This window comes from Poromitra crassiceps (genome assembly GCF_964638095.1).
Source record: "Poromitra crassiceps genome assembly, chromosome: 20".
NCBI classification, from domain to species: Eukaryota; Metazoa; Chordata; class Actinopteri; order Beryciformes; family Melamphaidae; genus Poromitra; species Poromitra crassiceps.
In genome coordinates, this window is record NC_139637.1 from 17,219,730 (window position 1) to 17,291,506 (window position 71,777).

General features: G+C 42.8%; 6 protein-coding genes across 19 annotated transcripts in view; 4 read left to right on the forward strand and 2 right to left on the reverse strand.

The window, feature by feature from the left end:
* The window catches only part of arhgap4b (Rho GTPase activating protein 4b), a 41,789-nt gene extending 38,330 nt beyond the window's left edge, over positions 1-3,459 (reverse strand). For 7 of the 8 annotated variants that reach the window (XR_014553583.1, XR_014553584.1, XR_014553585.1 and 4 more), the window contains exon 1: positions 3,335-3,459. The gene's annotated coding sequence lies outside the window, so the exon portion shown is untranslated. Of the gene's footprint in view, positions 1-2,771; positions 2,861-3,334 lie in introns of those variants that run through there. The other variant, XM_083656749.1, reaches the window with a different exon arrangement.
* A 1,788-nt stretch (positions 3,460-5,247) lies between these two features.
* LOC310794416 (U8 snoRNA-decapping enzyme) lies at positions 5,248-10,070 on the reverse strand. Of its 4 annotated transcripts, none has more exons than XM_083656416.1 (6): positions 9,957-10,070; positions 9,544-9,639; positions 9,105-9,236; positions 8,851-8,891; positions 6,330-6,591; positions 5,248-5,801 (listed from the first exon to the last, which is right to left on the reverse strand). In XM_083656416.1, exons 2-6 carry the CDS (start codon positions 9,634-9,636, stop codon positions 5,535-5,537), a joined length of 795 nt encoding a protein of 264 aa, XP_083512542.1. In that variant the 5' UTR covers positions 9,637-9,639; positions 9,957-10,070; the 3' UTR covers positions 5,248-5,534. The 4 variants fall into 4 exon arrangements, with proteins under 4 accessions (XP_083512542.1, XP_083512543.1, XP_083512541.1 ...); XM_083656417.1 differs by having other exon boundaries at positions 9,544-9,636; positions 9,957-10,055; XM_083656415.1 differs by having other exon boundaries at positions 9,544-9,636; positions 9,875-10,054.
* A 166-nt stretch (positions 10,071-10,236) lies between these two features.
* On the forward strand, positions 10,237-30,410 carry gss (glutathione synthetase). Of its 4 annotated transcripts, none has more exons than XM_083656635.1 (14): positions 10,237-10,335; positions 10,642-10,708; positions 10,831-10,972; positions 13,379-13,524; positions 15,882-15,957; positions 16,804-16,943; positions 17,147-17,263; positions 18,481-18,561; positions 18,850-18,927; positions 19,079-19,148; positions 21,106-21,300; positions 23,010-23,091; positions 27,846-28,035; positions 29,538-30,410. In XM_083656635.1, exons 3-14 carry the CDS (start codon positions 10,841-10,843, stop codon positions 29,659-29,661), a joined length of 1,431 nt encoding a protein of 476 aa, XP_083512761.1. In that variant the 5' UTR covers positions 10,237-10,335; positions 10,642-10,708; positions 10,831-10,840; the 3' UTR covers positions 29,662-30,410. The 4 variants fall into 4 exon arrangements, with proteins under 4 accessions (XP_083512761.1, XP_083512760.1, XP_083512762.1 ...); XM_083656636.1 differs by having other exon boundaries at positions 10,276-10,445; XM_083656634.1 differs by lacking the exon at positions 10,642-10,708 and having other exon boundaries at positions 10,244-10,335.
* A 7,307-nt stretch (positions 30,411-37,717) lies between these two features.
* Positions 37,718-41,197, forward strand: LOC310794905 (lysyl oxidase homolog 3A-like; the record flags this gene model as incomplete). Its single annotated transcript, XM_083656943.1, has 5 exons — positions 37,718-38,003; positions 38,457-38,564; positions 38,862-39,074; positions 39,545-39,868; positions 40,515-41,197. The coding sequence occupies exons 1-5, from the start codon at positions 37,844-37,846 to the stop codon at positions 41,195-41,197; spliced, it is 1,488 nt and encodes a 495-aa protein (XP_083513069.1). The 5' UTR covers positions 37,718-37,843.
* A 7,122-nt stretch (positions 41,198-48,319) lies between these two features.
* LOC310794906 (scavenger receptor cysteine-rich domain-containing protein SCART1-like) lies at positions 48,320-60,698 on the forward strand (the record flags this gene model as incomplete). Its single annotated transcript, XM_083656944.1, has 7 exons — positions 48,320-48,383; positions 50,395-50,643; positions 57,342-57,491; positions 58,271-58,483; positions 59,101-59,400; positions 59,534-59,540; positions 60,656-60,698. The coding sequence occupies 7 exons, from the start codon at positions 48,320-48,322 to the stop codon at positions 60,696-60,698; spliced, it is 1,026 nt and encodes a 341-aa protein (XP_083513070.1).
* An 8,526-nt stretch (positions 60,699-69,224) lies between these two features.
* Positions 69,225-71,777, forward strand: part of LOC310794907 (glutathione synthetase-like) — a gene marked incomplete at its 3' end in the record, with an annotated part of 31,477 nt that continues 28,924 nt past the window's right edge. Inside the window, exons 1-3 of the mRNA XM_083656945.1 lie at positions 69,225-69,357; positions 70,434-70,579; positions 71,312-71,387. Coding sequence (XP_083513071.1) covers positions 69,238-69,357; positions 70,434-70,579; positions 71,312-71,387 — 342 coding nt within the window. The 5' untranslated portion in view covers positions 69,225-69,237. The remainder of the gene's footprint in view (positions 69,358-70,433; positions 70,580-71,311; positions 71,388-71,777) is intronic.

Here is a 71,777-nt window from a genome sequence, read left to right on the forward strand (position 1 = left end):
GCTACTGGTAATGCGTGTATGTATGGCAATCGGCCGCCTCGGCACAGCATGGCTACAGATACGCATCGGCATGTGAACGGGGATGCGCGAGTTTGTCCGACGCCATCTCATGGCAATCTGTGCTGTTTAGACATGCTGTGTACGCAGTCAGGTACAGTCACGTGATCAGGTGCCATGCTTCTCTGTCTGATGGGCAACCTGGAGAGGCTCTTAGGCCATGTTCACATTACAGGCAAATCAGATTTGCTGATAAAGTCCTTCATCATCATTATCTTGATTGGTTTCCCAAATCTGATTTGGGAGTGTGCCCGCGCTGCCACAAATCTGATTTTCAAGTCGGATCTGTGTGTCCAGACCTAAACAGCCTATTTGCCTGGGTTGCTATGGTAACAACGTGGGTAAATACGTACGTTGGTGATGTGGTTTTCCTGTGCGGAAGCATTTGACGACGAGTTGCGAGTGACGTTCAAATCAGATTTGGTGGATCTGCGGCGCGTCCGCACTGAAGACGCAGATTGGAAACTACCTCCATATGTGGTTTGGGACAAGTGACACAAATCAGACTTGGAGCGTCCAGACTCATAAAAGCAATCTGGATAAAGTCATTAATAGGTCACTAAAGTTCACAAATCAGAGATTTGGCCTCCTAGTCTGAACATGGCCTTATTAGGCACGGGCGAGTCAGTCTTCTTCCAACTGACTCGCTCATTGTCGTTGCAATGCTGCAGGAAGGAAGCAGTAAGATCAAATCATGGATGATCAAAGATCAAAAGATCAAATCATGGTTGATTTGATCTTACAGAAGACCGTAGTGTCCATTCCATGGGTTCCCTACAGATGAAACCATAAAACAAAATAAGAGCATTTGAAAACAGTACATTCTGTATGTACTTCAGTGACTCCCAACCCAGGGGTACGTGTGCCCCTAGGGGTACCTGAGCAGCTTGCAGGGGGTACTTGGAAAGATTGGCGATTGCACCGTATTTCCAAAATGATAACAACAGGCCCATAATAGGTCCGACCGACTTTCAATTGAAAACGGTCAGAATTGTATTAAAAGGGGAGTCATTCAAATGATTTTCATTTAATAATCAGATGTGTTAGAGGGGGCGACTGCGAGTTGAATAAGAGCTTATTAATCGAAGAAATTTGAGGAGAATCATGGTGGCAGAACAGCTCCAAAAAACGCAGCTCATACAGCCGACGTGATTGCAACTATAAAGCAGCAGAACAGTCGCCGGGCTTTCCTTCGGAACAAATCATGTCATGAGATTTAGGTCGACGCAAGATTAGCTATGCAAAGTAGGAAACACTCACTGACAAAAGTTCCCCCTCTTTGCCAGTCTCTCTACTACACCGTTACATCCAACTGCTGTTTCAACTGCTGCCACAGCAAACACAGGAAGCAGTATGACAGTGTGTGCCACCGCAGGTCCTGCACGCTCTGGAGAGAAGAGACAACCTGACAAGCTCACAAAAAGCTCCTCAGCACCGGCTGCCTTCATCCTCGCTGTCATCGTCCAAAGCTGACTGACTTCCGAAGTGGCTGCAGTGGAGAATTTGCACAGAGCAGCCCATACAGGAGACACTTGTCTGCGAGACTCCTATAGCACATTGCTTGGGTTTTATGTATTAGATCATTCAGAGGTGATGTTTGTGGAGTGAATACTTGCAGGTCCTGGGTGGAAGAGGTGAACATGATGAAGGAAAGGGAGGAATAAAAAAAAAAAAAACGTGGAATGAAAACCTCCCTGACAGTCGGGCTCTGTGAGGGGGCGACAGGCTGCCGGGCCCGGGCCCGGGCCACGTGCCCAGGGCCCGCTGGACCTCTGCCTGAGCACCATGCAGCATTTTCCCCCTGCAGTTTGGTTTCATGGCACCAGTAGTCAAGAGGTCATTTTAGTTTTGGTTCCACCTTTTATTCTGGTCCTGGGTTCCGTTTTACTCCAGGTTGTAGGAGTGAAATTGTGATTTTATTGTGAACAAAATAAATTATTCATTCATTTTAGGTTGAGGTCATTACCCATTGGTTAGATTAGCCTATATAGTGAAAATTTGATAGAAGATACTACACATTTTCAGAAGCAATGGTGAACATTTTCATTCTCACCACAGCTGAATGTATCCAGGCGAAACACTGCTCGATACAATTTAGTGGAGTAGATCACAATCATCACGATCAGCATCACTTTATCTACAGTGTGTAACTGGAGTAAATTCAGTTTTCTTCACTGCTACCGGGAGGAACGCTCATTTGTGTGGTTATAATTGCGTTACGCAGGTGTCTGAGCTGTTTCAATAGGCAGGCAGTGAAGGTATGATGCTAAATCATCACGGCACATTGGCTTTGCATCATTTGAAAATGTGAAAATGGTTGCAACTGCAAAGCCACGTTGGCTCTTCTGAATGCACCGTAGTCAATCACTTCCCAAAAGCGTGCGATGACCAAAGTCAACCACAAAACCACAATGGAGAAAGTCAATTGCAACAGCTACAACAGCTACAACAGTCAACAGACAACAGACCAGAGATGATCTCAGCAGAATGGGTTTTGTCTTTGAGAGAATCCACACCTGAATCCAAACCATAACCACCACACCATCCAATAAATAATAATCATAATAATAATAATAATAATAATAATAATAATAATAATAATAATAATAATAATAATAAATGCTACATTAACATCAACATCCCCTTTTGTTGCATTATCACCACATAGCACAGAGGGAACACTAGTTTGGTAGATGCCTGTTGAAAACACTCACTTGTCTGCATCTTCTAATGAGAGAATGCGAATTAGCTGTGGATGGCACAGCTGATGAGGGGGAGGAGTCTCTCTCTCTCTCTCTCTCTCTCTCTCTCTCTCTCTCTCACACAGCTCTAACATCAGAGGAGCATGAGTTATATTTACTATGGCCATAAATCACTCTATATGGCCAAGACACTCTGCTCCACACAATGGCTACACACACACACACACACACACCTAAGCATCTAAGCATAATTACAGAGGAATCTACACACATGCAGCAGCAGTGAAAATGGTGCACACACATTACATAATTGATAGCCCTAACAGTCGGTCCATCATGCATTTGTCCACTTACAAAACCCCAAGAGCATTCAGTCCCTTTTTTACACTCAACTGCACACACACACACACACTGCTACACGCAGATGCACGTGCACGAGCACGCAAACACACACACACACACACACGTATTCACAATAGTCATGCATGCACACAATCATGCACGCGCGCACGCACTCACACACACAGGTTGCTCTTGGATTTGTGAACACCACGCAGCATGACAGCCGTACATACCTCACTTTGTAGTCCTCTCTGCTGTCCCTTTATATGGGCTCTTCCCTCGCTCTCTATCACACACAGCGAGCAGTGCTCTCTCTATCACACACAGCGAGCAGTGTGTTTGAATCTCTCTCTATCACACACAGCGAGCAGTGTGTTTGAATCTGACAGATTTCTCTCAGCTCAGTACCCTCCTCCCTCCCTCCCGCCCCTCTCTCTCTTTCTCTCTCTTCTCAGGCACACACACACACTCCAAAACAGCCCCCCCCCTCCTTTCTGTTCTCCCCTCTCCTGCCAAATAGCCTCCTCTCTCTCTCTCCTATTCGCTTCCTCTCTCTCTCTCTCTCTCTCTCTAGTGAAGCAGAGAGCCACAACCCAAGCCACGCCCCCCACTCTCTCCTCTCCTCTCGGGCGGCTATAAATACCGCTGCTGCTATGAATATACCGTCTTTCCCTCAGCAGCATCCCTGCATCTCTCCGCTGCACTGCCCCCCATCTCATCCCTCCCTCCCTCCCTCCCTCCCTCCCCGCATCCCCATCCTCTCTTCTGATACCACGGCATGTTCCCCCCCCCCCCATCATGACCTTGTCTTATTGGCCCCCCGACAGCACCACCACCATCACACGACGACACGACAGCATCCTCTCCTCCTCCTCGCACGTTTTGTGCGCAGGGAGCGAAACCCGCAAACGATGAAACGATTTCCAGTGGTGGACATGTTGAACACAGACGGCCACAGCCAGCCAGCCAGCCAGCCAGCGCGCGCTGTCGTACGTCTCCCATGTTTCCTGTCTGTTGCGCCGGATGTGGTGTGTGTGCGTATCTCCTGTCGTCGTCGTCGACAGCTGAGGAAAAAAAAGGCTCACCCACCCACGTCGCAAAGCCCATATCACCGACGGGATCGATCGCAGTCACCGTCTCGCTCATAAATCACGTTCGGCATCGCATGTATGTAAAAGCTCGAGCACCCTCTCCCGAGACCAATCAACCCCCCCGCCCTCTGTTGGTATGGAGTCAATCGCGATCGGCGCGTGCCGTTCGTTCACCTCATCGGGTGCATCGACGTACTGCCGCTCCACATTCAAATCTGCTGCAAGATTAACATGCATAAAACTGGAGCGGAGCGTTTTTTTTCCCCCTCCCGCATCCTTCATCGCTTCACTCCATCACTCATATAGACGCATCAAATCGTATCACACGTGTAAAGAAGGTGATTGATAGGGCAGCGACCTGGGCACAGCGTCGTACTGTATGAATCATGAATCCGAGCTGAAGAAAAGTATAAGGCGATGCTATCTTTTTCCTTCAGTCTATCTCTCGTCTGGTGGTGTGGGTATGGCTGTTATTAAATGTGTCAGACGTTGATTCATATGATGGAGCCACACTGGAGACTTTTGGTAATGTGCAGTAGAGGTGCCATCGTCAAACGTGGAGCGGGAGCATCTGTAGGTCTGCTGTTGCTCAGGCGATACGATATCGCTTTGGGGGAAACGAGGTTTCGCCGACATCTGCTGCAGCCGGGGTTGTTACGCGCACCGAGGGTCTACTTTAACGCAATCAAAATGTGGGGGGCTGCAGCCTATATATGCTGTAGCATGTCCACGGACGGACAGGGCGAATCCTCGGCCTGCGCCCGGGCTAAATCGTCCTAAATGAATGAAAGCTACAATAACCTGAGAGCCACGTTCAGGAAGATGACGGAGGCCACCTGTTCTTCTGCCTCCCTTTGAACCTGGCGGATAACCACAGAGCGCCTGCTGCCGCGCGCTGCCTTATAAGGCGGGGGAGCCGTGTCGTGCCATCGAGATGCAAAATGGTGGTGGAGTTGTTCATTGCTTTCATCTTCCTTTCATATCACATGATCAGTCGATGCCGAGGTTCAAATAAGAGAGATGTCAGGTGGAATGTGAGGATCTGATAGGAGTTACTTTATTGAATGAAGCATTTGATGGTGCCTGCTTTCTCCAAAGGGTGACATCTACTGGAGGCAATCATGAGTCACTGGGGCTCAGAATCAGCATGACAGTGTGTGAGGTAGAGAGAGAGAGAGATGGGGGGGTAGAGAGAGAATAGGAGAGAGTAGTGTGTGAGAGAGAGAGAGAAGGATTATGTGTGTGAGCGAAGCATTGTGTCCAACAGTTGGCCGATTTCAGGCAAAGTGTGCGTGCGCGTGTTGTGTCTGTTCGAGTGTGTGTGTGTGTGTGTGTGTGTGCTTCAGGTGTGTGTCCGGGACCGTTTCTCCGGCTTTCCCTCTGCGTGCGCGAGGAGGGCCGCCCGCAGGTCCCCCGAGGCGCGCGTGTGGATGGTGACGGAGTGTGCGAGGGCTCGGCGCAGCTCGTCGGGCGCGACCAGGCCCAAGCGCAGCAGAGCGTCCAGCAGCTGAGAGCGGGCGTTCCCGATGAACGAGTGCGACAGGAAGGAGGGGAGACCGCCGCCTCCGCCTTTCATGGTGTAGACGGGGACTCGCACCATTCCCAGGACCTAGAGAGAGAGAGAGATGGAGGGAGAGATGGAGAGAGAGAGAGGGGGGGAGGAGAGAGAGAGAGGGGGGAGGAGAGAGAGATAGGGAGAGAGGGGGGGAGAGAGCAGGAGATGGGGGACAGAGCATGAGATCAGATAAATGGTCACAATCAATCATTCTACAAGGGAAGGGACCCCCCCACGCGACGGATGCACGATATTGAATCTTTTTGCTGATATCCGATATGCCGATATTTTCCAACTCTTTTGACTGATCGTCGATACAGATATATGTGCACATCCCTCCCCCCCCCCCCCCCCCACACCACCTAATTTCAGAGAACATCAAGTCTCTCCTCTAGTGGAATTAAAACATTCTTATCCCTACTACGTTTATCGTTTTGGCCCATTGGCAGATGCAGACATAAATACAATGCTTTAATTTTAAATCCTTTATCAGCCGATATGGATGACACACATGCACACACACACACACACACACATGCGCGCATGCACACGCACACGCACACACACACACACACACACAACCTCTTGTCCATGGTCTGTAGCCGTGGATGCGGCCGCTCTCTCCACTTCCTTGATGTGCTCTTCCTCGATCTTCTTGATGTAGAAGTGCGTGATGAGACGAGAGGAGGAGGAGGAGGAGGAGGAGGAGGAGGAGGAGGAGGAGGACGGGGCGTGGCACGAGGTCACATGATCCTCCACCGACACAGCCAGCTCCACGCCAAGCTCCTCCCACAGCTCCCTGCCCAGCCCCGCCTCCAGAGTCTCCTCCACGGGGTTCACCAGCCTGAGGGGAGGGGAGGAGAGGGGGTCAAAGGTCACAATCAGATGTGAGCCCAGATAAATAGCGGTGTCAGTTGGCATTGCTCTCCCGAGACTCCTGAGATTTACAGGTGAGTAAATCAAACGGACTGGGAGCTCATTGAATTTCAAGGCCCCAAAAGCACTTCACTCTTGAGGTGGGGCGCTCTCGCCTCGAGTCACAAGTCAGACACAAGTCATCGGTCTCAAGCAAGAGACAAGGCAACAGACAAGGCAAGAGACAAGGCAAGAGACAAGGCAAGAGACAAGGCAAGAGAGAAGGCAAGAGACAAGCAAGAGACAAGCAAGAGACAAGGCAAGAGACAAGGCAAGAGACAAGGCAAGAGAGAAGGCAAGAGACAAGCAAGAGACAAGGCAAGAGACAAGCAAGAGACAAGGCAATATAGAAGGCAAGAGACAAGCAAGAGACAAGGCAAGAGACAAGCAAGAGACAAGGCAAGAGACAAGGCAAGAGACAAGCAAGAGACAAGGCAAGAGACAAGCAAGAGACAAGGCAAGAGACAAGGCAAGAGACAGGCAAGAGACAAGCAAGAGACAAGGCAAGAGACAAGGCAAGAGACAAGCAAGAGACAAGGCAAGAGACAAGGCAAGAGACAAGAAAAGAGACAAGCAAGAGACAAGGCAAGAGACAAGCAAGAGACAAGCAAGAGACAAGGCAAGAGACGAGCAAGAGACAAGCAAGAGACAAGGCAAGAGACAAGGCAAGAGACAAGGCAAGGCCTTCAGTCGACTCGCAAAGTCCTGCGCCATCAAGGCAACTCAAATCAAGTCAAGTTACAACTAAAGCTTAATTTATACTTATTAGAAAGTGTCGCTCAGCACATGGTCGCAGACGAAAAATAAAGTGTCGCTCATGTTGCTGCATTTATGCTTCTCTCCACGGCGCAACGGTCACGTGACGCTAGAGACAGAGGGAGGCAGAGAACTACTGCAGAGTAGACAGGCAAGAGAGGGAATGCTGTCAGTGAACCCACGTCGACACACAACCACACAATCACTTCCTCTCTCTCTGGGAAGTTGGTCACGGTGTTCTTTGTGATTTTCACGAAGTCATACATCAAGGACAGGCTGATAAAAATACCGGGGACACGCTCATTAATTTCATTTCAGCGAAAACTAAAACAAGGAAGTCGCGCGTGCCCGTCTATATAGCCAATCAGACTTGCGCGACATTATGTGACGTAGTCAGCGACACTAGACATTTCACCAGGTAGCAGACACTGCTCGCAGACACTTGAAAGTGTCGATTCAAGTCCTCATTTCTGTCGGCGACCGTTTCAAAAGTGTCGGCAGACGAAGCATAAATTGGGCTTAAGCCTGATCAAGTCAAGTCCAGGTTACGCTATTTTGCCCATTCATCCACCTCTCCCTGCAGCTGATGATAACACAATGCAGGTCACTAAGATGAGCAGAACAATCACATCAACTCGGTAAGCATTAAAAATTAAAATGTGTGTGTGTGTGTGTGTGTGGGTCAGTCAGCCAGTCAGTCCGGCAACGCCTATGGAATACAAATCAAAGACACTTCACTCGCACTTAAATCCAAGTCATGTGACTCATGGGAGCGTTTGCTGCTGTCAGTTAGTAACCTCCCTTCTACATCCAGGGAGTAAGAAGCGTGGTCACATGATCTCACGGTCACCTCCTTCATGTGATTTGCAACACTTATAAATCCATAGAAGTCCTATATTTGTTTTGTTTTTCCCATAATGCAATTTGGGTCAGAAGTTTCCCTATGTACAGTATGTACAGGTACTGTAGGCTAATTTCTGCTTCATTGTTAGTCCCCCAAGCGCAACGATGTGACGAACTTGCTAAGTACAGATGCTAAATAAAATGTTAGGTCTGGGAACTCTCCGAATAGGAAATACACAAGCTGGCAGATCAGAAGTTGCACCAGGTTGTAAATAATGCTTTTGAAATAAAAGGGTTTCTCATACTGATTCGATTTCACGACTACTGCTGTGGGTTGTTGTTGTGGTATGACTGCTCTGAGTGAGTGTAACACATTGTGCTTTGTATTATGCAATAAAGGTTTATATCCTTTGACAGGTCTCTTTTGAACCCGCCCCCCCCCCCCCCCCCCCCCCCCACACACACACACACACAAACACACACACACACACATCCCCCAGAGAGACTGCAAATGAAGTGAATTAGACCTACTGTACCTGTGTAAGTAAAGGATAAAAGAAAAAGAACAGCAGGAAAGACTGTGACTCACCCGCCAGGGAAACCCAGCAGACCGTCAAAGCGCATCTGCATCTGAGGGGAGTGACAAAGGCAGTCAAACTCACACACTGATGCATCTGTGTGCGCACACACACGCGAAAACACACACGTGCACACGTGCGCGCGCGTACACACACACACACACACACACGCACACATACTCTCACACACACACACACACACACACACACACACACACACACACACATGCACACACACACATGCACACACACACCTCTCCCTCACCAGTATGATGTTTCTGATGGGAATTCTTCCAAACAGCTGAGCGTCAGTGTCACAGTAGAGCATCACATGACACGCATGCCTGCAGCCTGAGCACAGCAACGCCTCCGCCCGGGACAGCTGTCCACTCGCCATCTGCACACACACACACACACACACACACACACACACACACACACGAGTGCAAAAATCACTGGTACAGTCCAGTGCTTCCTCTCCTTCGATGCCTGTGCTTGCCAGCTAGTGACATTATGCAAATATATTCATTCATTCATTCATATTCTCTCTCTCGTCCATGCAGAATTGTTGAATCATCTCATACTCGGTTTGCTTCTGCCTAAATAAAAAATAATGAAAGACACACATGTAAGAGAGCTAACCTCAGCAGAATGGGCTGATTAGGTTGAAGGCCTGTGAGCTGGAAGTCTGCAGAATGACAAACCTGTGTGCAGGAAGTCCAGACCGAAGGACCAGGAAGTCTAAAGGAATTTTGACCGGCTCCTCTCAGGAAAGCCAGAAAGCTCTTTAGCGCCATCTGCTGGTGTGGAGCAGAATCAACAGAGTTGGTGCGATTCCTAGACTTTTGCATTGGAATTATTATACAGTCAAAAACAACACTCATTCCACAACTGATGTCTTTCTTTTTCTATTTTCTATATAGCAGTTTTCCCCCATTCATTTAATTGTCTTTAACTCATTTCAAGTTGATATATTCTTAACACGTTGAAATGATCAGTCGCTGTAGAGATAATTAGCAAGAAAATAATGCCTACGTCATGGTGACCAAGCATCAACTACTACGTGCTTTTTAACGTGCACTCCACAGAAGTCAACATCATGTAAAGCCAGACCTACTGCACCACCATCGAATGAATCGACAAACTATCAGGCTGAATTTTTAAACTTGTGGAATACACTAAAAAAATAATCAACTTTAGCTACAGCCAGGTACACCCAGGCCTACACCTGTCTGAATGAACCGAATGAACCCCTTGCTTCTAAAAACGAAAACAAACAAACACACTTCCGCTTAATCCGCCCTACGTCATCAAAGTACTGAACACTGATTGGTCGACGTAAGCACATGATGACCCTGCTGTGTCAGAGGAGGTGTGTCGTGTCTGTATCAAGCGGTGGTGTGTCAAATTCATTCAACTTCAGTTCGGACCCAGTACAGTCTTTATAGAAGGGTTGTGCTTCGGTGTAAAGGAGGATTCTTCGTAGCGTTACGGAGGTAAGAAGGGCAACTACAATCTTATTCAGTTAGTGGAAGGCCAGTAGTGGAAATGTGCTGAATCCATCGGAGCAGAAAAACAAACATGGGTGAAACACGTTAGCCCAAAGGTAAGGTTGGCTACTACTAGCTGCCGACGACAGTGCATGTTGCTGCATGTCAGCTGAAAAACGTATCAGTAAACGTTAGGCTAGTGGCCCATTGTAGTACACAACAAATATACATTGTTTTCTTTTTAAATGTAATCGTCTATCGTTACTTAACGTTACTATTTTTGTTGTTATCCCTTCTGTAACGCTCTTTTAGATAAGTGCTGCCCCCCTGTGTTCAGAGCGTCATTATTAATTACTAGATGGCCCTTGAGACAATTGAGGTAATTTCATAGCTAATTGAATAGATGTATACATATCTCTGTACATCTTGCCTTAGGATGTGTTCCCCTGTTGTTTGGTGTGTTTGTGATTGACTGATTCTGACTGTATTGTCATATCTCAGGTGAACAACAATGGCCCAGGGGATACCAGAGGAGGTGTTGATGAATACAGCACTCATAAAGAACTTGGCAGACGTGGCAAAAGATGCCGCTCTTCTACATGGTGTCTTAATGCGGATCGAGGAGACCCCCAACTCATCAGAGGTGACATACAGACTAGCATCACAATTTGTTTTTTTATGATGAACAAGACTCGATTTTGTATTATTATTTATTAATTTATTTGACAGGGACAATACATAAGCATTGCTACATTTAAATAAAGTGCAACTGATGCAGTCTATGACTTCCTGCCATAATTTGCAGCCCTTGTCCCTGGTTAGGCTTTTAGAAAATACATACATACAGTCCTATAAAACAATCTAATACATAATTAAAAAGGGAGAAAAAAACGAATTCACCATAAAATGCACAATAAAACCAACATTAAACAAACAACCATTACAGGCAGTAATTGAGACAACAATGACTGCACTTTCACTTGCACTTGTCCAACTAGAACAGCTGGTTAGTTAAGAGTAAACGCTCGAGGCCTGTTCGTATCTACAATCTGCCTGCAGCTTGAGGAAGCAGTCATGCAGGGACGCAGCAAACTACCGTATTCACCTTTTTAAAGCCGAGATACATATTATAGATTACTTACTTATTATTATAGATACATGTCATTTAGTGCGGTTTCTCCTCATTTTTCCACCTATTCCTTTCTTCCACTAGCAAAAGACCAGACAAGGCCTGACATACACCAGTGCCATTTGCAACTTTTTTCAGACATATTCTCAATTTTTTTTGAAAATCCGAAATAAAGCTTTCATTCATTCATTCATTCAATTAGAAGTAGCTATATTTCAAAACCGTTTAAGGGAGCGAAATGCTAGGCAAACGCTGCTTTGCATCAGGTCTCACGCAGGCGCAGAACGTACGTGCTAGTTGTCCGTCGGCCGTCGTGTGTTTACCGTGTGTCCAAGTGCAACTTTTTAGCCCCGACACGACACAGGAGACGTGAGGTGACGCATCGGTCGGCCTGTAGCTGCCGCTAATCCTTTCAATTGTTTTCAGTGTGTCGAGTGCTTTAGGTCAGTGGTTCTCAACCTGGGGGTCGGGACCCCCCAGCGGGTCGCCAGATTATTTTGGAGGGTCGTGGGATGATTGTCAAAAGAAAAGACAACAAAATTCTCCCATGATGATTAAATCTCCCATACCAATGGTTGAATGTATTATAAAGCTATATAAACTACAAAACCGATTTCAGTGAGAGGGTGGAATCAGTGTGTGAATGCGTGCGCACTGTTACGAACCCCAGCCTAACATTTTTTGGGGGTCAAAAAGGTTGAGAACCACTGCTTTAGCTGATAGTCACCTTTTTGATCCCAAAAATAGGGAAATTAAGTGAATGATTTTGAGCGGTTTTGTCTCTGCCCCAGGTATGTGTCGCCTGTTTCACTCTCCATGAGTTTGCATGAGTTTGCTTGGCCATGGGAAGTTAATTTACTTTCTACGACCAGAGAAACATGTCTGTTGTTTAGCAGGGTTGCCTTCATAAACCAGTATGGGAAAAAGTCAGTTGTAGCTGCACTTTTGGGCAACAGCAGCCATCAACAGTGAAATCATGTACAGTATACGTAGAAACACCGCAGTATGTCCTGCTGAACAATGAAACGCTGTTGCCATTACAGCTTACAATCAAATTGCTTCAATCGGCCACCTAATAGTGCAGCAAAGTTGTTGAACCTAAATGCACAATAAGGAAATAGCATAACTGAGCAGTGTTGGGGGGTAACTCATTACAGAAGTAACATATTACATGTAATATATTACTTTTATCAGTAACTCAGTAATATAACTTATTACTTATAGGATTTCAGTAATATTATACCAGTTACTTTGTCAAGTAGCTCAAGTTACAATTTGAGTTAAAGTTTTTAAGCACATATTTAAATAAAGATACAATAATTTCCTAATCAAACTGTGTTTTTATGCAAAAAAAACACTATGGATGACAATAACAAAGGAAAAGAATAGAATTTAGAATTTTGGATTGATTACATTGACTTCAAGGCGGTTGAAATTATTTTTCAGGATGGTTCCGGTAATAATAATAAATACTGTAAAGTAACTTATTACTTTCAAATGAAAGTAACTAGTAATATGTAGTATATTACATTTTGAAAGTAACTTGCCCAACACTGTAACTGAGTGTGCAAACTAAGCATTTTCCTGATTGGACTACCGTAATTGGTCCACAGAGCAAATGAACCGAGTCGTAGCCAGTGAGTGGGACAGAGATACCACTGAGCTGTTGAGCCAGTGCTGTCCAAACAGACCTGACATACAATGCAAAGACATGCTAGGAATTTGTTGTGGTTTGGGAGAAGCTTTGTGGATAGATCTTTATCAAGCCTGTGTGTGCAGAGGAGGGATCTGTGGCTTAACTGTTTGTTTGTTTCCATCCCCCCACGTCACATAAAACGCTTTGATGCTCTTACTATTGTTCATTGTTTTTTAGTTAATTTTTGTCAAAGTTCTCTTGTGCAACTTTGTCATGTCTTTCAGTTGGTGACCTACGCGCCGTTCACCCTCTTCCCCTCGCCTGTGCCCAAAGCTGTGTTCCACCAGGCTCTGGCAGTGCAGACTCACTTCAACATGCTGGTGGACAAGATCAGCCAGGACCCAGGCTTTCTGCAGGAGGCTCTCGCTAGGTAGGCTATGAGCCTATTCATAGCTTTCAAGGGGCGTTACGTGCTGCCGGCAACGCCCACCTGGCGGTCAAAAAAGAACTTGTTGATTCCGTTGCCTGCGAGTCGACTCACGCTGTTTGTTCAGCCAAAGTGCCGCATAGCCTACCTGTTGTGCTATCGGTTGCACTAAACCGACGAGGAGACACGCCTGGCTTGTGTTTTACAGAATCCCGTCGGAGAAAGAAAGGAGAAGGTTGTGGATTTGTGCGACGTGGTTCAGTCGCTGGGCAGGGGGAAAAAAATTGCTTTTTTTTCTACCATCAAAGTACACACGTCTTTGCTCTTTGCGGCCAACATTTCATCAAAGGTAAACTCAAGTAACGTTACAATAATGATTAATACCCCGTTAACGTTACTTGAGCTTACCTTTGATGAAATGTTGGCCGCAAAGAGCAAAGACGTGTGTACTTTGATGGTAGAAAAAAAAGCAAAAAAATGTTGCCCCCAGCGACTGAACCACGTCGCACAAATCCACAACCTTCTCCTTTCTTTCTCCGACGGGATTCTGTAAAAACACAGGCCAGGGGTGTCTCCTCGTCGGTTTAGTGCAACCGATAGCACAACAGGTAGGCTATGCGGCACTTTGGCTGAACAAACAGCGTGAGTCGACTCGCAGGCAACGGAATGAACAAGTTTTTTTTTGACCGCCAGGTGGGCGTTCCCGGCAGCACGTAACGCCCCTTGAAAGCTATGAATTGGCTCATTTCCACCACATATAGCAGCACAGTGCGGCTCTACTCTTACCTGCCTTACTCGACTCTACTTGATATAGACTTCTGCCACCACCGCAAGTTTACTCGCCCTCCGCCCACACCTGGTCGTCATAGCGACCGCATATCTGCCCTCCCGCCCGTAGCCCAAGTAGGCTGTAATGTATAAGGTTAAAATAAAATCCATACACAGAACTTTTAAAGTGCTTATGAAATACTGGTGCCTCTATTCACCTTATGTAGCCACGCCCATTTGACCCGGTCGTGTGGTCGTGTGACGACTTCCGGCACACAAAAAAGGGGGAAAAATGGCTGGCTGCTCCAATATAATCTAACTCTGAATTAACTAATAATTTAGCCAATTGTATGTAACATACCAAATAAAAGCAAACGGCAATGTCTAAGAATGCAACGCCAGGTAACTGGCTCGTTAATTCTCGCATTCCAGGGATTTACGTTAACGTTTGCGGGTCTTATAGGCGTAAGTGGCTCGCGCTGCGTCGGAGGAGAGAAAACCATCTGAAGCTTTCTTTGTTGGAGTCCAGGTATGTTTTACAATAAAGTGCTCGTCATTGTCGACGATAACGTTATCTGACCTGGCTAACGGTGGATACTCCGCTTGCTGGCTGTGTACCGAGCTCAAAGTAGTTGGCTGTTTTACCCCCTGCAAAAACAACTCTCTTCTTCATGACGTTCATTTGTATTTCGCGCCGTGACCGCCGGAAGTGTTAACACGACCCGGAAGAATTTGGCCCACCCCCGCGTCTGAACATAAGGTGAATATGACATACTGTACATGGGCAAATAAGACCATCGGCCAGGAGAACGGATATCAGTCTGTTGTTATTTACATGCATTCGCTGCGCGGGGGACGGGGGTTACGCTACGGGGACAGGGGAAGCCGCTACCCCGGCGGCCACTCGGCCAGGCAAGACCGCGGCTTCGCTAAAAACCCCCGCCTCCGGCCTAGCGGAGCCGACAGCGGACTTTTTCTCTGTCAAAACAATTGAAAACCACCGTCATGTTAAAGCTGAGCAAGGAGATCGATTTTATTTCACCAGAGCCGAAGGCAGCAACACAAAAGACTAATGGGAAATAACAGAAGAGAAGGTAAGCCCCACTAAACTGGTATCCAGCATTGACAGTAGATACAGTAAACACGATTCTGCCTGACCAATCAGTCGTCTGCAGTGTTTTCACGTCACCGTATGGTACCGGGTCCACAGCGCTGGAACCTCAACAAAGCAGGGACCAAAACTAGCACGACTCAACCCGGGCTGTCCACGTTTTTGACCGGTGGAATGAGACAAAAAAGCGAGACGAGCTGGGCAGGGCCGCGCTGATACCAGCAGTGGAAATGGGCCATAAGACCTGTGACCTCTCAAACAGTTTGGAAATGGGTTAATTTGGCCATGCAGTCTATGTTCACATTGCAGGACAGCAGGGCCGGACAAACACGTCTCACGAAGATCATCAAAAACAAAGACTTGTCTCGTCTCGTGTCTTCTCCAGTATTCCTCTCTTCCATGCTTGGATCTATCTACATATAAGCTTCATGGATAGAATTAACCAGACATTGTTTTCTTGTGTGTTGTTTTGTGTTCATAGCACCATTGCAGTGGATGATTTCACTAGGAGGCTCTTTGATATCTACAGACAGACCCTGAAAGAAGGAAGGTCTCAGGTATGTCAGAAGATAAAACAGACCTCTTTCACTCTTTAATATAAAGTACTCAAGCTTACTGATTGATGCTGGTAATCGGTTACATAGCCAATTACGTAGTAATTAAAGTGATAATACAGAAGATTTCAGTTTTGTTGTCTTGGGTGACACCTATTGGCGATGAGTGGTAATTGCAGGTGAGACCTAAACACTGTTATTATGTGACATTACTCAGTTTGTTCGGCCATAGTAACCACCCCGTAATGCTAGCAGAGACCGGAAGAAAGTAGCTTGTTATCCTACTTCACACAATAGTTGTCAGGAACCTACAGTAACCTACAGAGTGAGTCTGTTGTGTTAGCTCCGCCCACCCTGTGAACCTACAGTAACCTACAGAGTGAGTCTGTTGTGTTAGCTCCGCCCACCCTGTGAACCTACAGTAACCTACAGAGTGAGTCTATTGTGTTAGCTCCGCCCACCCTGTGTCACCACAGACACCAAGTGCATAAATGCTGCAATACTGAAAATGCAACGGCTTCCATCAATGGGCCATAGGCTCAATCACCATTGTGTTAAGTCACTATCAGATAGATAGTGACTTAACAGACATTTATTTACATGAAAATCTTCTGTATTATCACTTTAATTACTTTTATCTATGAGGTCAAAAAAACATCATCAGACCCCATACCAAATATTATTGGCTGATGTTATATGAATTTCAGCAGTGCAATTTGGGCGATATTCCTAGTGGAATAGTCAGCTGTTGACCAAGTAATTGAATATTCTGGCCCATCCCTGATCAATAGCCTGTAATGTTATTGCGTTAGTAGCTGTCTAAGTGGGAATTCTGTGTGTCCTCCCTAGTCCATTGTGTTGGGTCTGAACCGGTCCGACTACATGCTGGACCAGAGACAGGATGGGACTTCTTCTCTGAAGCAGATCGAGATCAACACCATCGCTGCCAGTTTTGGAGGTCTCTCCTCGGGCATGCCAGAAGTCCACCGGTCAGTCGATCAGCATACCGCTTCTTCCCATACATTTTGTGGCCTATATCGTTTAGTTTGAGTCTTGTGATGAACTTGACTAAATTGTGTGGACACAATTAGAATTCATTCTGACTTGTAACAAATCACTCAAGATCCTCTCATTTGTCTCTTTTTCTCTCCCTCTTCTCCACTGATGTCTTCCTCACCCTCCTCGTCCTCAGACACATCCTTAAGGTGGCTGGCCGGCTGGAGGAGAGCCAGCGTATCCTGGACAACAAACCAGCAGCGGGTCTGTCCAGGGGGCTAGCCAAGGCCTGGGAGCTGTATGGATCAGAGAGGTAGGTATTGAACAGGTCAGGTGAATTCAGCATTGTGGAACAACCTGTGTCAAGTTAACATTCCCTTATGCCTAGAGATCAAACCGTAGAGGCGGCCTGTGATAGGCCGTATGGCACGTCTCTATTTTCATCGCTTTGTCTGCAAGACAACTGTGATTGTCTAGGATGGCAGCAAAGCAAACATTCAACAGCTTAACTATATGTGAGCTAATCATGTTTTAAGTTATAAGTATTTTATGACGGTGCATTTATCTTGCAGAGACTATGAATCCCTTTTTCAAGAAGAATTCGTACCTCAGATGCCTCAGATTTCTTTGGTATTCTCAGCTGTTGTGTTAAGAATATGAATTAAATTATGATTATAAAGTATTTTTAATGCAAATGGGTCTGATCTATTTTTGTGGCAATTGACAGATTATGTTGGCAACTGAAGGGGCAAAAAAAAGCCTCATTTAGATTAAAAAATCTTTTTCAAGAGTATCCTGGGCTCCTGGCCAAGACAGGCAGCAGTGCAAGTATTACAAACAACATGTAACATGTAACCGTATTACAAACAACATGTAACATGTAACCTTATTACAAACAGCATGTAACATGTAACCGGGGGGGAAAAAGTTACATTTGCACTAATGAGTATAAGGAATGACACTCTGAGACAATGAAAATATCTCAGGATAGACAAGTCAACATGGATTCTAAAAGCACACAGGAGGAAACGGACTATACAGAGGAGATGAAACATTTGATCATGTGACTCTAGTTCATTTGCATTCCACCTCAGACAAGACAGGACACTGCTTTCAAGTCTGAAATGTACCTAGATTTGCTATAAAGATGAACAACAGTTCAGCATGTTGCCAACTAGGGTGCTGCTAATTGACACTAGGGTGACTGTACAGTACAGTTGTAAGGATTTAGAACATTTTGATTCATCAAAACAACCACATTCCGAGACAGAAGCACAACAGCATATGCTGTGAGCCTGTTAGATTTCAAAATCTTTAGTACGAACACTTATCTAGCCTGTACTCCTTCTACTGTACTGTACTTTTCTTGGTTAAATTTGACTTGCCTAATGTTAGTCGTAATTATCGCAGTTTAACAAGTTTTCCACTGTTTATCCAAATGTTCAATACAGTACAATGTTTATGTGGATTAAACAATAACCGAAAAGAAATGTTGAGCACTTTTGACAGGAGCCACCCTTGTCATTTCAGAGCAGTCGTCATGTTCTTGGTTGAAGAGGGCCAAAGAAACATCCTCGACCATCGATATATTGAGAATGAGCTGTGGAAGCAGTAAGTAATGAATACTTGAGGGCTATTTTCCAATAAGTATCAGTCATCCAATGATCTATATCAGTGGTACTCAACCTTTTCCCTACTCAAGAGCCACATTGACCAAAACAAATCTTTGCACGAGTCACAATCCAAAAATGTCCCTTTCCTCCCATCATTTATTCTTAGATTTTGATTTATTTATTTATTTATTTATTTATTTATTTATTTATTTATTTATTGTAATGTATTGTAATTTATTTAAGTGTAATATTTGCGTCGTTTCTCTCTGCTACAATGTGTTTCCAGAAAAATTCCTACAATAAGAAGACGGTTTCAAGATGTGGGTAAAGTGGGGTCCCTCGATCAGGACAAGAAGCTTTATGTGTAAGTCTGATTTAGCCTTTTTAAAAGTGAACGTTAGAAACTCTCTTCTTATAGACACAATGAAACCATATTTTCTACATACCAGTAAGGGATAATAATTACAAGAATGATCAGTTGTATTTACCGTGCATTTATATGACTTTCTTCTCAGCGATGGCCAAGAAGTCGCGGTGGTATATTTCCGGGATGGCTACATGCCTCAGAGTTACATCTCTGAGCAGGTATTGACTTACTTACTTTGAACACCTTTGTCCCTAGATCCAAAACACTCGGATTGTCTGCAACACATTTTACATGATGAGGTTGCAAAGCCAAGACACAGAATTGTGCTTTATGCGGGCAACACCAAGTTTTCGGTGCGCTTAGTAGGTAAGGGAATTAGAAAATTGAGAACTACTGTATATCAATCTACTAACACATCACTTCAATATTTACAAACATTACCATTGTAAACGATACTGCTACAGCTTCAAGATACTTACAAAACTCATGTTTCTCTATCACTTATTTGTAGTCATCGATTTAAGATCATTTTTTCCAGTTCAGTCAAAACAGAAACGAGAGCAATCATGCTGGGAAGTAAGCAACAGCCTCCAGCCAAATGCTTGTGAAAGCTGGCTGTGGTTTATTTAAGCAATATATATTGTGAAGCACTTCCGTTTGGGAGGTCTTTATACAACACTTGTATTCTTAACTTTTCTATGTATTATTCTAAATGTATTATTCTTAATGTGTTTCTTTTCTTACTAAATAGTTCCTTGCCTCTATTCGGTATAAGGCACATTACAAAATGTTTTATTTTATTTTTCTAATTGATTGTACTTCCGGCATGACTGTATTTAGCCGTCATTTTTGCCTGACACAGCACAACGCTGAGGAAGGTCTTTGACTGAAATGTTCGTTGCTGCTGCCCAGGTGTACTGAGGAAATAAATCAACAAAAAAGACATTTGGAGTGCTGGCTTTTTCTCTTTTTTATTTAAGCAATATAGCATGAGAGCTAGTGTGTTGTGGCAAATATATCCCGTGGGATAACAACTGATCAGCGGGATATATGCCACAACACACGCTGCTCGAGTGCTATATTGCTTTTATAAAACGGTTTCCAAGTATGATAATATAAATATAATAATAATACTATAAGTCCGACTGGCATGGTATTCTGATAGAGTCAGTTGAAACACTACTGTAAGGCGGGACCTCTAGCAAGAAGATAGACGTGCGGGTGATTTGATTGGATCGTTCTGGAGACTGAAGTTGACATTGGCCAATCCTGGCGCTTGCTGAGAAGCTGAGAGCTTTCTGGAAAGCCCGACAGGCAGCTCGAGCGCAGCGCTGCATTCTCAGCGCTTGCTGAGAAGCTGAGTGCTTTCTGCAAAGCCCGACACCAACTAATGTTACGGGGTTAAATGCGGGGTTAACAGCCTTTTTTTTGCAAAGAAGACATTAGCCCGCATCTATTCTTGTACAAAACATAATTTTCTGCGAAGTATTAGTAAAGTTATAAGCGAAGATCGATTCACAAGGATCTGACAGCTGTCTCCGCCATTTGTTTTTTTTGAGGTAACCAAAGGCTTTTAGTAAGAGAGTTGCCATGGCAACCAATAACTCATGGCCATGGGTTATTGGAGTGGGTTATTGGATTTATACAATGGCTGTGAACCAATCAGATTGCTTGATTTGAGAGAGCCGTTTTATAACATAGTAATAATCACCCATTGTTTCTATTCTGTAAAAAAAAACTTCAATAACTGATACTAGCTAGCTATTGTGGCCTGTGAACAAAACTTACATTCCTGTAGTAGCCACGATACATGGACAGTATTTGGAAGCCATGTGATTGGGCAATTTTGCCAACAATTGTGACCGGTGATGTTTTTACCACGTGCGCAGCGCGTCGTCAAGAGACGGCTCTTTAGGGTGAGTCATTCAGTCAGTCAGTTAGTCATAATGTCACGGAAAGGATGCTTAATTTGGGGTTGCTTACATCCCAGGTAAGCCTACCCCCGCGGTTGCTACACGACGCATGTGGTCCTGGGCCGAATTTGCCCTTGTTTGTTGTCACACTCTTATTCCGTAAGGATACTGTTTGATGTTTATTTGACATTATTGATATACTTCACAACGTTTCACGTGTATCCTGGCCTTCACTTCATTTTATTATCTTTTAAACCTGTAGAGTTGGGATGCTCGTCTGCTCCTGGAGCGCTCTCTGGCTGTGAAGTGTCCAGACATTGGCACCCATCTGGCTGGAACCAAGAAGGTCCAACAGGAACTGGCCCGACCCGGAGTTCTGGAGAGGTTCTTCCCCGACCAGCCCCAAGTGGTGGAGCAGATCAGAGCCACCTTCGCTGGCCTCTACACTCTGGACACGGTGAGGGAATGACACTTGTATGATTTACGGTGTGACGTCAGTGTTAACAGTGGTAGCTGAATCTATACGATAGATTCTTGAAAAGTAGGACTTGGAAATAGAAAATAAGCTTGCTTAAATTATAGCAAAGTTCTCTTTTTAAGGGTAGAAAGGACACCGCAACGGTTTCTGCTTCTATCAGAGTGTTTATTCGGCACAATTTCATTAAAACAAGCAAACGATACATAAAGGTTATCAGGGGGCTGTCGAAAGGCATTCTGGGAAATGTAGGAAATCACTAACTGAAGTTGAATAGCCTTGAACGAGGCAAGTTGAGGGGAAAAGCATACAACAAACAGGTAAAGTACAACATTCAGCACAAAAATAGTAACTAGTAACTGAGGGTGGACATTTCATTTACAGGATAATTCCCATACTGTTATAATCCCTCAAAACCTACTTTTTATTGACAATGTTTTGGATTGTAGTCATTCATAGTCTGCTGATATGTCCTGGCGTGGTATATGTCCTGGTGTGGTATATGTTCTGGCATGGTGTACAGTATGTCCTGGCGTGGTGTATGTCCTGGCGTGGTGTATGTCCTGGCGTGGTGTATGTCCTGGCGTGGTGTATGTCCTGGCGTGGTATATGTCATGGCGTGGTATTTGATTTGATTTGATTTGATTTGATACTTTATTGTCCACCATGGTGGAAATTTTTCTTTGGCTTCTCTTCCCATCAAGATACATTGTGCACAGTCAGCACACCATAAAACATAAAGACATAGAACATAAAACACATGTACAAGTTAAGACATAGATAGTGCAAATAAACATATGATTCCAAATACAAACACCTAACTAAAAATGGCTTCCTACCTATCTAAAATACCAGTCATATACCTACCTACCTAAAATATTACAAATACAATACCTAACTAAAATGGCTTCCTAATTCCTAACTATCTAAAATACCAGTCATATACCTACCTATCTAAAATATTACATAGCGCAGCAGTGACAGCACACAGGACAGTTCATTTATTTAATGACCGTATGGCACAGGGGATAAATGAGTTTTTGTAAATGTTCCGGTTGGCCCTTGGGACCCTGAATCGACGACCGGATGGAAGCAGCTGGAATGCAGAGTTCAGTGGGTGCGAGGCATCACCACTGATCTTCCTTCCTTTCCTGATAACAGCCTTTTCAAAAATGTTGGAAAGCTGTTTTTGTGTTTTGCCAACAATTTTACTTGCTATTTTAACTATTCTAGAAAGTTTGTTTTTGCTCTTTACGTTCAGGTTGCCGTACCAGGCGGTCATATTAAAAGACAGGACTGATTCGACCAGACTGCTGTATGCCGTTTGGAGAATGTGTTGGCTGACACCAAAACTCCTCAGCTTCCTGATTAAAAACAGATGCTGATTGGCTTTCTTATATATATAGTCTGTGTTCTCATTAAAGGTCTCATTAAAGGTATATGTCCTGGCATGGTGTATGTCCTGGCGTGGTGTCCTGGCGTGGTGTATGTCCTGGCGTGGTGTATGTCCTGGCGTGGTGTATGTCCTGGCGTGGTGTATGTCCTGGCGTGGTGTATGTCCTGGCGTGGTATATGTCCTGGCGTGGTATATGTCCTGGCGTGGTATATGTCCTGGTGTGGTATATGTCCTGGCATGGTATATGTCCTGGTGTGGTATCCTTTTTCTTATTTGCTGTCCTTGTTGCTTCCAGGGCCCAGAGGGTGACACATCGGTGGCAATGGCTTTGGCTGCACCAGACCAGTTTGTCCTGAAGCCTCAGCGAGAAGGAGGAGGTACTGTTATAATAAGCCTCTTTATCATAGGGACATTTCCCCATGGCTGCCCAATACTGACACGAAATACATTATGAAAGGAGTGGATTCAAGGATTCAAGTTGTGGTGCATTTTCTCAGCACTAGATGTCACTAGTATGGTTTGAGCATGGACATGTACATTTTAACTTACTGCCATATTGGTCACTGAGAGCAGATTCTGGAGTGGTTCTATCCACAGAGGACTGGATCCTTAAGAATAGTGCGGTGCCGGTGCCAGATGTCTTCACAGTCTATGCCAAGGTGCACTGGAGCTGTTGTAGATGTTCTGCTGGGTCAGCACCCTATAAGTTCAAGTTCAAGTAGTTCAAGTAGTTTATTGTCATATGTATAATACAATGTATAATACAATGAAATTCTTTATGCTCTGAGCACCCTCAGCCTTACACACACAAGGACATGGTCACAAAGACCGACAGAAAAAGGGTGTAGACCTACATAACTATGTAGGCTACACGTGAATACAGACATGTCTGTACACAGTACGTGTAGACATAACACAAACCACGATACAGTACAATACAATACTGGTGCACAACAAAGTGACAGTGCGTTGCAGTGTGTGTGAGTCAACTGTTCAGCAGCCTGACTGCCTGGGGGAAAAAGCTGTTACTGAGATGGGTGGTGTGTGATTTGATGCTCCGGTAGCGTTTTTTGGAAGGGAGGAGTGAGAACAGGGTATGAGCGGGGTGGCTGGTGTCTTTGATAATGCTTTCGATGATTTTAGCTGCTGCCTTCACAGTCCTCTGCAGCAGTCTGCAGTCCTGGGCGGTCAGGTTGCCGTACCACACTGTGATACACCCTGTCAGAACACTTTCTATGGTACAGCGATAGAAATTCACAAGGCCTTTCGTGCTCAAGCCAAATTTCTTGAGGCGCCTCAGAAAGTGCAATCGCTGCTGTGCTTTCTTGAGGATGCACTTGGTGTTGAGAGACCATGTGAGTGTGTTTGTGATGTGTGTGCCCAGGAATTTAAAGCTGTCGACTATGTCGACCATGTCGACTAACCTCGCGTCACCAGGCTCTTCTCGGCGAGAAAGAGCCTGGCTCCCGCCCACAATTGATTTTGTCACCCTACTGGTTCCCGCCTAGAGCCCGCCCTAGACCGGATGGCAGCGTTTCTAGCTCGTCAACTTTCACGTTAACTTGACAATTTGACCCAAGTATCAGAATCCTCTTTCACCGTTTTGACCGGTGTGTCAGGCGGTGGTGGCGGAGATGCCATATTGTATAAACGTTTTGTTTTATGTAACGCTAGCTTTGTTTTGATCAGACTCTAGTTTAGGTAACATCACCGCGTCAAGCTAATGGCAACAAAGACGTTGTTAGGCGCATTGCCATCCGGTGTTAATTCTGGGTCCGGGGTTTACGCCCCCATGACAAAAAGCGGGGTGGAAGGTGCCCAGACTAGATGTCGACAGATGACCCGTTGATGGAAATGGGGGTGTGAGTGACTTTGGACTTTCTAAAGTCAACAATGATTTCTTTGGTCTTATTGGTGTTTAGAGAGAGGTTGTTGTTTTGGCACCATAGGGTTAGATCTTCTATTTCTCTCCTTCACCTTATGTTCAGACCTTACAGTGGGCCAAATTCTTCCGGGTCCGTCTAACACTTCCGGCGGTCACGGCGCCAAATATGAAAGAATGTCATGAAGAAGAGAGTTGTTTTTGTAGCGGACAGCGCAGGGTGTAAAACAAAAACGTAGCCTACTACTTTGAGCTCGGTACACAGCAAGCAAGCGGAGTATCCACTGTTAGCCAGGTCAGATAACGTTATCATCGACAATGACGAGCACTTTCTTGTAAAACATACCTGGACTCCAACAAAGAAAGCTTCAGAAGGTTTTCTCTCCTCCAAGCGCAGCTCGAGCCACTTACGTCTATAAGACCCGCACACGTTAACGTAATTCCCTGGAATGCGAGAATTAACGAGCCAGTTACATGGCATTGCATTCTTAGACATTGCCGTTTGCTTTTATTTGGTATGTTACTAGAGATGCTGCGATCGAGATTTTTCAATTCCGATCCGATTTCGATATTTTAGCTCAAAACCGATCCGATTCCGATCAAATTTCGATACCCGATTCGATACCGATTTCGATCCGATACCGATACAGCACATATTTAAGTCTCTCTATGCTGTCTGATAGCTAGCAGGCAACAAACATTTTTAGGGTTAGGTATGTATGTGTGTGCTTTGGTAATATAGTATGTAAACGATTTAGTTCATCTAATTCATTTGATGTAAAACTAAAACATAACAATCAAATTAGGGCTGGGCGATATGGCCTCTAAAGAATATCGCGATGTTTTTCGGCTATATCGCGATACACGATATATATCTCGATATTTTTGAAATCTCTCATAAATGCTCAATTTAACCCTTCAGGGTTCATACACATTTTGACCAATGGATTTCCATGACTTTTCCATAAGTTCTTAACCTGTATTTTATGCACACCTGGGGTAAAAAAGAAGAAGAAAGAAAGGGCAAATGTTGTGAGCAAAGATGGATGATTTAATATTCCATAGCTCTGACCTAAGCAAATCTGACATCACTATTGTGATATATTTTTTTTTAGTAAAGTGTATCACTCAATAGTCAATACAAAAAATAATGGCTTTTATAGAACCGAAAGCCTAGCTGCTTAGTCTGCAGATAAAACATAAAAAATTACATTTAGACTCTTATTGGCATGACGGCAATCTGTGTCGTTTCACTTTTGACTGAAAAATGATGCCTGTAGTCTAGATTAAAGAAAATACATGTATGTGATGTTGACAATTATGTAGGCTATGTGCGCATTCGTTTTCCTTATAGATCATGAGTGCTCCGCAGCTAGCTACGTTAGCTTGCATGTAACGTCGATTTTGGAGACACAAACCCTGGACGTTTCATTTTGAGTAGGCTAATGCATGAGGTTCTCTATGGTTTACGCCAGCTCTGGGAGTATGAAATGCTTTTAATGCGGGGGTTTTGGTCACAACAAGCTTGTGGAGCGCTGCCCTGCAACTAGATAGCCTAACCAGCTAGCTAACGTTAGCCCCGTTAGCCATCATCACAACAGCTAACGTTAACGCCAAAACAAATCCGCCGCCTCATCCCCACGTTTGGTTTAGCGTAACGCCAGCTCAGACTTTCCCCTAATCTCAGAAACCTTGCGGGACATGTATTGCAAATTGCAATAGTGGTTGTTTTGTTATAATTTGAAACTGTCAGCCACACTGGGGGCGGCCATGTTTTGCCAGTCTATGGTGCGGACGTGTGATTTCGAATCGCACATAGGTTAAGGACGGGTGTGTCTGACGTTTTGGCCCTGGCCATCCTAGGCTCAACGCGGCCTCTGTGTGCTGCTGCTGCTGCTGCTGCTGCATGCTGGATAGAAATCCTGGAGCGGAGTCATGGAATGGAGTGCTTATATCGGAGCCTTGGATCGGTCATTTTCGCTGGAATCCGATCCGATCCGATCCATGTTTTTTGGCTGATATCGCGCCGATATCCGATCACATGATCGGATCGCAGCATCTCTATATGTTACATACAATTGGCTAAAGTATTAGTTAATTCAGAGTTAGATTATATTGGAGCAGCCAGCCATTTTTTTTCTTCTTTTTTTTTTTGCCGGAAGTCGTAGGACGGCCACAGAACCGGGTCAAATGAGCGTGACTACATAAGGTGAATAGGCCCTCTCATCACCGTCGGTTATTAATCCGATCACTGTGGTGTCATCCGCAAATTTGATGATGATGTTACTTCCAAATCTGGCGACACAGTCGAAGGTAAACAGAATGTACAGCAGAGGACTGAGGCAGCAGCCTTGGGGCGCGCCGGTTCTGGTGAAAATGATAGATGAACATCTATTACAAATGCGCGCTATAAAGCAGTGGTTCCACTCCCAACCTTTTTTTGTCTTATGTACCCCTTGAGCTGTTTTGCCATGCCAATAGTACCCCCTCACTCGTGCGTGTTCTTTGCGCTGCAGAGAAAACACTGTGGCTGCGGTGGATCTACAAATGTACAAGTAAATCGGAATCCATACATAATATATTTATCACTGAACCGTTTGGCCTATTTTCTTTTCCTTTTGTCACCGGGCTCCCCTAAAACCTGGATCCGGAGTGACAGGAACTGGACGTTTGAGCCATTGAGCCATATTTGCTAGCTACTGTAGTTGCATGGTGTGGAGTTTTGACATGCGTGAACGTGACGTCTTCACAGAGTCGCGTAACAGTTGACACCTGCCGGGAGGGAACTAATCGTTGCGCACACGTACCATTTTAGCAATGGGCTTATGAAATGACTTGTTCTGTTGTTTTTTTTTTTAATCATTTTGGAAATAAATTGCAATCTCCAATCTTTCCATGTTACCGCCTGCTAGCTGCTCAAGTACCCCTAGGGGTACATGTACCCCTGGTTAGGAATCACTGCCCTAAAGCATTGTGTTGGGGTCTGTTATTTGAGCTGTTACCTTACCTCTGTGAACAATATGGAGAATTGTAGAGTTTGTATTGGGTGTACACATGAAAGTTAACCATCTAACTAGGTACTGGTGTATGGGGGATGTCCTCCCATATTAATAGCAGTGTCTTTCCATGTGGTGTCACTGATTATGATTATTTATTTTTCACAAGGAAGCACAAGTGACAACATAAATATTCCTACAAAATCAAAAAGTCACTCTCATAAATAGGTAACATACTTTTTTTTTTTTTAAGGTAACAACATCTACGGATCAGAGATCTGCAAGGTCCTGGAGGGAGTGAAGGGGAGTACAGACAGGACAGCATATATCCTGATGGATTTGATCCATCCCAGCCCTGTAGACAACTACCTGCTGAGACGAGATGGTCCACTCCAACTCTGCAAATGCCTCAGTGAACTGGGAGTGTTTGGAGCATATGTCAGGTACATATTATACTAGAATAAATAAATAAATATATATATTTAAGCAATATAGCATGAGAGCCAGTGTGTTGTGGCAAATATATCCCGCTGATCAGCTGTTATCCTACGGGCCACAACACACGCAGCTTTTATAAAACGGTTTCCAAGTATGATAATATAATAATAATAATAATACTATAAGTCCGACTGGCATGGCATTCTGATAGAGTCAGTTGAAACACTACTGTAAGGCGGGACCTCTAGCAAGAAGATAGACGTGCGGGTGATTTGATTGGATCGTTCTGGAGACTGAAGTTGACATTGGCCAATCCTGGCGCTTGCTGAGAAGCTGAGAGCTTTCTGCAAAGCCCGACACGCAGCTCGAGCGCAGCGCTGCATTCTCAGCGCTTGCTGAGAAGCTGAGAGCTTTCTGCAAAGCCCGACACCAACTAACGTTACGGGGTTAAATGCGGGGTTAAATGCGGGGTTAACAGCCTTTTTTTTTGCAAAGAAGACATTAGCCCGTGTCTATTCTTGTACAAAACATAATTTTCTGCTAAGTATTAGTAAAGTTATAAGCGAAGATCGATTCACAAGGATCTGACAGCTGTCTCCGCCATTTTGTTTTTTCTACATTGTCATTTGAGGTAACCAAAGCCTTTTAGTAAGAGAGTTGCCATGGCAACTCATAACCCATGGCCATGGGTTATGAGAGTGGGTTACGGGATTTATACAATGGCTGTGAACCAATCAGATTGCTTGATTTGAGAGAGCCGTTTTATAAAAAAAAAAATATATATATATATATATATATATATATATATATATATATATATATATATACAGTATATATATATATATACATATATATATATACACACACACACACACACACACACACACACACACACACACACACACACACACACACACACACACACACACACACACACACATACATGTATGCCTGTCCATATATCCAACTATTCAATTTAATCTTTTGTTGGAAGTGAATAGACCCTCTCTAAACTTAACTTTCTTGATGAGATTCATGCAAGATCCCAATGTTAGAATAGTTTTCCCCCATGCATTTTGCTCTGTAACATGCAACTGCGTAAAATTTTAGCTGGTGAACACGGTATAAATGAATGTGCCAAGACCTGCCACCTCATCCTAAAAAGAAGAGTAGCCTTCATGAGCACCGCCCAATAAACTGCCCCTTCCTTTTACATATTGTATTGCCAACTGTATTTTCTGTGTAATAGTACTTGTATGTATGTTTTTATCTTTTATTGTTTTGAATTGTATTGTGTCTCACAACTCCATGTGAGTGGTCCTCAACTTTTGAATGCACTTTTTGCTGTTTTTTATACCATATTAGTTTGTTGAGGAGTGACACAAAAATAAAGATATATCTATCTATCTATCTATCTATCTATCTATCTATCTATCTATGCAACTGTAACACGTTTGGTGAAGATGTACTGATCTAAGCTCCTCTTCCTCTCTGTGTGTCCTTGCAGGCAGGGTGAAGACATGGTGATGAACGAGTGCGTGGGTCATCTGCTGAGGACCAAGAGCACAGAGCACTCTGACGGGGGCGTAGCGTCAGGAGTGGCTGTGCTAGACAATCCTCTACTTGTCTGAAAACCTACACTGCCACCTGCTGGACTCTAACTAGAACTAGAACTGAACAAATGGACAACAATCAAATCAAGTTTGCACATCGGTCCCATATGTAGTTTTGGGCCAAATTCATGAGATCGAGGTTGGTGTTTGCCTAACATGTTACCATGTTTGCCTACAATGTTCACCATCAACTGGTCGTCTTGAGTTTATACTTTTTTATCAAATGAATTACGAATACTCCTCATAGTTTTTCTTTGTGAATCAGACATGGAGCAACTAAATGTGTGATTGAGAAAATCGTCTTGTGACTTGTGACTTGTTAATGCTGTGACTTGTTGATGCAAGAGCACATTCATCACTATCCCGAAGACAATGATGAAGTTGATACAGAGCAGAAAATGCAGAACCATTACTATCAATCCCTTTGGACCAAAGATTACTGCATGATATGCACAGTTAAAGCTGCATTCAGTGATGTTTTTGTGTTAAAATAAGTGTTATGGCTCTATATTCTGACAGCAATCACTGAAATAGAGTGTTTGGTGAGTGACTTGAATCCCCCAACCCCCCACTGTCCTCTATCTCTCTCCTGTAGTCCTGCATTCAGGGCGGACGTATCTCCGCAACCGTAACTCATAGAGCAGGGGTTTCCAACCTTTTTGAGCTTGTGACCCTATTTTGACGTCGCAAGAATCTAGGGACCCGCGACATTCAAATTCCGGTACACCATCGATAATGTCATCATTGACATCGTCAGTGATGTCACATAGTATGCTTCTTTTCCCCCGCAGAATTCTGACTTTAGTCTGAGAATTCTGACTTTAATCTCAAAACTCTTGACTTTACTCAGAATCCTGATTTAAAGTTATAATCTCAAAGATTTTCATCTAAATGAAAAATAAATAAATTAAAGAGTCACTCACAATGTTGATTGAGGCTATGGTTCATTGATGGAAGCCTTTGCAGTATATAGTGACATTATGTGACATTAGTAATGTCACATAATGCAACACGTTTGGATGTCACCTGCAATTACCACTCATCGCCATAGGTGTAACCCAAGAGAACAAAGCTGAAATCTTAAGAGATTATTACTTTAAACTCAGAACTAAAAAATAAGTAAAAATTTAAAAGAAAATCGCAAGTGACCCTAATCATCTTCAGTAGTGTTAAATTGGGTCTGGTGTAAAAAGAAATCATGCGACCCTATTTGAATTCCAGGCGACCCCACTTAGGGTCACGACCCTAAAATTGGGAACCACTGACGTAGAGACTCACGGATGGCGGCATTGGATTCGGGGAGAAAAAATACTCAAGTAGGGTTGATATAAAGAGGGGCCTCAGTGGATTTTGCCACAAGGCGGCTGAGACTAAGCATCGAGAATCATGCTTAGTCTCTCTTGAGGCTTCTAGTGAAGATCAACCAAGGTGATCTATAAAGTGTGCAAGTAAATGCAACACGTCACACATCTGTCAACACAATCACTTGCAATTCAAGCATCCTACTGTACCCTGATAGCCACCCAACTCCCCCCCCCCCCCCCCCACACACACACACACACACACACACACAAAAGTAGCACATCAACAACAGCCATGTGCTATCCCTGCAAGTCACTCTTCTACATCACCCATCTTAGCTGAAGAATTGACAATGACAATGTACGACAATTAAAAAATGTACAATTAAAAAACTATTCAAAATCCGTAATCAAGTCTGGTTCAGCCACACTGTATACTAGGCTTTTGACCTAAAGTAGTCTGATTCACTAGCGTAGCCAGACTTGGCTCATTGGGTGTGCCAGAGAAAGCCAGCGTAGCGCCACCCAAAAAAATTGGGCCTTTTCAAACCAGATTTAGAGGAATATTAAGATAGGACCATATGACCATAACCATCAATGTTTGCTCCTTTTTGCACGATCATTATTAGCAGGTAGAAGCAGTCAATTAGGGGGGTACGGTGGTGCAGTGGTAAGCGCTGTCGCCTCACAGCTAGAAGGTCCTGGGTTCGAATCTCACCTGGGACACTGAACGCAGAAAGAATGCGTGCCCATCCGCATGTCCTCCAGTGCCCACCGCCCGGGTGGGGTCGTCAAAAGGGCCTTTCTGTGTGGAGTTTGCATGTTCTCCCCGTGCCTCCCGGGGGTTTCCTTCATATAGGAACCCCCTTCACCAAAACATGCAATATCCTGGTTGCTAATGTGGTTCCTCCTCTGGTCATTAAGGGCGCCTGTTCGGAGGGAGGGGAACCGGTTGGAATAGCGTGAACCTCCCACGTGCTATGTCCTACCAGTGAAGCTTCCCCTGTCAGGTGAAAAGAAGCGGCTGGCTAACTGCCCATGTCTCGGAGGAAGCATGGAGCCAGTTTCGGCTCTCCCCAGATCGGCAGAGGGTGGAGTCGCAACCAGGATAAATAAAAGTAAATTAGCACTAAGGGGGATAAAAATGGGATAAAAAATCGGGGGGGGGGGGGGGGGAAGCAGTCAATTTAATTTTTTGGCAACATGTAAAACCACTTTGGTATCTCAAAAAAGTCTCACCTACTTTTTCCAAAGAGTGTTCTAGTCTGGAAAGAACGCAAGTTTGGTTGGCATGCAGGTTGTCTACTGCAGAGAGATCTGTAGCGTTCTCGGTGTCCTCTGACTGCTGCTGCACAAACCATCAGTGTGTTTTTGGCTGCGTCCCCCCGCTGTTATTAACGTCCTTGTTTCGGCTGCATCATCTTCATCATCGTCTGTCTCTCCACTGTCCACCACCAAGCGTTCACACCCAAAGCGCTTTTTTTCAGTCAGAACGCTATGAAAATCATGTTTCATAGCGCTTTATGAAATCAGACCATGCGCTTACGCGCATGGTCTGATTTGTTTTTTGACTTCCAAATAACTCTTCACTTTCACTTTCAGTTTAACATCAGGGTTGCCAACTTTGGGTCGGCTACCTGTATACTAGGCTTTTGACCTAAAGTAGTCTTATTTGTACACACACACACACACACACACAAAGGAAAAGTTACATGCAGCCCCGTGGAGGGAAAGTACGGCCACGGACAGATGCACATAAACATGTGATCTGTATTCTGAAAAGATTTGGTAATGCTTTAGAATACAGCCTGCAAATAACCATGTAACTACAGGGTAACAAGACTGTAGTTAACAAGACTGTAGTTTATAACTACAGGGTGACAAGACAGGGTAACAAGACTGTAGTTATAGTATAACTACGGGGTAACAAGACTGTAGTTATAGTATAACTACAGGGTAACAAGACTAGTTATAGTATAACTACAGGATAACAAGTCTGTAGTTATAGTATAACTACAGGGTAACAAGACTGTAGTTATAGTATAACTACAGGGTAACAAGATCTGTACTTATAGTATAACTACAGGGTACTGCACCTGTACTTATAGTGTAACTACTGGGGTGCGGGCTGTATTCTGAAGCTGTGACAATTCGCCCACACTTGCATAGTAACTAGAGTGCAACTACAGGGGCGCGGGCTGTATTCTAAAGCAGGGGACCAATTCTGCACTTACAGGCCAAGTACAGGGTACCACACCATAGTATGTAAGTGTGGGTGAATTCACACAGCTTCAGAATACAGCCCACGACCCCATAGTTACCCTGTAAGTACAGGTGTGGTATTATTTAGACCCCATAGTTACCCTGTAAGTACAGGTGTGGTACTATTAGTAGTTAGTAGGTAGTAACGGCGCATTCCTTTATCGCAAAATAACTGGGATGTTGAGGCTAAATGACGTCACATCCGTTTTGTTAGCGTTCCATTTGCAGAAAACTTGAGCTGGGAAGTTCATTGTTCATTGGTCAGATCCAGTCGCTATAGCCAGGCTAGCCATTGTTAGCAATAACAGTTGATAACATGGCATTTTGCGCATATTTGATTTTATTTTGATTTTATTTTATTAGCACCATACAAAAAAAAAAGGCAAGCAAGAACACAAAAATAAATAAAAGACAGTGAAGCGAGAGAAAGGAAGCCCAGTGGGCTTATTCAGAGCCCTCTCCCATGATAAAACATTAATTTCTACAGTTGATAGGAAAGACAATTTAACAAGAAAAGAAAAAAAAAAGAAAGAAATATGTATAATCAAAACAAACACAAGGATTCAGGATAATTCAATATTACATAACCAATTCAATAATTACATTGACAATTAAGGTTGCGGTTAATAGAAAATAAAATATGAAAGGAGAAACATACAGATGGTCAGGACAATATGAGATGCTCTTTAAGGAGTTTCTTAAAGGATGTCAAGGATGTAATTGTTTTGAGTGGCAGGGACAGGTTATTCCAGAGCTGGGGACCTCTGAAAGTGATGCAATATTGATGTTTAGATGTTCTGCAGTATGGTAAATAAAAATAGTACATACAAACACTGCAGCCTCATGTCCACACAGATAGATGTTATGCAGTGCTGTGTGTACAGCTGATTTAATGAGACACAAACAAAACAGAAGTGCTAAACAACATTACTACGATTAGAACTACTGTTGTTGCGCGCCGCAGCTATCTTGGATTTTTGAGGTCGGGGCTGCTGAGGCTCCTACGAGTTTGGAATGGGAAATACCAGCTCTGGTGACGTCACCGTCCCAGCTCATGACCTTTGAAGTCGTACAATTACCAGTTCCCAGTTATAAAGGAATGCACGATAATACTATAACTACAGTCTTGTTATGCTGTAGTTATAGTCTTGTTACCCTGTAGTTATACTATAACTATAGTCTTGTTACCCTGTAGTTACACTATAACTACAGTCTTGTTACCCTACAGTCTTGTTACCCTGTAGTTACACTATAACTTCAGTCTTGTTACACTGTAGTTATACTATAACTACAGTATTGTTACCTTACAGTCTTGTTACCCTGTAGTTACATGGTTATTTACGGGCTGTATTCTAAAGCGTTACCAAAGATTTTTCTGCTATCAAAATTGGCATGAGAATTGTTTGTGCAGAGTGAGCACCGTGAGATTGAAAGTGAAAGTGTGTGTCACACTCCAGAAACGTGTGAGTTGGCAACTCTGCTGAAGATGTTGTGTGAATTATGCAAGTTCTGTGAAATTTCCATGGAATGGAATGGGAGGTTCCTAGCTCCTTTCGCAACTGTTTGTCCACATAATTATGATTTCATAACTACAGTCTTGTTACCCTGTATTTATACTATAACTACAGTATTGTTACCCTGTAGTTATACTATAACTACAACTACAATCTTGTTACCCTGTAGTTACACTATAACTACAGTCTTGTTACCCTGTAGTTATACTATAACTACAACTACAGTCTTGTTACCCTGTAGTTACATGGTTATTTGCGGGCTGTATTCTAAAGCCTTACCAAAGATTTTTCTGCTATCAAAATTGTGAGGGGATTTTCGCTGCACTGCTAGAGAGGGAGAGAGAGTCAGAGAAACAGTGGGAGAGAGAGAGAGAGTGCAGCGCACTGCTTGCTGCTGCTTTGGACAGTGTGTTAATTGGCATGAGAATTGTTTGGGCAGAGTGAGTGCCGTGAGATTGAAAGTGTGTGTCACACTCCAGAAACGTGTGAGTTGGCAACTCTGCTGAAGAGGATGTGTGAAGCTTGGGGGTTTGAAAAAATTTATATATTGCAAAAAGCTACACCTCAGATTTCTCAAGTACATTTTGAAAGTTAAAATGACAACGTGTAACAATATGGTCTATGGGGAGCTGGGGAGATACCCACTCTGTGTCACTGTCAAGAAAAGAATGATTAGTTACTGGGCAAGGTTGATTGATGGCAAGGAGAACAAACTTAGCCGTATTATGTACAACTGCCTGCTTGACTTGCACAACTCTGGAGTCTATGCCTCGCCGTGGGTCGTGCGGGTCAAACAGATTTTGGATGACTGTGGCTTGTCTTACCTCTGGCTTACACAGCAGTGCAACAACATTGACTGGTTGAAGCTAACTGTTGAGCAAAGTCTTAAGGACCAGTTTATGCAGAAATGGCAAAGTGAGCTCAAAAGTATGACATCATGTGACTTGTACGTAGAATTCAAAAAAGAACTTAAACTGGAAAATTATCTGCTGTATGTAAACCAGAGGCATAGACATGCAATTTGTAATTTCAGGGTTAATAACACCAGAATCCCCAAGGTTGTTGGCAGATATAAAGGACTGCATAGAAGTATGAGGATCTGTAATCTCTGTAGTGACAACTGTGTGGGAGATGAGTATCATGTTTTGTTTGAATGCAAGAATGTAATTATTTTGAATTTCAGACAGTTATATTTACCCAGATATTATTTAACTCATCCATCTATGTTTAAACTGATTTTACTACTACAATCAGACAGACAAAAAGTCATGTGTAAATTAGGTGCTTTTTTGAAGAATGTCCTGCCTTTGTTCAAATGACATGCACTAGCCATGCCGTGTGCCATTGTATATTGTTTTTGTATGTTTTGTTTGTGCTCCATACCATGTGATCATGGTCAATGAGTCACATTAAATAAATGAAATGAAATGAAAAATGAATTATGCAAGTTCTGTGAAATTTCCATGGAATGGAATGGGAGGTTCCTAGCTCCTTGCGTAACTGTTTGTCCACATATGATTTCATCATCTGCATTGACAGTAAATGTTCCTGCTTTGCTCGTTCACAAGCTGTCTCTGCTTATAAATCCGTGCAAACGATCCCTCCGCCTCACTCTGCCAGGAGCTGCTGTCACCATGTGGTCGCTCCTCCTGCTGCTGCTCCTCTACACCGCATCTCCTAATCTGGTGACCTCACAAGGCAAGTTCAAGCTTTTCTCTCCACATTTAACTGTCTATACGAGGGATCTGCCGAGCAGCATTTAGGTAAACAAACCGCGTCACTGGGTGGCAATGGCAATGGAACCCTATGGAGCCCAAGTGGTGCAAGGCTTGAATGTCTGACTCTAGCCAGCTAACTCTGTTTACATTTAAAAAACTGTGACAGTTCACACAACTTTAAGATGACATGCATATATTATACATCAAACTCTTGAGCTACTTCTCCTCTGATTCAGAATAAGCGATGTGATGTATAGTTTTTGAGATATTAACGTTTGTTTGGAACAACTCATACTATTAACTGCCGCGGGGTTCCGCATTTCTGGGTGTCAAGTGACGTCACGCTGATTCGTCCTTTTTTCTGAATAATGACAGATGGACAGTCATTTCATTATTTTAGCTATTAACTTACATAACTGCATGCTGCTTAACATCTGTTTTTAGATCATGATATGATGATGATGATTATTATTCTAGAGAAGAGTTTAGGGTAAAGTTTTTTGTTTTTCTTGTTGCTGTAACTCAAAATGTTTTACAGATAGTCATCTGTTTTAAACAACTTCCGCCCAATCTCCAAGGTTCCCTTCATGGCCAAGGTCTTGGAAAAAATAGGCTTTTTGATACATTTCAGTCTGGTTTGAGAGCGGGTCATAGCACACTTGTTAGAGTTCTTAATGATATTCTTTTAGCAGCTATCTATCTAGACTCTAGATACTGGTAGCGATGGTGATGCCTCTCCTTCTGAAACTGCTGACTCTTCAGACTGAAGAATCTGATGGGTCTGCAAAAACTGGGTGGAGAAGGGGATGTGGAGGGTGCGAGACTGTCAGCAGCCAAGTTGGGAGGCTGAACGAGATAGAAAAAAGCATATTTAAGAGGACAACAGCATGTGATTGGTTTACATTGGGGTTGAAAAGCCAATGTGATAGGCTTACGAGGTGATGTGACGCTATGCTATTGGATAAAAGAGACCAGGTGGCAAACAGCTGATTATTCAATGAAGCCCGGAAGTTGACAGGTTTATTTTGAGCGTGTGGGCAGACTTGAAGGGGTGGAGTGAACTGAGGAAGCGTAAAGTGCAGATTATGGTCTTCCTGGTTGAACCTCCGTTAAACTCATCATACTACTCATCAAAAGATCATACGGTAGCAGCACACCATGGTAAGACATACTGAAGTGTGAAGTTTTCAATACATCAATTGTGAAAATAAAAATATTGAGAATGATCAACTTAATCTAACCAGGTGACAGGCTGATCCTTAAGGGAGGTGAAGGGAACCCATGTGAGGGCTACATTGAAATCTTCCATAATAAAGAATGGCGCATTGTAGGAGATACCGGATGGAGCGAGAAGAACTCTGATGTGGTGTGCCGGCACATTGGCTGTGGGAGGTTTAACAACTCCATGAGCAGGAACATCCCCCGGCCCCCAGAGAAGATAGCTACCAAGGCCTGGCTCAATGAGCTGAACTGCACTGGGACTGAGCAGCAGCTGTGGGACTGTCCCAGTCCTGGCTGGGGCATCAGTGAATACACGGGCAGCTTGAAAAGGATTACATGTTCTGGTAAGACTGCACTTTAATCTTAGCCTGACTCCGCCAGATGGGGGCGGCATTGTTCCACAAATTCACAATGCGAAGCAAACCATCCATCTGGCAAGTCAGGTTACTTTAATCTCTATTGTTGGAGCTAAAGAACAAATATATTTTCTTTATAATTTGTGACATATCTGCTACTGTAGGCATTTTTGTAGTATTCCTTCAAAAAGTCACCCATTTCAAAATGTGTGTGCTAAAAGCAATGGTAATGATGAATGAAAATGTTATGAAAAAGGTGTGATTGATATGACATTATTATTATCATTATTATTATTATTATGTTGTTGTTGTTGCCACCATTACTACTTCTGCTAGTGTTATTAGTTTTAGTATCATTATTGTTATTATTGTGGTTGTTTGATGTTTTAGAGCAGCACATTTTTACTGTAATTTGGCTCTTACATTTTCTTGCTCTTCTAGGTAAGATCGATTTTCATTTGGATGAATTTCCATGTGCTGGAGCTGTCCAGTACACCACGACTATAGATGGGACAACTTCTGAAGGCTACGTATGTAGACAGAATTGGGGTAAGAGTTATCTCCATGTTGTATACACAGTATGTTGTATATAGTCTTTCTGATGGTAGTACAGCAAGTGGAAGATGTCTGCGCTCGAAGGAAAAGTCCTATGATTTCAGAGGTTTGCCTCAGGAGGGTGGGGTCCGAAGTCACAGACAAAATCTGACAAGAATCCATGAAAACCAAACACACTGATATAAGAGCCTTGAGAAATACGTACTAGAAGTTCTAGTTGTAACAACATCAAAATGTATTTATTTACATGCATATTTACTCTGTAATGTATGTTTTTTTTCTGGCATAAAGAAAAACAGCGTGCAGCCAACTTTGTGTGCAAAAGTCTCAAATGTGGCACCGCCAAGGAGATTCCTGATGCTGACATCATGCCTCCAATGAATGACATCAAGAATCGCCTATCTGTCCACTGTACTGATGCTAATGAAGAGCATCTCTGGCACTGTGCACCTTCATCAGCTTCACGTTGCCAAAACCAACAGTTTGCTTCTGTCATCTGCTCCAGTAAGTTGTTTCATTTATTTATTTTCTCTCACAGCATATGTTCTGTTTAGGTCTTGCCACATGTACAGTGGTGTGGTACAGCATAAACACAGGGATGTATACATGCTTGCACATTGACTCAGGCACATACATAACAGATCACACACACACACACACACACACACACACACACACACACACACACAGACAGACAGACAGACAGGGTATAATAACTAACTAGCAACATGTCAGTGAATTAATTATTAATTATTTTTTATTAATTAATAAATTAATTATTTATGTATTAATAATGATTTATTTATAATTAATTATTTTATTAGTTAATAATTAATAAAATAACGAAAAAACACAGGTAATATTAATATTTCTCCTTGTTCACACGTAAATGTATCCAGTTAAATTATTGTAACCACCTCTTTTCTGTCTCTTGCTCTGTCTCTCTTTGCTGCTATCCCACCCACCTCGGTCAGAGCACAAGGTGGTGTTTCTGAAGGATGATCCTGTTCGGTCCTGTTCTGGCAAGGTGGGGGTAGAGTGGGAGGAGAAGACCTACTGGCTCTCAGGGTCCAGCGAGACATGGAACAACGAGGCCGCCAACGTGGTGTGTCAACAGATGCACTGTGGGAATGTCGTAAACTATACCTCTATCTCTCCTAGTGCTCTAAGTGCTGACATGAGACATGATGTTTTCCCTGATTCTTACAACTGCTCATCCGAAGATACATCTCTAACTGACTGCCCAAAATACACTGGAGCTGCATCCAACGACAGCATTGCTGTTGTGACATGTTCAGGTAATGGAACACTACACTTATTTTTCACTCATTTTTGAATGTGTTGTTTTGTTTTATCCTTCTGCATTACATTCACTGTGCCTTGGTATGGTGGTCTCCAGTGCTCTGGTAAGTGCCTTGGTATGGTCCCATATTGCTCACCCTCAAAATGTCTTCATTAACACTAGAGTGCTCAGCCTGGTCTGAGCAGGATGTCATAAATACAGAGAACATGCTCCATCTGCTAATATAGTGAGAGAAAAATATGTTTCTCCACCATGAAAAGTTTACATGAAGGAAACACGACTAGAAACAGGAAGTGATTTGACATTTGCAGATATTTGCCTTCAACTTCAACTTGACGACTCCAGTTCAATTTCCAACTTTTGTGACCGTTTTCTTTCTCGGAGTGAAGTTTTAGTTTTAAGTGTTTATTAAAGCTTGACCATACCTAACCTTAACCATTAACCTTTAATTTAAGTTGTTTTACTTGCCTAAACTTAACCATTAGTATTTTCACATGACAGACCAGTGGAAATGGCAAGTCCAATTTGTGCTATTGTTACATCATCCTTCCATGGTGGAGCAACATAACCTTTACATTGTCCACAACATGTAATCTTTCAGAATTCTTTACAACATTTTGTGAGATGTATTATTCCCTCAGACCCTGTCCGGCCCAGGCAGCAGCAGCAGTCCATCAACCACCACGCCCAACCCAGGCAGCAGCAGCAGCCCAGAGCCCAGCTACCTCCAGGCTCGGCCAGCTACCCCCACGTCCGGCCCGGGCAGCAACAGCAGCCCAGCTACCACCATGTCCAGCCCGGGCAGCAGCAGCAGCCCAGAGCCCAGCTACCACCAGGCTCGGCCAGCTACCCCCACGTCGGGCCCAAGCAGCAGCAGCAGCCCAGCTACCACCATGTCCAGCCCAGGCAGCAGCAGCAGCCCAGAGCCCAGCTACCACCAGGCTCGGCCAGCTACCCCCACGTCTGGCCCAGACAGCGGCAGCAGCCGAGCTACCACCACGTCTGGCCCAAGCAGCAACAGCAGCCCAGCTACCCCCACGTCCGGCCCGGGCAGCAACAGCAGCCCAGCTACCACCATGTCCAACCCAGGCAGCAGCAGCAGCCCAGAGCCCAGCTACCACCAGGCTCGGCCAGCTACCACCACGTCCGGGCCAGGCAGCAGCAGCAGCTCAGCTACGCCCAGGCCAGGTTGAATGCACAGGCTTACCAGGCCAGGTTGAATGCACAGGCTTACCAGGCCAGGTTGAATGCACAGGCTTACCAGGCCAGGTTGAATGCACAGGCTTACCAGGCCAGGTTTAATGCACGGGCTTACCGGGGCTAAAAAAAAGAAAAAAAAAAGAATTAGGGCCCCCCGGGGCCCCTAGACGGCGGGCCCCGGGGGGCCCTAATTTTTTTTTTTTTTTTTTTTTTTTTTTTTTTACAGTGCACCTGAATGCAACATGCAAAATACCTGCTGAATAAGTGTCCTTAATGTTCATGTAATTCTGGCCAATACATAATATGGAATATCTTTAAATAATCTTTCTGACTAAAAGGCTAAAAGTAATCTCATGTGTAAGAAATGACTGTTCTACATTGAGGAAGTTTGAAGTAAAAATGTAAATAATTAACTCGTTTGGTTTTGGATTTATTTAGCTTCAAGAGTGCATTTTTGTTCTTGTGTGACCCTTAACACAGGCTTTGAGAAGCCCGGGCCACTTACTGAGCTTAAATACTTATGTTTAAATTAACCCACCCAGTGAGAAAAGGATCAAATACGGGTGGTTAAGACTGAATAATGACATCGCAACTGTTAATTTAAAATGAGTTATTCCTCTAAATCTGGTTTCAAATGCCCCACATTTTTTCGTGCCGGCGCCAGCATAATTTACATGTATTATGCAGCTGCCTGTTTTACCCAGTCTTTGCACTTTATTTTGTTTTAATAAAAGTCCTTATTGTGACATCTTACACATGGCTTTGAATGTTTATTTAAAATGAGATATTTCTTTAAATATGGCTAAAAAAATATCCAAACATCCAAAACATTTCTATCTTTTTTTGCGCAAAACCTTAAAGAAACCTTAAAAAAAACTTTAAAAAACTTAAAAAACTATGGATGATTTAAACCTCTTACTATTACTTCCCATTAAATCTTGTCATTTAAATTCCTAACAGCTCCTTTTTTGATATTCCACTGTGCCTGCTGAGCTGTTTTGGTCCACTGGTCCTGTTTTGTTTGTGTCTTTCCTGATTTAAACCTCTCCCAGCTGATTGAACAACCTACGAGAATTACTAACACCTCAAAAACTAGAATCGACTTGCTGTTCACGAATAGACCTGAGAGAATTGCATCCACCCATAACCTCCTGACTGGCCTCTCAGATCAAAACATAACTAAATCTCGCTTTTCCAACTCCTTCTCTAAACCAGCTAAATCCATACCGCTTATTGAATTCATACCAAAAAGCCAGCAATCACACCTGGCCTCAGCCCTGCAAGATTATAACTGGGATCGTGGGATGACAACATTCTAACATGTACAAATAGAGAGATAGGTTGTGATCTATTCATCAAGGCAGTAAAGGAGGTTATGGCCCCCTTCACCAGCAGAGGGGCTGCAGATCTAAAGAGGGTTTCTCTCTACCCTGGGTCACAGCTGAATGTAGGGAACTCATGTCCACTAGGGACTCCCTCTTGAAACAGTCACTCAAATCTGGCCTGAGCACCGATAGACTGAAGTTCACATCCTGTAGGAATAAAGTCACTCAGACACTACGGAAAGCCAAGGCTAACTTTTTTTTTTAGAAATAATTGAAAATGCACATGGTAATAGTGAAGTCATCTGGCAGAACATTAACAAATTACTTGGCCGTCAATGCAATCAGGACAAGGCACTGGAGCTCACCATAAAGGACATGCTAGTGAGGGATCCCTGAAAGTATTTGACAAAAAACCTTGTTCCTATCACTACTGTAACATTCTGGTTAAACACAACTTCCTAAGCTTCGACAACTTCATTACCTTTAAATATGCTTGCACCATCTACAAAGTTCTAAATGGCCTTGCTCCTCCCCCGCTAAATGAGTACATCAAGCAGAGACCTGTATCTGGATCCACATCAGAACCTCAGTCAGAGGCGACTGTGTCATCCCATACAGGCGCACCACCTTTGGCCAGACGGTTTTGTCTGTCAAGGGTGGCAAACTCTGGAACACAATTCCATCCTCTATTAGGGAATGTCCAACGCTGAGCATGTTTAAAGGTCAAATGAAGAGATGGCTGAAGTCCACTCAAACCTGTACACATACATGTAGTTAGGGGTAAAGAACTAGAACGGTTCTACTGTATTGCTATGTGGGTATTATGCTGTACATTTCTTTTCTTTCATATTTGTTGTTTAAATCTCTATATGTAGATCTTAAACTTTTTTAAGAGTATAGCTATTCTGATTGTATACTTGTGTATTAGTTAGCTCTCTTTCTCTTGCTGCACTTGTCTTTAGAGATAAGATGTTATTTTAATCCTGTATATTTGCACCATGTTACTTTTTCCCATCAGGACACAAGGCCTGTACCTTCTGGCAGGGGGACTAACAATGAAAATCAGTCTTGTTACTGCAATTGTCGTGCATTTACATTTTGCCAAAATGTTCATTAATGTACACTGTCCCCTATTGAACAAATAAAATTGAATTGAATTGAATTGAATTGTCCTGGCTGGAAAGGCCTGTGGGGGAGATGTGTATGTTTCCAGCAAGGGAGAAACCTTTCCTGTTTCCAGTGAAGGCTGGACAGATAAAGAGGGGGAGAGACTTTGCCAGGATCTGAAGTGTGTCAAATTTCTATCAATGAACTCCACAACACTGATGAAGGACACTATGTGGCCCAAAAGTTTTGACTGTAGTAATGTTACAAAAGTAGGTGGTCCAGCAAACATCTGGGACTGTGAACGCGACAGAAAACCCTCACTGAACGAGCAGCTGTATGTCTCCTGTCAAGGTAAAACACATGATCACTGCAAACTAAAGTATGCTGACCAATTAATATAGAGGCTTTGCACAAATCACATCTGGCGCCAGCTGTGCACAAATAGGCTACAACTCAAATATATAAAAACTAGGCACGGAAGGAAATATATATAGGCTACCTAAGATTGTATGGTGGTGGGTGTAGGTAAATTCATTAACATAAGTAAACGTGAACAGTCTGATAATGTAGATTTGATTCCAAATATAGATTATTGTGACACAGTAAAGTGTCTTGTCTTTAGCTCTAGCAGCCTCTACTCCAAGACAGGTATACTGTAGCTGACAGGCCAGCAGGCTAATTTAGCAAAGCAACTGATGCTAGATACAACTACCAGATACTATATAGTATATAGTTTCTGTGTATGTATGTATGTATATATATACTATACATTAGCTGATGTGTCAATCAGATGTGTTTACAAGATGGTGATGGTTAATTGATTATAGCTACTGTAGCTATGAAGCTGGCATTTTATGAACACAAAATGAAACAGATGGATCAGTGGCAAAAATGATCGCTAGTCAAAAAACGGAAAATAATGAGATCCCGTGAATTTAATTCTGTTGAGATCAATCTGGGAAAGCAGTCTGACAACTAATGGCTCATTTCCACCACATATAACAGCACAGTACAGCTCCACTCTATCTGGTATTACTCGGCTCGACTTGATATAGACTCTGTTTCCATAGCAAGTTTACTTGCCTCCGCCCACACCTGGTCGTCAATGGGACCGCATATCTGCCCTCCGCCCATTGCCGAAGTAGGCTATAAGTATAACGTTAAAATGAAATCAATACACGGAACTTTTAAACTGATTATGAAATACTGGTGCCTCTAAATGACCTACAGTGTACATGGGCAAATGTGACAATCGGCTAGGAGAATGGATATCACTTTGTTGTTACTCAAACTCACACGCATGCACTGCGCGGGGACGGGAGAGGCGCTACGAGGAGAACCCCAGCGGCAGCTCAACAGGCAAGACCCGCGGCTTCGCTGCGGCCTAGCGGAGGCAACTACAAAGGGCTTCCCGAGGAGCGCATGTTAAAGCTGAGCAAGGAGATCGATTTTATTTCACCAGTGCCGAAGGCAGCAACACAAAAGACTGATGGAAATAACATAATATAAGAGAAGGTAAGCCCCCACTAAACTGGTATGCAGCGCTGCATTGACAGTCAGACAGTAAACACGATTCTGCCTGACCAATCAGTCGTCTACAATGTTTTCACGTCACTGTATGAACCCGGGTTCGCAGAATAGAACCCCGACGAGGCAGGGACCAAAAGTAGCACGACTCAGCCTCAAATCTAACCGGGCTGGGCCGGTTTATACCGGTGGGATGAGACCATAATAAGACTCTGGGACAGACAGCGGGCTGAGGAAATCTGCCCCAAGACTTCTGCTTCTGTGCACCGTGGTCATTGTTTACAGTCTGAGTGACGTCAGAATGGAGTTGGATTTGATCAATGGAGACTTTTTGTAGGTGTTTTAGATCCAGATGATGACATTACGGTTCATCTCTATGAACAGAGACCTGCATGAGACTTTGTTGGAATGTAAACAGTGTTGGAATGTGAAGTCTTGGTGCAGACGTCCGCCCTACACAGGAAACCCTGAAATACCAGCTGTCTGTCATATTAGTCGTCGTCAGACTGATGGACTCTGGCTGCCCAGATTGTTGTTGAGATGAATAAATTACACATTTAGAAACGCAGTCGCTTCCAATCAGAAACTATTGATTTCATTGATTAGTTCTCCTGGTTGAAGGTGTGCTCATCATTGATTAGTTCTCCTGGTTGAAGGTGTGTTCATCATTGATTAGTTCTCCTGGTTGAAGGTGTGCTCATCATTGATTAGTTCTCCTGGTTGAAGGTGTTCATCATTGATTAGTTCTCCTGGTTGAAGGTGTGTTCATCATTGATTAGTTCTCCTGGTTGAAGGTGTGTTCATCATTGATTAGTTCTCCTGGTTGAAGGTGTGCTCATCATTGATTAGTTCTCCTGGTTGAAGGTGTGTTCATCAGTGAAATGGTGTTGGTTGAATAAAAACCTGCATACACTCAGCCCTCCATGGCACCATGGCACATGGTTGCCTGTCCCTTCTCGATAGTGTGGTGCAAATTGAAAGCCATATACAAAGAACAAACCTGAAATCTTAGAGATTATCACTTTAAACTCCAAACTAAAAAATAAGTAAAAATAAAAAATAAATCGCAAGTGACCCTAATCATCTTCAGTAGTGTTAAATTGGGTCTGGTGTAAAAAAATCTTGCAACCCTATTTGAATTCCAGGCGACCCCACTTAGGGTCGCGACCCTAAGATTGGGAACCACTGACGTAGAGACTCACGGATGGCGGCATTGGATTCGGGGTGAAAAAATACTCAAGTAGGGTTGATATAAAGAGGGGCCTCAGTGGATTTTGCCACAAGGCGGCTGACTAAGCATCGAGAATCATGCTTAGTCTCTCTTGAGGCTTCTAGTGAAGATCAACCAAGGTGATCTATAAAGTGTGCAAGTAAATGCAACACGTCACACATCTGTCAAAAACAATCACTTGCAATTCAAGCATCCTACTGTACCCTGATAACCACCCAACCGTCCCCCCCCCCCCCCCCCCCACACACACACACACACACACACACACACACACACACAAAAGTATCACATCAACAACAGCCATGTGCTATCCCTGCAAGTCACTCTTCTACATCACCTATCTTAGCTGAAGAATTGACAATGACAATGTACGACAATTAAAAAATGTACAATTAAAAAACAGTTCAAAATCCAAAATCAAGTCTGGTTCAGCCACACTGTATACTAGACTTTTAACCTAAAGTATTCTTATTTGTTTTTTGACTTCCAAATAACTCTTTCTTCATTTCCCTTCATTCACTTTCACTTTCACTTTAAGATCAGGGTTGTCAATTTTGGGTGGGCTATCTGGCTGGTGTGAGATTTTGATACCACGGGCTTAATCGTGCGTATTACGCCTCAATTCACCATCAGCCTTTTAAAAAGTAGCTTGAGCTTACATGTATACACACGTGTGTGCATGGGAGCACATTTGAATGCTTTGAGTCCACAAATTATATTAAAAGTACAGCGAATCAAATATAATTTAGGGACCGACTGCATTGCCCGGGGGCCACTTTTGCAAAATGACAAGAGCCCAGGGGCCTGTAAACCCTCGTCCCAAACAAAGCAATAAAGGATCTCTCCAAAAAGAAAATTAACCAAACATGACTGTGCACTAAGTTAAGTTAAGTTAAGTTAGTTAAGTAAGCTACATGTGCCTGGGCGGCAAGCAGGCGGCAATATTTGAGGATTTAGCTGGAGCTCAGTCAAACTTTATTCAACGTTAGTTTTCATTGTGAATTAGAAAATGGTCGGGGGCCACTTGGCACCCCATCGCGGGCCGCATCTGGTCCCTGGGCTGTGAGTTGAGTATCACTGAAGTTAGACAATTTAGACAATCCACACACACACACACACACACACACACAAAGGAAAAGTTACATGCAGCCCCGTGCAGGAAGGCACGGCCACGGACGGATGCACGTAAACATGTGATCTGTATCCTGAAAAGACTTTTCTGCTATCAAAATTGTGAGGGGATTTTCGCTGCACTAGCTAGAGAGGGAGAGATTTTTTTATTGAAGGTAGTCATTTATAGCATCATGGCAACATTACATTTAACATATAAGGCACATTAGTAACAAAGACAAAGTACAACATGTATGATAGGGAAACAAAATAAAATAAATAATAATACTAAAATAAATAAAAGTTAAATTGAAATAATAAACTAATGGTCCATATTTATGCTAGAGGTTCTCAAAGATTTCCAGATCTGTATAAGCTTTGTGGAGAGACTTTGCATGTTTTCTTTTCATTAGTTTTAAGGCACTTAGATGATTGTCCACAAGGTCCCTTTTAAAAACAGAGAAAAGGGGTTTCATTTCCCTCCATCTAATGTGGCGACCTACTTACACAACTCCACTACTTCCTGAAATGAGTAGGGCATCTTGGTTTCCTGTCCTACACTATTGGATGAACTGATTAATGTCAGGTGTGCCTGATCACTGTTGTTGTGACTGCAGCAGTCAGGCACACCTGACATTAATCAGTTCATCCAATAGTGTAGGACAGGAAACCAAGATGCCCTACTCATTTTCAGGAAGTAGTAGAGTTGTGTCGTGAGATTGAAAGTGAAAGTGTGTGTCACACTCCAGAATGTGTGAATTATGCAAGTTCTGTGAAATTTCCATGGAATGGAAGGGGAGGTGCCTAGCTCCTTTCATAACTGTTTGTCCACATATGATTTCATCATCTGCAAAATGTTCCTGCTTTGCCTGTTCACAAGCTGTCTCTGCTTATAAATCCGTGCAAACGATCCCTCCACCTCACTCTGCCAGGAGCTGCTGTCACCATGTGGTCGCTCCTCCTGCTGCTGCTCCTCCACACCGCATCTCCGAATCTGGTGACCTCACAAGGCAAGTTCAAGCTTTTCTCTCCACATTTAACTGTCTATACGAGGGATCTGCCGGCGCAGCATTTAGGTAAACAAACCGCGTCACTGGGTGGCAACGGCAATGGAACCCTATGTAGTCTGGGCACCTTCCACCCCGCTTTTTGTCATGGGGCGTAAACCACGGAACCAGAATGAACACCGGAAGGCAGTGCGCCAAAAAACATCTGTGTTGCTGTTAGCTTGATGTCTCTTCCCTCGATTAATTGTCTGATGCAAAGCTTCTGTATTGGCTTAAAAAGATGTGAGATTGTGAATCCGCAATGTTTCTAAAAGAACTTCGGTACGTCCATCTTTTGTTTTGTTGTTTGCCGTTCTGATACTTGGGTCAAATTGTCAAGTTAACGTGAAAGTTGACGAGCTAGAAACGCTGCCATCCGGTCTAGGGCGGGCTCTAGGCCGGAACCAGTAGGGTGACAAAATCAATTGTGGGCGGGAGCCAGGCTCTTTCTCGCCGAGAAGAGCCTGGTGACGCGAGGTTAAACCCTATGGAGCCCAAGTGGTGCAAGGCTTGAATGTCTGACTCTGTTTACATTTAAAAAACTGTGACAGTTCACACAACTTTAAGATGACATGCATATATTATACATCAAACTCTTGAGCTACTTCTCCTCTGATTCAGAATAAGCGATGTGATGTATAGTTTTTGAGATTAACGTTTGTTTGGCACAACTCATACTATTAACTGCCACGGGGTTCCACATTTCTGGGTGTCAAGTGACGTCACGCTGATTCATCCTTTTTTCTGAATAATGGCAGATGGACAGTCATTTCATTATTTTAGCTGTTAACTTACATAACTGCATGCTGCTTAACATCTGTTTTTAGATCATGATATGATGATGACGATGATTATTATTCTAGAGAAGAGTTTAGGGTAAAGTTTTTTGTTTTTCTTGTTGCTGTAACTCAAAATGTTTTACAGATAGTCATCTGTTTTAAACAACTTCCGCCCAATCTTCAAGGTTCCCTTCATGGCCAAGGTCTTGGAAAAAATAGGCTTTTTGATACATTTCAGTCTGGTTTGAGAGCGGGTCATAGCACACTTGTTAGAGTTCTTAATGATATTCTTTTAGCAGCTATCTACTGTATCTAGACTCTAGATACTGGTAGTGATGGTGATGCCTCTCCTTCTGAAAATGCTGACTCTTCAGACTGAAGAATCTGATGGGTCTGCAAAAACTGGGTGGAGAAGGAGAGGTGGGGGCGGCTTTAGCTCAGGAGGTAGAGCGGGTCGGCCAATGACGCAAGGGTTGGCGGTTCGATCCCCGCTCCCTCCCAGCTGCTGTCGCTGTGTCCTTGGGCAAGACACTTAACCCTCCTTGCTCCGGATGGTGTGTAGGCACCCTGCGTGGCAGCCTGCTGCCATCTGTGTATGAATGGGTGAATGTAGACTATCTACTGATTGTAAAGCGCTTTGGATAAAAGCGCTATATAAATGCAGGCCATTTACCATTTACCATTTAGGTGGAGGGTGCGAGACTGTCAGCAGCCAAGTTGGGAGGCTGAATGAGATAGAAAAAAGCATATTTAAGAGGACAACAGCCATGTGATTGGCTTACATTGGGGTTGAAAAGCCAATGTGATAGGCTTACGAGGTGATGTGACGCTATGCTATTGGATAAAAGAGACCAGGTGGCAAACAGCTGATTATTCAATGAAGCCCGGAAGTTGACAGGTTTATTTTGAGCGTGTGGGCAGACTTGAAGGGGTGGAGTGAACTGAGGAAGCGTAAAGTGCAGATTATGGTCTTCCTGGTTGAACCTCTGTTAAACTCATCATACTACTCATCAAAAGATCATACGGTAGCAACACACCATGGTAAGACATACTGAAGTGTGAAGTTTTCAATACATCAATTGTGAAAATCAAAATATTGAGAATGATCAACTTAATCTAACCAGGTGACAGGCTGATCCTTAAGGGAGGTGAAGGGAACCCATGTGAGGGCTACATTGAAATCTTCCATAATAAAGAATGGCGCATTGTGGGAGATACCGGATGGAGCGAGAAGAACTCTGACGTGGTGTGCCGGCACATTGGCTGTGGGAGGTTTAACAACTCCATGAGCAGGAACATCCCCCGGCCCCCAGATAAGATAACTACCAAGGCCTGGCTCAATGAGCTGAACTGCACTGGGACTGAGAAGCAGCTGTGGGACTGTCCCAGTCCTGGCTGGGGCATCAGTGAATACACGGGCAGCTTGAAAAAGATTACATGTTCTGGTAAGACTGCACTTTAATCTTAGCCTGACTCCGCCAGATGGGGGCGGCATTGTTCCACAAATTCACAATGCGAAGCAAACCATCCATCTGGCAAGTCAGGTTACTTTAATCTCTATTGTTGGAGCTAAAGAACAAATATATTTTCTTTATCATTTGTGACATATCTGCTACTGTAGGCATTTTTGTAGTATTCCTTCAAAAAGTCACCCATTTCAAAATGTGTGTGCTAAAAGCAATGGTAATGATGAATGAAAGTGTTATGAAAAAGGTGTGATTGATATGACATTATTATCATTATTATTATGTTGTTGTTGTTGTTGTTGTTGCCACTATTACTACTTCTGCTAGTATTATTAGTTTTAGTATCATTATTGTTAATATTGTGGTTGTTTGATGTTTTAGAGCAGCACATTTTTACTGTAATTTGGCTCTTACCTTTTCTTGCTCTTCTAGGTAAGATCGATTTTCATTTGGATGAATTTCCATGTGCTGGAGCTGTCCAGTACACCAAGACTACAGATGGGACAACTTCTGAAGGCTACGTATGTAGACAGAATTGGGGTAAGCGTTATCTCCATGTTGTATACACACAGTATGTTGTATATAGTCTTTCTGATGGTAGTACAGCAAGTGGAAGATGTCTGCGCTCGAAGGAAAAGTCCTATGATTTCAGAGGTTTGCCTCAGGAGGGTGGGGTCCGAAGTCCCAGACAAAATCTGACAAGAATCCATGAAAACCAAACACACTGATATAAGAGCCTTGAGAAATACGTACTAGAAGTTCTAGTTGTAACAACATCAAAATGTATTTATTTACATGCATATTTACTCTGTAATGTATGTTTTTTTTCTGTCATGAAGAAAAACAGCGTGCAGCCAACTTTGTGTGCAAAAGTCTCAATTGTGGCCCCGCCAAGGAGATTCCTGATGCTGACATCATGACTCCAATGAATCCCATCAAGAATCGCCTATCTGTCCACTGTACTGATGCTAATGAAGAGCATCTCTGGCACTGTGCACCTTCATCAGCTTCACGTTGCCAAAACCAACAGTTTGCTTCTGTTATCTGCTCCAGTAAGTTGTTTCATTTATTTCTTTTCTCTCACTGCATTGATATGTTCTGTTTAGGTCTTGCCACATGTACAGTGGTGTGGTACAGCATCAACACAGGGATGTATACATGCTTGCACATTGACTCAGACACATACACAACAGATCACACACACACACACACACACACACACACACACACACACACACACACACACACACACAGAGAGTATAATAACTAACTAGCAACATGTCAGTGAATTAATAAAATGGTTTATTTTAAACAGAGCACCAGCGCTTGCAGCTGCGAGATGGGGACAACGCCTGTGCTGGGACTTTGGAGAAGGCAACAGAGGAGAACAACAATGTCGTTTGGAATCCTTTTCCCTGCAACGTAACAGACTCTGACTCTGATCTCTGGTGCAGACAGATGCACTGTGGTACCAAAGGCAGTCGCACCTGTGACAGAGACCAACCTGTGAAACTGACATGCTCAGGTAATGCAACTTATTAATATCCAACTGCATCATTTTCACACCCTCCTATAGCAATTATTAGGTTGATTTATTTTTCAAAATGAAAAACAACTTAAGGATTATGGTCTGGTTTCTTACATTCATTCTTTCATTTTCGTGTTCTGAAAAATTACACAGAAGAGACGACATTGTTTATTATTATGTTAAATGGGTTTGAAATTGGTATTTCTTTTTTTAATTCAGTGCAGCCTGCTACACACACTATTATAGTACGTTTATATATTATATTATATATATTAGATATATATATATATATATATATATATATATATATATATATATATATATATATACTGTATATATATATACTGTATATATATATATATATATTTATTATAGTACCATGTTCAGTTTTTTCAATTCTTTCTTTCAACAGAGAAAGTCAGTATAATTCTGACCAATGATGAGAAAAGGAGCTGTTATGGTGAAGTCCATGTTAATCGTTCTGGCACCCTGTCGCCTGTGTGTGGGTCAAATTCAAATGAATGGAATGGGAATGGAATCAATCAAAAGAATGGAGAAATGGTTTGCCGTGAGCTCGGCTGTGGGAAGGTGAGTTTCATTATTTCTTGTGAATGTCCATGTCAAGTTTGTGTGGCATTTAAATGGAAAAAATGACTGCTCAACTTGAGGAATGTCCATCGACTCACGGCCCGGGTCTCTTGACTAATGATTCGACTTTTAGAGGACAACCCCTGCTAGCAGGGCACTTAGGGATCTCAGGGCATCACGGCCAGAAGGGGCAATAATGGAGGCCATGGCCTCCAGGTAATTCCCACCCTGCTATCAGGGCCGCCGGCGGGGGGGGGGAGGGGGTTGGTTGTCCCAGTTGTCCCAGGCCCTGGATCGGGGGGCCCAATAAAAAAGTTGCTTCTGCAGCCTTAGGGGCCATTCAGACCAAAAGCGTTTTTGGAGCTGCCAGTGTCTTTCTGCAATTCATTCTCTATGTAAGGACGTGCTAGACGTGCTCCTCTTTTAATGAACACACCTGGCGTTTCAGCGCTGGTGGCGTCTGTTGTTTTTGGAGGAGCGCTGTGGGCGTTTTAAAGCTGCAAAAAGTTAGAGGAAAAGCGCGCTGCTCGTGTTTTCCACTCCTCCTACCTTCTCTCCTCCCGAGGAATTATCGACCTCCGCTGCTGTCAGAATTGGCAATAATCTGGCTTTCATGTTGACAGTGAACAACATCAAACAGACAAAACTAGCTGGCTACCGTCCGTGTGGTCGTTGTGTTCTGATCCGTACTGCACGCGACTGCAGGGGAAAACAAACGGAGCAGAAAAAACCCGCTCCATGCGCTTTGTTTTGTGCACAATGGACGTGCTCTCAACATGATTTTCATAGCGTTCTGACTGAAAAAAGCGCTTTTGGTGTGAATGTCCCCTTATGCTGATGTTTTCCTTTTAATAGCCTACATTTACTTATGCTCTTTTTGTTAACCCCCGGAACACTTTAATTCATCTTACCCATTTAGCTTTTTGGACCATTTTGTCCCCTAACCATATTTCAATCATGAGAGACCGGTCGGGAGGTTTAACAAGATACGTTATTTAGCAAATGGCATGCATGGCAAGTACTTTGGTGTATGACTCCATTGTAATATGATGCTCCTCTTGAGGCGAGAGGAGGGCTTCTGTATGAGCTAGGATAGAGAATCTACCCCCACCCCCCCCTTCCCGCGTGGGTCCCCATTTAGGGGCCACCAGTTGCCCACCCCTGCATTAGATAGATAGTCTGAAGTAAACAGGGTTCATTGGTGTCATTACAACTTTAGTTGTGACCTGAACGTCAAGATCTGGGGTGAAAGAGGCCTTACCCGAAATCCTAAATTATTATTATTTTTAATAATAATAATAATAATAATAATAACGATGATAATAATCATCATCATCAAGTTTATTTATATAGCACTTTTCAAAACAGTTACAAAGTGCTTTACAATAAAAACAGAATGCACAAATAATAAAACAGAATAAACAACAACACACAATAATATCTTGTATAAAATAGTGCAATCAAGGAAATTAAAATGCAACATGGCTACTAATAGTAATAGGCTGGAGGCGAAGTGAGATGGGTCTGTTCAGAGTCAGACCACTGCAACTTTGTTCTAGAACAGTTTTGTTGCATTGTGAATCAGTGGTGTGAACTGGGCTTAACAAGTGCTGGTTATTTAGACATTTCAATTATCCAAAAGCTTTCTTGAGAACATCATTTTCAGAATGTCAAATACTTAACGTTTTACATTTTCATCAAAATGTCCTCTGTCATGAATATTGAGTATGAGTAACATAGTAGCTCACTGCGTTAATATAGTATGAGTATTCAGACTTAAATGTTTTCCTCTATAGTTGATTGAAGCAACAACCACTGCAGGAGGACGAGGCAGCAAAGGGATACTGGACCATGTGAAGTGCTCTGGCAACGAGGCTTCACTGTGGCACTGTAAGGCCAAGCATGACCATGACAACAAAGAGCTCCCATGCCGATCCATCGCATACGTAGTCTGTGCAGGTGAGATAGAGACCTAAACACATCATCATTATGCTGCAGTAATGTCCTTTCTTGTCCTGTTGAGAAGTATAATCTATTTTACAACGGAGATCTGGTTAAGATGGCAGCAGCAAGTTCAAACCAGAACAACAATTAAAGCACTGCTTAGAAAGTTGAGTTAGATGAGAACTGGTTATGTGATAACAAGTATAAGTAGTTGTATCTGCCCAAATGCATGCAGGTGATGGTTCGTTGTTTCTCATTTTGTTATCAAATCTCTCTCTGTCATTGTACAGCAAGTCTGACAAACGAGGAAGTGCATTTGTCAGACGGTCTAGGAAAATGTGCCGGGAGAGTGGAGATAAACCATAGAGGCCAGTGGAAAAGGGTTCGCAATGACGGATGGACTGAAATCAATTCAAATAAGGTCTGCAATTTCCGGAAATGTGGGAATGCAAAAACGTCTTCTGACAAATTCTCCCAAGGAACAGTCCCATTTCTGGATAAAAGATTGACTTGCCAAGCCAATGCCATTAATATTTCTGATTGTTTCACAAATACGTCTCCACGCACCTCTCCGACGAAGACAGTGGACATAACCTGCGAAGGTGAATATTTTCTCTGTTTGTCTGTCTAGCCATCTGTCTCCCTGAATGTCTCACGATTTCTCTCAATCTTCATTTCCATCTATAGGCTATCTGTGTACGCTAGATTAGAGATGCAGGATAAAAGTGACTCAACTGATCCTGAAAATGGCCTTCATATTTCTCAGGTTGTTTCAGTGGAAACTGAATCAGAATCAGAATCAGCTTTATTGGCCAAGTATGTAGACAGACAAGGAATTTGACTCCGGTATACAGTGCTCTCAATGTACTTACAAGGTGCTCTCAATGTACTTACAAGGTGCTCTCAATGTACTTACAAGGTGCACTCAATGTACTTACAAGGTGCTCTCAATGTACTTACAAGGTGCTCTCAATGTACTTACAAGGTGCTCTCAATGTACTTACAAGGTGCTCTCAATGTACTTACAAGGTGCACTCAATGTACTTACAAGTAAGTAAGTAACCTTTATTTATATAGCGCTCTTCGTAGCACGAGTGCACAGAGTGCTTCACAGAGGACCACATACAATTTAAAACAAGTAATACAATTAAAACATCTCATATAATTAAAGCATATCTAAGAAAATGCAAAATTAAGCTAGCAGAAAAATAGCTGAAATAAAGACAGACATTGCAAGCAGAAGAATGAAATAAATCAAAACAAATCAAAACAGTCGGTAAAATCTATGTATGGCCGAAAGCTTTTCTGAACAGGAAAAGCACTCAATGTACTTACAAGGTGCTCTCAATGTACTTACAAGGTGCTCTCAATGTACTTACAAGGTGCACTCAATGTACTTACAAGGTGCACTCAATGTACTTACAAGGTGCTCTCAATGTACTTACAAGGTGCACTCAATGTACTTACAAGGTGCTCTCAATGTACTTACAAGGTGCTCTCAATGTACTTACAAGGTGCTCTCAATGTACTTACAAGGTGCTCTCAATGTACTTACAAGGTGCTCTCAATGTACTTACAATGTGCTCTCAATGTACTTACAAGGTGCTCTCAATGTACTTACAAGGTGCTCTCAATGTACTTACAAGGGGGAAAAGAAAAAAAGAAAAGGGCAAAAACAAGCCAAGACAAACAAACAAGGACATCAGTCAAAGGCGCATAAGCTGGCTGCTAATTACATTATATACAATACAATAGTAAGATGTAAAGTGACCATGTATATAGGAGAATAATACCTATGTATAAACTAAGTGTATGTAAACAACACTGGATTGTAAACAGGCTATATACTGTAGGTATGATATTGCACAGTTGTTTATAGATCTAAATAAGCAATGCTTTAGTACAGTAATTGCACAACAATCATTACAAGCTTATTGCACAGTTATTAACATAAACTGTAAGAAAAGGAAAAGAAATTCACTTAATTCCTTGCAGTTTGGCAACCTATTCCATACAAACTATTAAAACAGATACTGTATATTAATTCCATTGCCAGCTGCAAGAGTACTGAAATAATTTGACTCAAGTAAGACTCCAGTACCCTATTACTTACCAGAGATATTAATAGAGTAATTTTTTAAAAAGTATGGTACACTATTACGCTCAAAAGAAAATCTTTTAGAATTACAGCACCAAAATCGACAGATGACCCGTTTTGACATGGTTCTTGCAAAGAAGTCATTGAAAGAACTCCAGAGTTACTGTTTCTCTATAAAAGTAAGATATCACTGTTTCACTGTGAAACAAGGACACAGTGTGTCACAGATGTGAAGCAGCTGACACCGTTCAGCAGTGTTGCAGAGAGGAGCCAATGATCCTGCTTCAGTGTGTTGTCACTTGTCAGTAGACATTGTCGTGCCTCCTAAAGGCCACTAGGGGTCAGATAGGCCAACAGTGAGTGAGTGAGGTCCATGAGTTGCATCTTAGAAACATGAAAAAGCAGCAGTAAATTTAAGCTTAAGATTGATCCTTGTTCATCCGTAAATGCATCCAGTAAAATTATTTTAACCTCCTCTTTTCTGTCTCTCTTTGCTGCTATCCCACCCACCTCGGTCAGAGCACAAGGTGGTGTTTCTGAAGGATGATCCTGTTCGGTCCTGTTCTGGCAAAGTGGGGGTAGAGTGGGAGGAGAAGACCTACTGGCTCTCAGGGTCCAGCGAGACATGGAACAACGAGGCCGCCAACGTGGTGTGTCAACAGATGCACTGTGGGAATGTTGTAAACTATGCCTCTATCTCTCCTAGTGCTCTAAGTGCTGACATGAGACGTCATGATGTTTTCCCTGATTCTTACACCTGCTCATCCAATGATACATCTCTCACTGACTGCCCAAAATACACTGGAGCTGCATCCAACGACAGCATTGCTGTTGTGAAATGTTCAGGTAATGTAACACTACACTTATTTTTTACTCATTTTTTAATGTGTTTTTTTGTTTTATCCTTCTGCATTACATTCACTGTGCCCAAAAAAAATCCACAAGTGCCGTCATGTGTTTATGTCACTGATACTTGAAGGTCAGATTTATATATATATATATATATATATATATATATATATATATATATATATATATATATATATATATATATATATATATATACACAGCTGGTCTGATTTAGGAAATTTGGAAGAGTGATGCATTGGACCTATGTTCTGGCATTTAAAAAGAAATACACTGATTGACCTGATGGGGGCACCATTACTATTTTGAATGTAACAAAACTTGGGAGGGATGATACGTTACATAGGTTGGCCCAAGGGGTGTCTGTATCTTTCATGGGGGACGACATGTTTCACTTGTTTCTCCTTTGCCTTCATTCTGAAACCAATAATCTGCTGAGTCAGCAAACATCTTCATGACCCGTTTTGCTATTGGGTGTTTGATTGACTCAACAGGGAACATCACAGTGAAGCTGACACACAAGTGTTATGGGAAGGTGGAAGTGTGTGTGGAAGGAAGCGAGTGTGGTGGTGTGTGCGCAGATACCTGGTCTGATGAAAAGTCTACGTTGCTGTGTGAAAACCTGGGCTGTGGAAGCAACATCCAACGTGTTGACCTCCTAAAAAAGAAAGAAAAAGTCACCATCAGTAGTTTGCACACTACGCGGCTGACCACCAACCTGAACGAGAGCAACATTGTCATAAACAGCGACAATAAGTACTGTACTAACAACCCAGTCTATGTGGCTTGCTCAGGTAACTGACACTTTGAAAAGCATTCATAATAACAGCAAAAGATCAACCAATGTGATTATTGTTAGATTGCTATGCCACATCTTTTTTGTCAGCTTAAATGTCTTTCCACCATCCTGAAATCTAAATTTAAAATGTCAGGACCCCCTGTAGCTCTCTATGGTGATTTATCACTTACTGCCAGTTTTAGAGGTGTATATGATTCAAATAATATGGCTTTTGAAGGCCAATATTGAGATCCATATTTCAGACGTAGCCAATGTTTTGTGCTGCAGATATGAAATATCTTTCAAGTTAACAATTTTCATGCCCAAAATTACAGCAGTGTTTCCCCCAGAAATAAATTTTGGCAGGGTTGAAAAAGAAACCAGACTAATGAAATTGTCATACTACTACAGTAATAACATAATAATACTAATGATATTGCTGAAATTACAGTACATCATACAATATAAACCAACATATCACTCTAACCATAGATATTTGTAAGGAAAATGTATGCTAATATCATTTCACTCACACAATTGTGACATCTAAGTTATTGTGCAGGTGTATGTAGCCTACTACAGTAGGCCTGAGTCGATGGTTTTAACTCTGTGATGATCATTGTTTTCATGCAGGTAGTCTCGAGGCCAGGTTCCAGGATTCCAGAAGTAAATGTTCTGGAAATCTGGAGATTTACTATCAAGGCGTGTGGCGTCCAGTCTGTAAAGATGCTCTGAACAGCAATGTCCAAAACACCATCTGTAGAGAGCGGGGCTGTGGAGACGCTGTCAAAGTGCTCGATTTCTTTGGACCTCCTCCAGACAAACCTTACGTGTCAGGCCTGACATGTGATGCCAACAGCCCGTCATTAGCAGCATGTAGTGCTGTTTCCCACTCCGCCAGTTGCAAACTTGCTGGTGGTCTCCAGTGCTCTGGTAAGTGCCTTGGTATGGTGGTCTCCAGTGCTCTGGTAAGTGCCTTGGTATGGTGGTCTCCAGTGCTCTGGTAAGTGCCTTGGTATGGTGGTCTCCAGTGCTCTGGTAAGTGCCTTGGTATGGTGGTCTCCAGTGCTCTGGTAAGTGCCTTGGTATGGTCCCATATTGCTCACCCTCAAAATGTCTTCATTAACACTAGAGTGCTCAGCCTGGTCTGAGCAGGATGTCATAAATAGCAGAGAACATGCTCCATCTGCTAATATAGTGAGAGAAAAATATGTTTCTCCACCATGAAAAGTTTACATGAAGGAAACACGACTAGAAACAGGAAGTGATTTGACATTTGCAGATATTTGCCTTCAACTTCAACTTGACGACTCCAGTTCAATTTCCAACTTCTGTGACCGTTTTCTTTTCAAACGTTTATTAAAGCTTGACCATTGTTACGCCCCAAGTCTAGGGTTTAGGGCAATACCATGAAATTCAGACGGAAACCAAGATCAAAGGTACGAAAATGTTTTACTTTGTAATTTCAGAGGATAAATACATTAGTTTTCTTTCTTTTTGTTAACAGTGAACAGTTCCAAATCACATTGGCATAAACACAACATACATTACAGTTACCTTAACTTAACCCATACATATAACAAAGAAAACTAAACATAGGGGTTGCTGGATGAGCAAACATGGATGAGAGTGGAGCCCCTGTCACCTCCACTCTGTCTCCATGTTGTCTGACTTCTGCATTTGTAGACAGCAGTGGCTTGACTCCAATCAGCTACAATCAGCAACAGCCACGTTCAACCAATTGTCTCCCAGCAGACCAATCCAGATGAGTTGAGTCTATGAATGAGAGCATGTTACCAAAGAGTCTACATGACAAGAGAAAGATCCCCATTGTGGAAGAACAAGTGTTGTCCAGGAAATAAAACCAGATTCATAACAGAAAACTACTCAAAATGAAACTAACTAACGACCCCAGTCGTAACAACCATACCTAACCTTAACCCCTAACCTTTAATTGAAGTTGTTTTACTTGCCTAAACTTAACCATTAGTATTTTCACATGACAGACCAGTGGAAATGGCAAGTCCAGTTTGTGCTATTGTTACATCATCCTTCCATGGTGGAGCAACATAACCTTTAAATTGTCCACAACATGTAATCTGCATTTCAGAATTCTTAACAACATTTTGTGAGATGTATTATTCCCTCAGACTCTGAATATTTCTTTCTCTGCTGCTTCTTGTCTTAGGCTGGCAGAAGATGAAACTGGTCCTGGCTGGAAAGGCCTGTGAGGGAGATGTGTATGTTTCCAGCAAGGGAGAAACCGTTCCTGTTTCCAGTGAAGGCTGGACAGATAAAGAGGGGGAGAGACTTTGCCAGGATCTGAACTGTGGCAACTTTCTATCAATGAAGTCCACAACACTGATGAAGGGCACTATGTGGCCCAAAAGTTTTGACTGTAGTAATGTTACAAAAGTAGGTGGTCCAGGAAACATCTGGGACTGTGAACGCGACAGAAAACCCTCACTGAACGAGCAGCTGTATGTCTCCTGTCAAGGTAAAACACATGATCACTGCAAACTAAAGTATGCTGATATTAATATAGAGGCTTTGCACAAATCATATCTGGCGCCAGCTGTGCACAAATAGGCTACAACTCAAATATATAAAAACTAGGCACGGAAGGAAATATATATAGGCTACCTAAGATTGTATGGTGGTGGGTGTAGGTAAATTCATTAACATTAACATAAGTAAACGTGAACAGTCTGATCATGTAGATTTGATTCCAAATATAGATTATTGTGACACAGTAAAGTGTCTTGTCTTTAGCTCTAGCACCAAGACAGGTATAGCTGACAGGCCAGCAGGCTAATTTAGCAAAGCAACTGATGCTAGATACAACTACCAGATACTATAGTATATAGTATCTCTGTATGTATGTATGTATATACTATATACATTAGCTGATGTGTCAATCAGATGCGTTAACAAGATGGTGATGGTTAATTGATTATAGCTACTGTAGCTATGAAGCTGGCATTTTATGAACACAAAATGAAACAGATGGATCAGTGGCAAAAATGAGCGCTAGTCAAAAAACTGAAAATAATTAAATCACGTGAATTTAATTATGTTGAGATCAATCTGGGAACGCAGTCTGACAACTACTAAGACTCTGGGACAGACAGCGGGCTGAGGAAATCTGCCCCAAGACTTCCGCTTCCGTGCACCGCGGTCATTGTTTACAGTCTGAGTGACGTCAGAATGGAGTTGGATTTGATCAATGTAGACTTTTTGTAGGTGTTTTAGATCCAGATGATGACATTATGGTTCATCTCTATGAACAGAGACCTGCATGAGACTTTGTTGTAAACAGTGTTGGAATGTGAAGTCTTGGTGCAGACGTCCGCCCTACACAGGAAACCCTGAAATACCAGCCGTCTGTCATATTAGTCGTCGTCAGACTGATGGACTCTGGCTGCCCAGATTGTTGTTGAGATGAATAAATTACACATTTAGAAACGCAGTCGCTTCCAACCAGAAACTATTGATTTCACTGATTAGTTCTCCTGGTTGAAGGTGTGTTCATCATTGATTAGTTCTCCTGGTTGAAGGTGTGCTCATCATTGATTAGTTCTCCTGGTTGAAGGTGTGTTCATCATTGATTAGTTCTCCTGGTTGAAGGTGTGCTCATCATTGATTAGTTCTCCTGGTTGAAGGTGTGCTCATCATTGATTAGTTCTCCTGGTTGAAGGTGTGTTCATCATTGATTAGTTCTCCTGGTTGAAGGTGTGCTCATCATTGATTAGTTCTCCTGGTTGAAGGTGTGTTCATCATTGATTAGTTCTCCTGGTTGAAGGTGTGTTCATCATTGATTAGTTCTCCTGGTTGAAGGTGTGTTCATCAGTGAAATGGTGTTGGTTGAATAAAAACCTGCATACACTCAGCCCTCCATGGCACCGTGACACATGGTTGCCTGTCCCTTCTCGACAGTGTGGTGCAAATTGAAAGCCATATACCATTCCTTCAATGTGGTGTCATCTACGCAGACTTGATCATATCTAGTGGCCTCAGTAAAACATCAGAAACCACCTCAGCTTCATTTGGATGAGAATAAACACAGTTCTACAGTATGTGACCCAGATAAGAGTTATCCCACATTTAGCAGATTGGGCTCACAAAGGATTAAACAGCATATTCTTTGCTCCTTTATTGTAGATGAATTTTAATTTCTTGTTTTCTCATTGTTTTCCTTCCTAGAACCCAAGGTCAGCCTTTCAGGCACGTGTCATGGTGAGGTGCAGATTGACGGTGTCGGGGTGTGCGGTAGTAACTGGGACGAGCAACATTCCAAAATAGTTTGTCAAGAGCAAACGCCAACGTGTAGCAACGCCATCGGTTTTAAGAAATCTACCACTACGGGCCGTCGCTCTGTCTATGTCAGCTGTGAGGGAGACGAGGGCAAACTTGGGCAGTGCATGAGAACCACAGGAACGTGTAGAGGAGGATTGGTGTCTGTTTACTGTACAGGTGAGTGAGAAGAGCCATTAGCTAAGCTATTTGGTATAAGATCCACCTTTAAAGCATCAAACAGGCAAGGTGGATCATCAAGCAAAAGAAATGATTGCACTCAAGAACACACATTTTAGCTGCAAACACTTTTTAGTGTCGCAACACCTTTGTGTTAATTGTTCCCCTGCTGCTGCTTTCTACAGAATGTATTAACATAGTATTTAAGTATTTATTACTGCTGGTTGTATGTTCGTAAGATCGATTGATTGATTGATTGATTGATTTATCATAAAATGGAAGCCTTCCGAAGACCTATGGCTTAAAATGACCCATGAATGTATCATTTGCAGGGAGCATTTCAAAAAGGGTAATTGGTTGATTTCTTTGGGAATACAAAATCCTAATTTCATTTTTGATGTAGAAATGTACTTTTCAATGTTGCTCTTTAAAAAAAAGACAACAGAAATTACTCATTTACTCATTCAGTCAAATTTCAGTTAAATGTTTCAAAGTAACATTGTTATTACTGTTCTACAGTAGTAGGCTACTGTCCGAAATGAAATGAATTAATCTGAAGTAGACACTGTTTACCAAGCTGCAAGAAATGGGGCGGCTGTGGCTCAGGAGGTACAGCACATCGTCCACTAGAAGGTCGGTGGTTCGATCCCCGGCTCCTCCAGTCCGCATGTCGAAGTGTCCTTGGGCAAGACACTGAACCCCAAATTGCTCCCGATGGCTGTGCCAGCATCCTGCGTGGCAGCTGGCCGCCTTCGGTGTGTGAATGGGTGAATGTAGGCACATTGTAAAGCGCTTTGGATAAAAGCGCTATAGAAATGCAGTCCATTTACCATGAAGTTGTGATGTCTTCATTTTTTTTTACAGGCAGTGTCCAATTCAAAACCAATGAAACATGTGGAGGACAGATTCAAGTCAGAGTTGGAGACGATGAGTATGAACCTGTGTGTGTCCCCACTCCGAACTACGAACTCACAGCCAATAATAAGGAGCTCCTGTGTGAAAAGATTCCAGGAAATTGTGGAAAGGTTTTGGATTCTACTGGTCAGAATGTGACCACGGCAAAAATGGTAAACTCTTGTGTTGTCTTGGGTAAACTCTTGGTGAATCCCTGACCAATGTATTTGTATATTATATATCTTTTTAAATGGATAAATTAATTTGTCTTTTTTTGTGAAACAAAACTTTCTATTCTGTTGTATGACTGTGTTAAAAAGAACAAGGAACTTTTAAATTGGATGCTGGTGAAGCAGATAAAGTTGGAAACAACACTGCAGTGCACTGCAGATCACAAAGACATAAAACATTGTGTTGGCTACAAACGCAAAGATCGCCCAAAGTCTTGTGATAACGCTAAACCAGCTGAGATCTACTGTGACGGTAACGCAAAGGACTCATATTTTCTAAATCTGTCAGAATCATTCTCAAGTTATTCATTCCATTCAAATCAATGATTGTTTTGCTTATATCAGTTTGTGATCTTATCTGGCTGATAATGAAATGACATAAAACTGAACTTGTTTCTAACATAAAATCTATTTCTGATTGGTTTAAGATGGCACGCTACTCTGAGTGATTGAAAGTATGGCAAAAGTAATGTGACCGTGTGTGATTTCAGGTTATGTTATCCCTGAGTATGTTGAGCCCCCAAAGAAATCCGACAACAGATTGATATTGGGTCTTTCCCTCGGAGGCGTCTCTCTGATTTTGGTGATTTTGCTCTTCCTCTTTTTGCGAGGACGCATCCTCAAGATCGCCAAATGTGAGTATCTTCATCTGTTACAGTCTTGTCTAATCATATGAGATTCACCACTAGACGGCAACCGGTACGGGATGGGATTAGCACCCCATCTTGGCTTTCTCGTGAGGGAGAAATCCAAAACGCTACGGATTAGCCTCCTGAAAATCTGCGCAAAGATCGGCGCGGCCTGGGGTCCTTCAGGCTAGAGCGAGGTGCTCGACGCAGGTAAATGACGTGCAGCGCACAGGCCCTCTTGAGGCGTCCTTGAGGCATCCTCTCAGCCTCTGGATGCCACAGGAGGGTCTGGTGAGACGAAGGAGGAGCACGGCCGGGAGTAACCCACAGAGCCTAGATCCTCCATGCACCGAAGGGCCAATACTGCGGCGTAGCACTAGCTCTATTGCAGCGGATTGGGCGTTCTAGCTTACCCCTCCCGCGGGCAACGTTGCAGACAGAGTAGTAAGGCTGATCCGTGAGCGGCTTCTGGGACGCGAGTTGGGGTCTTAATTGGCCTCGGCTGGGTCTACTGGGCGAGGGTGTATGATGTTGACAGACCCGTAACATCTTACGACCCCAGATAACATCACTGATGACGCGTCCCAGCGCATGCGGCAGTAGTGTATTTGAGAATAAGTCTAATCATATGAGATTCACCAGTGTCAAATCAAAAATGCAAAACACCATAGAAAATTCTGTTTGGCTCAGTGGCCCAGTTGGGTTCTCAATAATTTACCAATAATTGTCTTGGTGTATTGCAGCATTCTGTCGTGTTTGAATGTGAAGCCTCTGATTTAAGAGATTGAATGTCAGTTTCAGTTTTACTTTGTAGTTTTTATGTCAAGTTGTCAACTGACAATTTTATCACTTCTAACGCATTAACCCTTTAAACTCAAGTTCAACATTTCAATTAAGTGAATCATGAGACAAGCCATCTTAATGTGTCTGATTATCCCAATGTAAAGGGAGTTAATGGCACCATTTAGCCACAAGAGGCCAGTCTTTCTGCACACTGACAAAACCTTGACCACTGTAAACATTTCAGAGATGGTGTCACGTTCATATGACGTTTTCAGCATTTATATTTGTTGCAATAGGTTAGTTGCTTGCTCTACTGATGTATATCAGTACATTTCTAATGCTATTCTCTATCTAGCAAGATGTTTAAGGAAAGAGGTGGCGTTTGAAAGTGGCGATGAAGCACTACAAATGAAATGAGTCTTCAGTGACAGGGGTAAGTGTCCAAATAAACTTAACTGTGTAACAAAAGCCTTTTTTATGCAGCGACATATTTTAAACAATCAAGTGGTGTGTGTAATGCTCTACCCCTACATGATATATTGTGCTGGTGTGCACTGCCTCTTTAAATGGCGGGATTTATATATACATCGCTGCTGATTGGGTAACACCTCTGACATGCCCACTAAACAAGGGACAACATACCTGAAAGCCTGTTGCACACTGTTTCAAGGACACATGACGTTCAACCTGGAAAACGGATCACACGGTGCACACCGTTTAACACATTGAACACATTCCTGGGCTGAACACCTGTTTGAAATTAGAGCCAATCACAAACCTGGCTGAATACCTACAGTATTTGAAATGAGAGCCAATCATTTGTTTAGACATGTGAGCCAATTCTGGGTGGAGTTCAGCCCCGCCAACACATAGCAAACAGTTTATCTAAACAAAAACGGCTGTGCACACTGCCTCTTTAAATGGAGGGGTTTATATACACCTGGCTGCTGATTGGGTAACACATCTGACACACCCACGAAACAGGAGACAAGCGGCGTTTCTCAATGTTAAGGCTCCTTCCTCGGCAGGATGGGTCCTTCCATGGTTTTTCCTAGCCAGCGAGGAAGGACTCTTGCCTGCCCTCTGTAGGGAAGACCCATCCTAGCCTGGGTAAACCCAGTCCCCAGTGACCTGCTCTCAGGCTTACCCTGCTTACAGTCACAAGCCTAGTGACTGAGAGCAGGTCTGAGAGCAGGTCACCAGGTTTATCCAGGCTAGACCCATCCTGCCAAGGAAGGATCCTTAACATTGAGAAAAGGCGAACATACCTCAAAGCCTGTTGTGCAACTAACCGTTGCAAACCGTTTCGAGGTAACATGACATTCAACCCGGAAAACGTAGCACACGGTGCACACCATTCCGCAGATTGAACACACCCCTGGGCTGAACACCCGTTCCAAATGAGAGCCAATCACATGTTTAGGAATGATTGATCTGTCACAGTGGAACCAAGTGGATGACTCCAAAGGCAAAACCACAACTGTTTCAACCCAAAACTAATTTTCCACTCTGGTTTCAATTCTAATTGGGCGGGTACTGTCCCAGTTATCAAGAGACAAACAGCAAAAGATATGATTTCAGAACACAGCCATAGATAAAATAATAATAATAATTATTAATAATAATAATAAAATGTGTAATAAAAACAATTAATATAAAAAAACATTGATAATTCTTTATAGTTCATCAATGAGAAAAAGGACATCATAGTATTTGTTGCAACTGATTGTGCACAACATAGTGATTATTGCTTTATATCATTTCCACTAAAGCTGATTTGGCTTTATCTCTTATTTGACATATTTTGTGTTGTATGTGTGTTATAGTGTTGTCGGCCTGTCATCAGTTAACTTGATCAAATGCATGTTCTTTCTCTTTAGGCGTGTAAAATGGGAGTGAGAACTGTGGGACTTCAATCAACACGCAAAGTTCCACTTCCTTGTTTCTTACACAGGAGGATGCTTGTTTTATTTACAATGGCTGTTATTGCCTGATACAATATTAATTTGATGGCTTTTATAAGATGTTCAAATGTGCTCATGTTCATTGGGATTAGTGCAGAGACTTATTGAAATGAGCACTTCTATTCTGCAATCGCATGTACAATTACATTCATATGAGTTTTGTTGTATTCAGCAGTATTTTTGTATTTCAGTATTATTTATATATATATATATATATATATATATATATATATATATATATATATATATATATATATATATATAAAATTACCATTGTAGTGCTGGTTTATGGTTGTATTTTGTATTTTTGTGTGTGTCTTGTAAACCCATGCACCCACATGCACGCTGCAAGAGGAGAGAGAGGTCAGTCAGTATGGACTGAGTGTCCGCACTGCTGGTGTAATTAGCTGGTGGAACCAGTGGAACTGCAGCGTGCTTGAAGGTTTCAGCTGGGAAAATGTAGCCATTCTAGCTGTGCTTTCAACCTAGCCTACAACAAGTCTTTCTGCCCTGTGTGATCTGTCGATTTGCTCTCAGGCTATAAGCCAGGCCCATTCAACTGGCGGCCCGGGGGCCAAATCAGGCCCGCCAATCAAGTCACACCGGCCCGCCGACTGTCCACTGTTTCCGTTTTTCATCTGTGTATTTTGACGTGTATTCTTTATTTTATTTCCGTTTCTGAAAAGAAAATCGAATTACCACAAACATGTTTCAATGTAGACAAATCTAAATCTTGAAGATGTGGTGGCACGTTGTGTCAGTACAGCACTACTGCATGATGATGATGGTAATAATAGCTCAGGGAAATGTCCACCCCCCCCGGGCTCTTAGCTTTCTGACAATGTGGGCTCCTAGTTGAATAGCCCTGCTATAATAGGGTCACAATCACAATAGGTTTCATATTGGCACTGCTGAGTTTAGCAGCCCTGGTTATCTCAAGGAGGGTGTTGTAACAACAAGTGAAATGAATTCCTACAATACCAGATCTGCCCAATATTCAATTCAGAAACCTATTGCAGGAAGGAAGCCAAGCCCAAACGTCATTTTGTAACACTGCTATCAACTTTTGGAATGATTTACCTGCTTCAGTGCAAGGCATAAACACTGTGAATGTCTTTAAACGTGCTCTCAAGACTCATCTAAAAAATGAGATGTTGACTAGAGAGTAATTGCAACACCTTTGTTGAGATTCAATTTTGTATATATCATATATTTTATGTGTCATTGATAGACAGGTCTGTTTTTCTTTTATAAAGTACAATTGTGTAATACTAAGGTTTTGATATTTGAAGGACCCCAGTGGAAATAAGCAGGCTTCTAGTTTGTAACTTTAAGCTGCTTTACTGGGCTATCCTTGGATCATTTTACTCTTCGATTGACATAATGTGTACTTTTTTTTACTACTGTATTAATGTCAATTTGTAATGCTTTTATGTATTCTTGATCCGAAATAAACCAAACCAAACCAAACATAAGCGTTTCAGTTTGGCTCACATGACAAAAAGGAACGCACCTGTTACACACACATCAGCTTTCAGCTGTCAGTTGTTTCAACATGAGAAAGGAATTTTTTACAACTTTTTTTTTTACAACCATTCTAAAGCAAACGACACTGGGCAGGGCCAGCCCAGCTGAACACATGGGGGACGTCCTTAAATAGCCTTCTTTTCATTGGTTTGATTTTAACTTTCGTTCTTTGTAACCAAACTGATATACCAAACTACATAAGGAGGATGCTAACTAGTTAGTATCATTTGGACTGCATTTTGCTGGGTTGGGAATATGGCTACAGATAAGATGCTACAAGGACTGATGTTAAACCCTGACAGACTGAAGGCTTTGGCAAATGAGGCAAAAGAATTTGCTCTTCAACATGGAGTTGTAATGAGGACCTTTGAAACACCCAACTCATCTGAGGTCAGGTTTGTCATTTACACTGTAGATATAGACCGTTTCACCACAATTCTGTTGCTATAGAGAACAGCCTGGACTAGTTTATTTCCTGTCGGTTACTGTATAGCAACCAATGCAACATACATACTTTACATACATACATATACACACACACACACACAGGTCTACATACATACATGTATGTATATATGTATGTAGGCCTGTGTGTGTATGTAGGCCTGTGTGTGAGAGAGAATAAAATAGAATAGAATAGAATAAAACTTTAATTGCTACACGACCAGGTGGTATTTGTTTTCGGTACGTACAGGATGTAGAAATAGACACTGCATCATAGTTACATCACATAAGTGCGTCACAATAAAGTGCATCCAGACAACACCAATAACAGTGTGATTACAGCAAACAACAGCCAATTAACAAAACCATTGACGAGACACACATAGAGCCACATACAGTACACACAGTGCAGCAAGTCCTTGTGTTTAACAGAGGGAGTTGAGTGTTCTTATTGCTGTGGGACAGAAGCTGTTTTTAAAGCGGGTGGATTTTGTGGCAAGTGACCTGAGAAACCTGGATGGGAGACGCCTCCCAGAGGGGAGGGTCTGGAAGAGCTGGTTTACAGGATGGGAGACGCCTCCCAGAGGGGAGGGTCTGGAAGAGCTGGTTTACAGGATGGGAGACGCCTCCCAGAGGGGAGGGTCTGGAAGAGCTGGTTTACAGGATGGGAGATGCCTCCCAGAGGGGAGGGTCTGGAAGAGCAGGTTAGCAGGATGGGAGACGCCTCCCAGAGGGGAGGGTCTGGAAGAGCTGGTTAGCAGGAGGGGAGAGGTCAGATATGATCTTTTTTGCCCGTTTTGAAACACGCTGGTGGTAAATGGATTCGATTGAGGGGAGGGCAGAACTGGTGATCTTGGAGGCCTTAGACACAATGCGTTGTTATTTCCTCTGTCAGTGACTGTCAGTGTTTCTATATATATGCCTTTCTGATATATATGGTCTAATGTGATGCTCGTCATGTTTTTGGCTGTAAAGGCAGTGATGAAATGTAGGCTACATGTGTGCTGCTGCTGTGGTTTCAGGTGGTGACCTACGTTCCATTCACCCTCTTCCCCTCGCCTGTGCCCAAAGCTGTGTTCCACCAGGCTCTGGCAGTGCAGACTCACTTCAACATGCTGGTGGACAAGATCAGTCAGGACCCAGGCTTTCTGCAGGAGGCTCTCGCTAGGTAGCCTACTACCTAGGTAGCCTACTACCTAGCTGAACATCAACAGGGTTTGGGATTAACGGAATACATGTAGGGGGGTGACCTATGACATCATCGGTGATGTCAAAAGATAATTTTGCTCACTAATGATGTCACTGATGACATCACTGATGATGTCATAGACATTGTGACATCATCAGTGATGATGTCATAGACCAGGGGTGGCCAACTGGCGGCCCATGGGCCACATGCGGCCACCGACCTCACTCAGCGTGGCCCCTCGCTCAATTTTTTTTTTTTTTTTTTTTTTTACAAGGCGGATGTTTTTGGTTAGGTTAGGTTACCACCCAAATTTGTGTTTTTATTTGATTGTACATCCCAGAACATGGCGCTAATGCCGTTAGCATTGTCCATCCACATACTGTTTAACGTTAGCATTTGAGCTAGCGCTTTCAAACTATATCCAGGATGCACATTGCACATGCAACATTACTATTAATATGACATATTTGGGTGATGTACCCCATCAAATTGCGATAGCGGGCAGTAAAGCTAGAGCAAAGCTGGTAGCGAGGACATTTTTTTGTGGCCCTCTCTATCATCAAAGTTGCCCTTCCCTGTCATTGTCACAAAAATTTAAATAGACAGAACCCACTTAATTTTTTTTTACAAGATATTGAGGTTTAACACAAATAAATTCCAATAGCGACTGAATGAAACCAGTGTATAATATGTTGTTTTGTCACTTCTCAGCACTGTCCAGGCAGACGACTTCACAGCGAAGCTGTTTGACATTTACACACAAGTTCAGCAGGAAGGCAGCACTCAGGTAAGAGTCACATGTTGTTGTTTTTTTAACAATCTGAGGGGAATGTGAAAATACTGGTCATAGTTGTATAGCCATAGGGGGATTTGATTTGATTTGATTTTATTAGACGTCAATCATAGAAAAAACAAGTTACAACAAGTTTATCAGAGCGTCAGGGATACAGACACATGAAAGTCTTTCGACTTATTTCCACTGTGGTCCCTGGACTGGGACAAACAACATAGTAACAAATACATACAATACACCAATTAACACCAATAAATAAAATAAATAAAGCATCCTAAGCTACACTACTGTACCTACAGCATAAACACACCAAGAGTTAATACTAAAAAAGGTGACCATTCTATTCTGAAACATTATCTAAAAGCCATGCTTTGACCTTTATCT

Excerpts from the sequence above, each read along its gene's own strand:
- LOC310794416 (XM_083656415.1), bottom strand. Across the intron at positions 9,237-9,543 it reads TCTGGACTTCCTGCACACAG|ATGGCGAGTGGACAGCTGTC; the intron begins GTTTGTCATTCT and ends GTGTGTGTGCAG. Across the intron at positions 8,892-9,104 it reads CCATCAGAAACATCATACTG|ATGCAGATGCGCTTTGACGG; the intron begins GTGAGGGAGAGG and ends CACTCCCCTCAG.
- gss (XM_083656635.1), top strand. The coding sequence starts at position 10,841 with ATGGCCCAGGGGATACCAGAGGAGGTGTTGATGAATACAGCACTCATA. Across the intron at positions 21,301-23,009 it reads GCCTCTACACTCTGGACACG|GGCCCAGAGGGTGACACATC; the intron begins GTGAGGGAATGA and ends TGTTGCTTCCAG. Across the intron at positions 28,036-29,537 it reads GTGTTTGGAGCATATGTCAG|GCAGGGTGAAGACATGGTGA; the intron begins GTACATATTATA and ends GTGTCCTTGCAG.